This window comes from Cornus florida, unplaced genomic scaffold, assembly GCF_030987335.1.
Source record: "Cornus florida cultivar Cherokee Brave unplaced genomic scaffold, ASM3098733v1 CherokeeBrave_3.0.0_Hap2_Chr11, whole genome shotgun sequence".
Taxonomy (NCBI): Eukaryota; Viridiplantae; Streptophyta; class Magnoliopsida; order Cornales; family Cornaceae; genus Cornus; species Cornus florida.
The window spans coordinates 103,209,230-103,281,318 of NW_026775581.1; the positions used below are offsets into that span (position 1 = coordinate 103,209,230).

Consider the following 72,089-nt stretch of genomic DNA (forward strand, 5'->3'; position numbering starts at 1 on the left):
AGCTATCCGACAAGGATACTTTTGGCCTACTATGAGGACAGATGCACTTGAGTTTGTGAAGAAATGTGACAAGTGTCAGAGATTCGCCAATGTCCCAAAACAACCAGCAGAAAAGTTAACCCCTCTTACAGGGTCGTGGCCTTTTGCCCAATGGGGGACAGACCTCATCGGCCCCTTACCCCAAGGGAAGGGACAAACTAAATACGTAATTGTGGCTATCGATTTATTTCACCAAATGGGTAGAAGCTGAGCCATTAGCTCATATTGGAGCGAATGAAGTAAAAAAGTTTTTCTGGAAGACAATAATCTGCAGGTTCGGAGCACCAAGGGTAATTGTGACCGATAATGGGAAGCAGTTTGAAAGTGAGCAGTTCCTCGATTTTTGTAATGAACTTGGGATCAAAGTTCATTTCTCCTCTCCTGCCCATCCCCAAGCCAATGGGCAGGTTGAAGTCACGAATAGGACAATATTGAAGATGATCAAGACACGCCTAGAAAAGGCCAAGGGCTTGTGGCCTGAACAAATACTCGGAGTTTTATGGGCCTATCGCACTACCGTAAGAACCCCTACTGGGGAGACCCCTTTTGGGTTAGCTTTTGGAAGTGAAGCTGTGATCCCGGTAGAAACAAAGGTTGCTACCTTCAGAACCAAGTATTTTGAACCTCAACAGAACGGAGTGGAACTACGATTAAACCTAGACCTGGTAGAAGAGAAAAGGGAGCAGGCCCAGGTCAAGGTCGCGGCTTACCAGCGGATGATATCCAAGTACTACAATGCCCGAGTCAAGCCAAGGAGGTTCGAGCCAGGAGACCTGGTGCTTCGTGAGGTTACCCCGGCTACTAAGGAAAAGGGGGAAGGAAAGTTAGCTCCCAATTGGGAGGGCCCTTATCGAGTAACCAAAAGCAACAGACCGGGGGCATACTGGTTAGAGCCACTTGGTGGAAGCCAGCTTCCCCACCCGTGGAATGCAGAACATTTGAGGAAATATTACCAGTAGGTACTCATGCCAGGCTGTGTTTTATTTTATTATCTCACTTTTAAAAGTGATAGAATGTTTTTAGCTACAATAAAGCAGACCAGTGTGTAACGGATGCTAATATTCAACTATCGATTATTATTTTCGATAGGTCTTTAATAAAATGGTTATTCGTATTTATTGCACGTGTTTCTACTGAATTTTATAAGTCACATAAGGACTAGTGACACATTAAGTCCCCTTTTTTATTAAAAGAAATAAGTGACTTTTCCTTACTAAAGGGACGAGCTGGGTGAAGCTCGTAAAAATATGTTCCTTCGAAAGAAGGACGGGCTGAGTGAAGCCTGGGAAAGTAAAATGAGTTCTGTATAAGGAAACAACAAGTATGGAACAATACCATGAAAGACAAAAGTAGAGCAACTATTCTCTAGATTCAAAGATATTCTGAAAAGTTTTAAAGGAACAACATACTGAGAAATCAAAAAACCTAATATATATATATATATATATATATATATATATATATATATATATGACTAATACTATGGAATTCAATCTTCCTCTTCGCTCTCACTTAGAACGTCATACCTAGAAAAGTCTATGTCTGGACGATCTTTGCCGACAAGAGCTTTGAACCAGTCAAAACCATCACAGCAAGCCTTGCCTATGAGCACCTTGAATTCATCAGAATTTTTAAAACTCTCCACGGCAGCTAGCTTCTCGAATTCCAGCTTATCAGAGTATTCTTTGGTAAGTTTCACTTTCTCATCTTGAAAGTTTAATTTTGCATTAGTCAAGTCATCTTCTTTTATTTTAAGTGTAGAAGTAACATCTTCATATTTAGCCTTGAGGGAAACCATCTCTAAGGAAAGCTTCTCGTATTCTTTGGCGATAACAACAGAGTATGTAGTGCCCTATAAATAAATAAATAGTGGCAAACAGTTAAAAATAAATAAATAAATAAACGAAAAAAAAAGAGATGCGCATAATAAGGGTAAAATCTCACCTGGCTGATTAGATGAAGAAATTTCTTTGAAAGCTCAGATGCTGGCAGACTCTGCAATCTGGCAGTGTCGTCTTTTACTACCATTTTATGTAACTTGTCATTCGCGACATTAGCGTCATCGAGAATCGATTCCCCGTGGGAAAAGGCTTGGTTGGTTGATACTGAACAAAAACTTTCGAAACTAGTAGGAACCCCACCAAATCCGCTGAAACCTAGAGGTACAAGAGTAGGACCTGATAACACTCCAGGGCTTGCGGATGTACCATGATTCCCTTCTCCTACCCTTCGTAATTTTTTGGAAGTAGGAGTAGAAGGGAGATTACTTGACCGGACTTGGGCTAGGAGTCTTTTACTGAGCTTCTTGCCTGCATAAAAAGTAATAAGGGAAATACTTAATGAGATATTAACTAAAAATCAATAAGTTCACATATAAGTATGTTTGTTTTTCTTACCTTTCTCTAAGTGGGTGGAGGTTTCCTTTGAGCTATGAGCTCGTACATACAAATCTAAAGCCTCGTCAGTTATGAGATCGCTAAAGGTCTTTACTGGGTAAGAAGAGGCATTACCAACATGCTCGGCTTCTGGAATGGAGAGGGTTGGTTTGTGTTTAAATTCTGGGAAAAAGAATAATAAGTTGCACCTAAAAAAAAAAATTCCTATTCATGAACAGTACCCGAGGGTACTATTCCCTCGGGTGCAAAAAAAAAAAAATCCTATTCATGAACAGTACCCGAGGGTACTATTCCCTCGGGTGCAACAAAAAAAAAAAAAAAATTCCTATTCATGAACAGTACTCGAGGGTACTATTCCCTCGGGTGCAAAAAAAAAAAAAATTCCTATTCATGAACAGTACCCGAGGGTACTATTCCCTCGGGTGCAAAAAAAAAAAAATCCTATTCATGAACAGTACCCGAGGGTACTGTTCCCTCGGGTACAAAAAAAAAAAAAAAAAAAAAAATTAATTTGGAAACTATATACGTATAAATCTTACCTGTTGGATCTAAATTATTCCAAATAGTTGGAAATTTCCCGTATGCACCGGAAATAAAGAAGAAACGACTCTTCCAACCTTTATTATTTTCAGGAGTTGCAACAAGGAGGAATGTCTTCTTTGATCTACACTGGAAGTGCCAAAAATTGTCTTTTTTCTTCTTGGGATAATAAAAATGCAGGAATTGATTTACTGTTAGACGGCCATTGCCACACTTTCCCCAAACAATCAAACAGCCTATACTAATTCTCCATGAATTAGGAGCAATTTGAGAAGGAGCTATCTTCAGATGAGAAAGAATTTCTTCTACAAATGGATGAATCGGAAAACGCAAGCCCGCAGCAAAAGTCGACTCGAAAAAACATACCTCACCCAAACGAATAGAAGAACATCTATCTTCTGGTTTGGGTTTGTGAAGACGAATAGATGAAGGAATAACTCTACAACTCTGTAAAGTCTCATCCTTCATTAAGGATTCTCCTTCACGAGGAGGTTGCTTGGAAAAAGCAGTCATTGGTCTTGAGGAGTAATCAACACCAGATTCATCAGCATAGTCAGGATCGAGTTCTTCAACACTTTCAGAGGTTGAGTCCTCGGATTGAGATTCAGTATTCAAGTTATTTTTCTGCACGAACATGATGAGGTATCGGATATCGCAAAAATAGCGAAACCACTTTGGAATTACACCAATAACCTGGTAGAGACAACTTGACCTAATTACGTATCTACAACGATCCACAATAAACTCACAGTTAGGATCCAGTTTGGAGAATTTCAGACCAAAAAGAAAAGGAAGGTAAATAAATAAATATATATATTTATCTATTTATAGGAAAGAAAATTCTTTTTCAAGTAACAGTGAAGTTCTTGTAAAGGAGTCCTACTACAATATGGAAGGGGCCTGTAGTAAATAGGAAACAAATGGAATATAGAAAGTATTTCCTTGGTCCACCACGTACCCAGAAATAGGGGGCAACTGATAGGGAAAAATAACCCTAGCCTATCTTGACTTAACAAAAACGGGAATTAAATATTGACCTGCCACCAGATTTCTCCAACTCTCAGACGATAATATCTCGTTATTAAGGATAACCATTCTATTAGATAAGAATGATGATAAATCGTATCTAGGATAGGATTTGTCATGGGATAAGTTCAAATCTTATCAAGGATAGGATTTCCACGAGGTAGGCTCCATGGGCTAAGGACGATGAAACTCCCTTATCAAGAATAAGGGAAGTGACTATAAAGACAAAGACGACTCGGGGATAAGGTACACACAAAAAAAACTCTTATTAAGCAAATTACGATTAAAATTCTCTATCGAGAATCCTTGCTAACTTGATCGTCGGAGGGTCAACGGCCGGCACCACATCGGTGTTTGACTTTGCCATCCTTATTTTGCAGGAAACGGTGTCGTACTAGACCGTGGCGAAATTCAACCTCAACACAAGTGATAGCTAGATAAAAATAAGATGTAAACTAGAAGTTGGTGAGTAGAGATCATATATGCCCTGCATATTCTGGAGTCTACATGGACAGGATAGAAAATGCTTATACATCAACAAAACACAATATCCAAGCAAACCAACTTCAAAACAGATTAGAGACTATATGCGTCTGTTGGTATGTTGGCATGCAACCCAAAAAAAAAAAATTAGTGACACCATCAGAATCATGTTATGTGTGTGAGCATTTCTTTCTTACTAAATTTCAGGGGAAAAAAGGGGCGGAGGCTCTCACCTGAACATAGAGAGCGGTGACATCAGCAAATCGAGAAACTGACTTAGACAGTCCGAGAAGACAATCGCACAGTGAAGATCTAGAACAGATTTAGTGCCAAAACTCATCAAAGAAGACTAATAAAGAAATGTATTGGACCGCAATGACACATAACGCCATCTTTAGCGCCAAAACTCATCAAGTGTTATTAGTAAGAGCATCTCCAATGCACTCTTATTTGAGCTCTCAAATTCAAAATATGAGAGGTGAGTAAAAAATGAGCTCTCCAATGGCTTTCATTTGAGCTCTCAAATTTCCTCTCTCTCACATATAGCAGCTGCCAAATTTTTTTAGCAGACTACTTATTTCTCATACGAAGCCATTCCAAGTCAAAGGAACTTTTAAGGCCTGCCCATCTCATCCGTTTCTATCCCTTTCATTGCAATTCAATAAAATTTCTGCCATCGCTACCATCAAAATTCCAATAAAAAGGTATAATCTCAATAAGCTGTTCCACACACACACACACACACATATAATTTTAACCCAAATTCGTCTATATATAGATATATATTTATTTAAAAAAGATCATAAAAAATTTCACCAAATATGATTTAGTTTGCAAAACAAGAATTACAGACCTTAATTAGTTGATTTAGAAAAAAAATTAAAACAAAACCCATACGTACAAGTTAGTAGTTGCAGAGAGAGAGGGGAGCAAGCTTGAGAGTTGAGAGACAGCAGCTGAAGCTACTTTTACGGCGAACCCGAACTAGAACAGCGGGAGATGGAAATCTGAAAGATATGGGTTTTGAACTTCTGATTCTTGTTGATTTTGTAACTGAAAGATATGGGTTTTGAACTTCTGATTCTTGTTTATTTTGTAGTTTGTAGTTGCACAGAGAGAGAGAGAGAGAGAGAGAGAGAGAGGGGCAGTTTTAGAGTGAGAACGAAAAACAGAACAAAGAAGTGTGCCGAGAATAGAGACGGAGGCAATTGGGGGGGCTGAAATGATTTGCCCTAAAACTATGTATATATATTTAATAATAATAAAATCAAATATATATAATATAATATAATCAAATATATATATAATATACATATATATATATATATATATATATATATGTATGTATGAATTTTCGAAAAAGAAAAAAAAATTATATAATAATATAATCAAATATATAAATTTATTCATATATATATATATATATATATTCATCCTTTTTTTACCAGGTATTTTAGATTTTTGTTTCTTTTTAATTAGGTTGAATTTTAGTTTCTTTCTAATGTCTACAACTTAACTTGGAATGTGCCTAATATTAATATTACTGATGCAAATATGAATGGTAGGAATGATAGTTGAAAAAGAATGGTAATTGTGTTAAAAAATAGTATTTTGCATGGAATGCACCATTAGAACAGAATTACTAAAATGTAGCATTTTGACATTGTAGCATTTGTCAAAATATAGATTTGGCATCCGAAAATGACTTTTAGCATTAAAGATGCTCTAAGAGTAAAGTAACACCTATGAGGTTCGGTAAAAAGACATTGAGATGTAAATTACCCTATTTTGGACAAACAACCCCTTGTGAAATTTGCAAGCCAAACAGAGCCTTAAAACATGTGAAAAGTCAGTTTTACCCTTCAGTATTTATTAATTTTAATTATAAAATATCAAAATAATTAAAAGACCAAATTACCCTTTTTCATCTTCCTATATATATATATACACACACACACACACACACCCCAGATAGAACCACATGCGTTAAATGACAACAAAAAATTATTTGGAAACGAAATGGAGAAAGAAAAATCTAAAATAAAATTAAAGTAACGGTAACTTGCAAATTAATATAAGTGCTAAATTAATTTTTTTTATTCATTTAAAATTTCATAGCAGAATAATTTCAAAACTTTAAGTTATCATTAATCCGTTACTAAGTCAATCATTTCGTCACTTTTCATCATTTTCAAAGTCTTTTTATACAAAACCTTATGAAAACCCTAATATTCTTGCAGTAATTTTTATAGTCGAAGAATTAAAGAATATAATTTTATTTCGCCAAGCAATGAAAAAGGCTAGTGAATCAATAGTACAAAAGATTTATTATATCAAATCATATACTATATTAGAATATAACAAAGGTTAAACAGAAAAGGAACACAAAATTATGTAGAAAAGGAACACAGAAAAATAAACACATTATATACACAGAATGAAAAATTTTCAATTAAACATGATCATAATGTAATTGGAACAAAACACTTAGTCATAGCAAAATATAAATAGTACAAATAGAGTATTATAAAATAATAACAATCCAATAAAAATATCAATAAAAGTATAATAACATAAAAGAGAGTAAGAAACTTCTGTCTGTTAGAGAGTCATGACTATAAAAGGCTTTAAGATTGTCACGTTCATGAAAGAACATTTACCAAGTCTTCCATTATCATGTTGCCCATAAATTTAAGATATATAATGAGATAGTATATCGGTAGTAAGGAGGAATATTTAGGAAATAAACAAAGAGGAAAATGTAAAAATTATATTGTATTCATTGAATAACTATCCTATTTATAGGATATTACATATCTATTTATGAAAGGATATGTTTGTTCAACTTTAAAAAGTTTTTGCCTTAACTTTTTTGAAAACCAATTTGTTGCACACTAATCAAATATGTGTCTCCAACAAAAAGGTGCGACCGCATTTAATAATTTTTTGCACATAAATTTTTACATAGAAAGATGGAAAGAGAGAAAGAGTGAGAGAGTAATTTAGGAAGTTGAAATATCTATCTATCTTTTTTTATATGATTGAATCGATATATACTTTCAATAGTTTTAAGGAAGCTTATCTTATTTTACAAAAAAATTTAGTATATACAACATAATTTAAATTGAGAGTTGATAGGAGTCTATTTTAACTAGACAGTAACTCTTTTTGAAAGAAAATGTTTGTTATATAAAAAGTGTTTGAATTTGAAAGAAATTCTTTATAGAATAAGACACTTGCTAAAAGTATATAAAACAGAAGGGGTGACTGGAGTTTTGTTTTTTGTTTTCTTTCTCTTTCGCAAATTGGTGCGCTAGCAATTAAGAAAAAAATGTATTGACAAGGAATATAAAAAAGCATTGAATTCCTGAACTATGCAGCCTTTAGATTTTAAAAGGTGAATCATGTAAATTGAAAACTGAGTGATAATATTTATGTTGAAATCCTAAACGGGGCAACCATTAGAAATCAAAAGGTATATATAAGAACGTAAATTAGAAATCTGAAAAGTCACGTAACAATAAAAATTAAGTGTTTTAAAATGTATTTAAATATTATAAATTAAATACACCTTATAGGGTAGATAGATATAAACACACAGGCACTGCCACCGCCCATCTTCCCCACCACCGCCGCCGCCCATCTTCCCCTCCACCGCCCACCCATCTAAATCAACGTCACCGAGGGCGTTGAAGGAACGCCACACTAAGGTGGAAGGTCGTGGCCGGAGTGTACGCATGTTGGCGGCGTGTGCCGCCAGAATTTTCCAATTGACCAGAGACCTTGGCCACAAGTCCGATGGCGAGACTATCCGGTGGCTCCTCGAGCACTACCTCCACACAATACACACCCTCATAGCCTCTGCCATATCCCTCAACATTCAGACCTTCAACGCCACCACCACGACAATTTCTTCACGGATGATCAAGTTCCAACATTTCAATGGTACTGTCCTTATCAGTGGTGTAAAGAAAACCATTTGGGTCTCTTCTCTATCTTAATTTAAGATTTAAATGTATATTATGTGTGTGCGTGTGTGTATAGGGTTTTACCAATTGTTTTCATGGGTTTTCAATTTGGTTCTCCATAAATTTAAGATCAGTCGATTTGGTTTAGGATGGATTTTTAATTTCTATTTTACTGTTTACAGATACATTGATACACACAAATTAGGGTTATATATGTGTATATATATATATATATATTGTGTATAATATATACGTATACTATTTGGGTTCTTATATCCTCTGTAAATGTAAGTTATGTTTAGAATGATGTTAATGGTGGTGGTGGTGGTGGTGGTATATGGTTTTTGGGACTCAACTTGGGTTTGTTTTCGTGGGACTCAACCTTGGTTGTATATGGTTTTTGGGACCAACCTGGGTTTGTTTTCATGAGACTCAACCTTACCCCAAATGACTACAGTCAAACCCATATTTTTCATTTTTGATTTCACATTTTGACCAAAGCAAGGCACAACGTCGAGAGGGCTCTTTACACAAGCGAGTTTGGGTTTGAGATAGGTTTGGGTTAGGGTTTAATCCAAGAGTAGTTAAGTCAATTAAAATGTCAATTTTATATAAAAGGATAGGAAGGTTAATTTATCATTTTTTGAATCTTTTTGTCCATTTTTCAAACATGAAGGAATGTCATTGTTCCAAAATAAGTGAACTTTCATCTGCATGACTTTTTCCCAAATCTCAGGATCTCTATACTTTACCCTTTTTTTTTTTTTTTTTTTTTTTGTTACCAAGTGGTCTCACAGTCCAAGTTGGTGACTAGGACTTTCACGTTGTGGCAACAGATTTTACTTTGATTTGTTCGAATATGGAGCAATTATTTAATGATCCTAATTTGTTGGTTCTTAGTGAATCACGTGTTGACATATAATTAAAAAATATGTTAATTTTATATTATATATATATATATATATATATATATATATATATATTTGTTTATGTGTCGTGATTAATCGGAATTAACAGTTTCGAGACTAAATAATAATTTTTCATTAAATATGTTATACGTAGTGAAATTATTGTATGGCGTTGGTCCTATGAGGTCTGACTAATTACATAGTAACAAATAAGTAAAAAATATGGAATAAAACGAGAAATTAATAAATAGTTTTGGACCATTTGACATTTAGTAAACTAATCAAATATAAATTAATATTGAGATTTATTTGTAATATACTAATACATATTTGTGGGGTTATTTTTTTAATTAGAGAATTTTTTATTAGTTTACCAAATGTCATTTGGCTTCTCTTATTGCCAGGAAAATAAAAAATATATATATAAATAAAAAAATTAACCTGGATGTTGTTGCATAAAGATAAAGCCCACCAACTAATCAAATTATTCAAAAAAAAATAAAAATAAAAAATAAAAATCACAGCCTTTTGGCTTCTCTTATTTATTATTATTATTTTTTCTTTCCTATTTGGTATTTACACACACTTGTCTTTTCAGGGACTTGAACCCTTACTTGTCTTTGGAAAGTAAAAGACTGATGTTGTTAGGCCACTAACCTGTTGGGTCTATTTTTTTAGGTGGAGATACTTTTCGGCTTATCTTATTGCCGGGAGAAAATATGTTAAGGCCAGCATGATGGTACAGGTACCACCAAGCAAGAGAGATTGGTGGTACACAACATTTGTATGTAGTAGTAGTCTGTGGACTTATTCTTGGCTTTCACTGCTTTAGGTATGAGAAAGCCTTGTAGCTTTCAATCTCAATGCCTTGAATTTGAACCAACTTTTAGTTGATACATTCAAGGCTCTATAATTAATACATGGGCCAACATCATTAATCATGTTAATTATAGGCTTTATATTCAAACTTGATGAGGTCGGTCTATATAATGTAGGCCCATCCATCAGCCTCTATTACTAAGGTGCATGTTTGATGGTGGTTGGGCTTGGCCTTTAGCTTTCTCAAGGTACCACAGAGGTTGGGCTATATTAACACCACCAATTATTAATTACTTGTATCATAATTGTGTAACTATATTCATAAATACACTACTTGAAAATTGTTTTGGCATTAAATAAATTTCTAAGAAATAAAAGTAAATTATCTTGAGAAATCAGAGATGTGGGTTTTCTGTTTTGCAATCACGTAGAACAACTCAGGAAAATCGAAATTTCAAAAATCATTTATAAAATTCTATACACGTGGGAATAGTTAACAAATATCGAAATGTGTGGATAAACCTGAGACTGATTCAGTATAATGAAAAATATCATAACAAGTCAAGAAATTGAGTAAAATAGGAGAAATATTTAGCCATCTTCAAATGTATACATAATTCTTCTTTTTTAACCCTACCAAATTATTGGCATTAAACTCCACTTAATAGAAGAAGAATGGATAGTTTGAAAAAGAAAGAATATATTAGAACATGCAGCTTTGAAATTGTAAATAATGTCAAACATAAAGAGGCCCATAAATGAGACTCAAAATGGGATACATAGGCCTACTCTGACCATTCAAGCCAATTGAATATATCTACCAATATATTCACTGGTAGATAGATGTCTTTTAGGGGCTTTGATTTAATACCTTATGGGTGGTCACGTTGCTAAAAATGGGGTTTTTAAAAATAATGTATCAAGTTGTTGAAAATGGGGTGTTTCTTCCTTTTGGCTGAAGAAAACTGAATTGGGCAATCAAACATTGCAATACAAAGCTTGTTTAGACAATATGATAGGGTCAAGTACAACAAAAAATAACCAGCCAGCTCTCAAAGGTCATTCAAGTAAATTAAGGAAAAACCAGCTATTTATTGGTATGCACAGGGTGGAGCCAGTGTATGCCCAAGGGGTACGTGCACCCATGGTCTGCTTGTATACTAAATTTATAAATTTTTACATGTATATGTGAAAAAAATCATATAATACCCACTAAAAATTTTTATTTTCTAAAATTATATCTTAAATTTTGTATTTCTTCTTCTTTTTTTTTTTTTTTTACCCTTTAAATTCGTTTAATTTCCTTTAAGAAAAGTCAAATTTTCCTTTTTGAGTCAAACTCCAATTTTTTTCCCTTTCAAAATTCTTTCATTTTTAATTTTTTTGTTAACTATTTATCTTTCTTAAATTACTCATTACTCATTGATTGACATATTATTTTGAATAATATTTCTTCTTTGTCTCTTGATTTATAGAATCTATATTTATTGTAGTGATTATTTGAATATTTTTTTTTTTTTGGCTCCACCCATGGGTATACAACTCTTGTGGTAATTATGGTCCATACTTGTAAAGGTATTGCATCTTGAGTAGCCTTTACAGCTAAGTTGGTTTCACCAAATCTGATTCAATTGCTTCTTTTCTGAGCTGTTAACTGCAGTTAAGCCCAATTTATAGGCATTGTTCTATTCGAAATGCTAAGTATGGTAGATTGGGCTCTTATTATGTAGGTGAAGAATTGAAGACCAAGGGAAGAGGTGGGGGAGGGGGGGTATTTCTCCTTTAGGACCGGAGGGGGGTATTCCTCCTGGACTTGGATCCTCTAAATTAAAAATTCTCTAAATTATCGTAAGTTGAATTCTCTCTATAGAATGACACGTAACATTAAAAACTTATCTACCACTCGTGTTAAACCATGTCATCTTTTTCAAAAAAAGATCATCTCTCTCTCTCTTTATTTATATCTGAAACAAGTAGCTGTCTCTATTTCTTTGTTAAATAATAACAAATTTTAGATTTTTTTTCCTAGTTGGTATTCACATAACCCCAGTTCTAAAGGATTGTTTGCACGAAATTTTTAGATTTTTGATTTTTTTATCATTTTATTTTTTGATTTGGGTAATACAATAAAAAGGTAATGGATAGTATTTTGAAGCAGTAACATAGATCAAGATATCATGCATTTGTATTGTCATCGTTCTACATATTGTATTAAGATTTTTCTAGGCGCCAAAAAACGTGGCAAAGAATAAAGAGAGAGAGAGGGATGATCTTTTTTTGGAAAAGATAGGAGAGATAATATGTTAAACGTTGTTAGAGTATGGTGAATTTTCCTTAATTCAAAACGATGCAGTTTTTAAACGTAAATGTCACGACCCAAATTTTCCACTAAAATCCTCGATTTATTAAAATCCAAATACATCAAAATACACTCAGGATCATAAAAAAAATGTCCTTTTATATATAAAGTCAATTTCCTCAAATATATATAAAACTCTCCAAAATAAATAAATTAAATCCTGCAACGCCGACTCTTCAGCTTAAGCCCGAATCTAGCAATCTCCGTTCATCTTCGATACTTGAAACTGGAGGGTGGTGAGACAAAAGTTCCAGTAGGAAAAACCATAACAAAAATTTCATGGGCGTTTAACAAAACAGTTTCACAAAGTCTACATATGCAGGTGATTATAAACAAAATACATATGCATTTCATGAAAATATTTAATAAAAACATTGAAGCAAAACCTCCCCATACCATTCAAGGTATAGAGAACCCTATACTGAAAAAGAATAATTCTCCACTGAATTGAATTCAAAAATAATTATAAATTAAAATCTAAAAAAATATCTAGGTTATCACAATAAATTTTTCTTATTTTAAAACGGTGCAGTTTTCAAAGTTTCTTTAAATTAGTTGACGTGGTTTAATACTAGCAGTAGATAGGTTTTTAATGTTACGTGTCATTTAGTAGGGAATTTAACTTACCTTAGCTTAGAGAATCTTTAACTTAGAGGATCCAAGTACATTTCTCCTATGGGACCTGTGATGAAATTAATATATGGGCGATGACTTTGGCTGATTGGTTTTGCAAAACACACATGGCAGTCCAGATAAGTAACTTTAATAATTTAGAAAAAAAATAATAATAGGAGAAAGAATATATGGCGGATTCATCTTCTCCCAGCTGTCAAGTTCATCTTCCTGGGGTGTCAAATATTTCAGATTACAAAAATTAGTTCTCATACAAATTAAAGGCCTTGTGGTTTAGTGGTATCACTTTTACCTCCGAAAGTGAATGGTAATGGTTCGAATCTCCAAAGGAACTTTACCTTTCAAAGTGGAGTGGATGGTGATGGTTCGAGTCTCCAAATGAACAAAGTGTATGTGAGTGATGATGAATCTAAGTTTCTTGTCAATAATAATAATAATAATAATAATAAAGTAGCTCTCATTCTGATATTGATATGGACTAATAATAACAACATGACATGTGTTAAAAAAAATTAAAAAATTAAACCTGAATCATTTGGATCTTTTCACGGGTCATCCAAAAAGGAAGATGATTTTCTCTCACACATGTGTGAGACTTGGTAGCGGGCTCTCCCCTCTTTAACTCACTATTCATTCTCTCTTCCCACCAAATCCCCATTGATGTCCACCATCTCTCCCAATTCTGAAACACTAATACTAATCATCACTTCTGCCATCCACCACCTCCACTGCTTGCCACCACCTCCACTGCTTGCCACCACCTCCATTCCCAAACCCTAATATTTTACATTCAATCTTTAGAGATAATTCAAGCCGACACATTCGTTGTTTGCCATCTCTGTTGCAACTCCATCTCCAGAATGACTCAAAAATTAGCCAACCAATTATATATATGCATAACTTTAGTGGCATCCAAAATTTTGAGATTTATCATCATTTGTTGCAATTTGAAACCAAATTGATTTCTTTAAACTCCATTAATAATTGGAATCTTACAATTGTGGTTAATTTATCATACTTAGGCTAATTGTTTAGGGCGATTGTAATATGAAGGGTTTACAAAAGAAAATCTCAAACCCATGAGGGGAAAAAATATATATATTTCCTTTTGGATAATTCGTAAAAAGATCCAAATAATTTTTATTAATTATTTTTAAATATTTTTGACACATATCATATTTTTATTGATTAATCTCAGCATCAGGAGGGCATTCTTACATATACGACCTGAGGAAAGCACTTTAATAATTTGATTCCAATGACACTGACAGCAACAGGTGTGGGTAAGCTTTGGTTATCTATATAAATGGGGAAGTGCTTTAGCTATTAAAACATCATAAGCTCTCCCTCTCTCTCTCACTCCTACCCCTCTGGAGTCATTGTCACCCAATTGCAGCTCTACAAGATCAAACAGGTACCTACATATACTTACATATATATAATTCTTAACCAATTGACAAATCGTTTCTCAATCTTTTTTTTTTTTTTTTTTTTTAAACAGTTAAATCATACACACCCACCTACTATATTTTTGCTCCCACCTTGTCCAAACACTCAACCAAAGAGAAGGAGGTCATATAATTCACTTTTTTATGTATATATATATATATATATATTCTGACAAATAACTCTGGAAAACTCAAAAAGTGAAGATACATACATACATATAATTGATTAGTGACAAGTACGTGTTTGTATTTGGTTTTTTTTTTTTTTTTTTCCCCTGAATTATGTAGCTAGTCCAAATTTATACTCTACTCATGATTTTTATGATTCTCATAATAAGTATCTTTTTGACTACAACTTTTTAAGAGCACATTAAACAGATAATTTGGAAAAGTTCTCAAACAATTTATAAATTTTCTTTTTCTACATTCGAAAGAAAATTGAACATCTTTTTTTTGGAACGTTCCAAAAGAGGAAATTAAGACGGAGACATGTATACACACACATTGTATGACCACACGTTCTATAAATAAATCAATGTTTGTTTTTTTGGTTGCTGACATAAATAGATTATCAGTATCTGGAAAAAATGTGGAGACTGAAGATCGCGGAAGGAGGCAATGATCCGTATCTGTATAGCACAAACAACTACGTTGGGAGGCAAATATGGGAATTTGAGCAGGACTACAATGGCAGCTCGGAGGAGCTAGCCGAGGTTGAAGAAGCTCGTCTTCAGTTCTGGAATAACCGGTACCATGTCAAGCCCAGCGGCGACCTCCTGTGGCGAATGCAGGTACTTGCAAACATGTATTCATACATACAAATATCTCCTTTCCTTCTCTAAAATGATTATTTTTGTAAATGATGCGACAATCAGACAATTGAGTCAAACAGTTTTGATGAATCATAAAAAGAAAAAGCAACGTTTGGCTGTCAATTATATATAGAGACAGAGAGACAAACACATGACAATGATTGACGAATGAAAAGGAGAGAAAATCCAGTGAAACTCTGCCGCGATAAGCCACTAACAGGCATGTACTTTAACGAAATCTACCTGCGGGTGTCCGTACATTTACTTATGATTGGTTCGGCATGTCCCTTAACATCTGTTGATTGTCAATTTTGGCATTTTTTTTTTTTTTTATTAATAAAACCTCAAAATACTCTTGCAAACTGAAATCAATAATTTTGTGTCTTAAGTGCATTTTAGATATTTCAGTTTTCAAATTGATACAAGAGAATATTTGCACATTTAGTATATAACAGTGCTTTTTTTCTTCACACTTTACCCTCTATATACATTTAAGTCATTCTAACAATTCTGTTAATTTTAGGATTCATTATGAGCTACACTAAAAGCTTCAAAGTTTAAAAGATCATATACTATATAATTGAGAATTTAAATGTTGATTTTGATATGTTATTCTCATATATGTTAACTACCATCTATGCTAAAAAAGGTTGCGCTAAAATGTAAGAGAGAGGGTATCTTTTAACATTTTATCCTGGTGTTTGCTGTGGTTCCAGTTTCTGCAAGAGAAGAAGTTCAAACAAACAATACCCCAAGTGAAGGTTGGTGATGGTGAGGAAATCACACTTGAAACAGCCACAACTTCCCTCAAGAGAGCTGTCCATTTCTTTGCAGCCTTGCAGGCCAGTGATGGCCATTGGCCTGCTGAAAATGCCGGTCCCCTTTATTTCCTTCCACCTCTGGTAAGCTACTCCCCTTCTTCATTATTAATGTTATTCATTTTCATCAATGTCAACATGAGTTAAATAATAACCTTGATTAAAAAAAAAATACAAACTAGCCAAAATTGTAAATGTCCTGTCTGATGAGCATTACACATAGCACAATAAGTTTTGGTTCGATCAATTGAAGCATTTGGTTATGACCGATTGAGACTCTGATTAAGTGGCACTGTTAATTGTGTAGGTGATGTGCATGTACATTACGGGGCATCTTAATACTGTATTCCCAGCAGAACATCGCAAAGAAATTCTTCGTTACATCTACTGTCATCAGGTACATACTTTTGTAATCCACTATTTCTATACTCGATCCATATTTATGGAGTAATTATTACACACAAGAGCATGTGTCATCATACCTAACTAGCTAATTCATTTTGGTACATGACAGAACGAAGATGGTGGGTGGGGATTACACATTGAGGGGCACAGCACTATGTTCTGTACCGCGCTCAGCTACATTTGTATGCGTATACTTGGAGAAGGACCTGATGGTGGTGAAAACAATGCCTGTGCCAGAGCGCGAAAATGGATCCTTGACCATGGTAGTGTGGCAGCCATACCCTCCTGGGGAAAGACATGGCTTTCGGTATGACAATTTTTTTTTTTGGGGAATGGAATTCACTCTTAAATTCTATTACCTATAAAACAAAATAAATTAAAGCGAACAAATCATAATTCAATGATCAGTTTCAAATAACTTCCATATGCTGAGGTGATCTCTATTTGTTGTAGATACTTGGTGTTTGCGAATGGTCAGGAAGCAACCCAATGCCCCAGAGTTTTGGCTCATTCCTACTTTCCTTCCTATGCATCCAGGTTAGCAAAGTTCATGATGTAATGTTTTGAGTACACATCTTAACCTTTGTGAACTAATACCTAATATATCCTTAGATTTTACAAATAATAGAGAGGAATTGGTCATTTGAGATGTTCAAACTCAATTTGTAACATAGCTTCAGTTTAAATTTCAATGTTTTCTTCGTGTAAATGCAGCGAAAATGTGGTGCTACTGTCGGATGGTTTACATGCCTATGTCATATTTATATGGGAAAAGGTTTGTTGGCCCAATCACTCCTCTCATTCTACAACTAAGAGAAGAACTTTATGCCGAACCATACGATCAAATCAATTGGAGGAAAGTGCGCCATTTATGTGCAAAGGTAAACTTACTATATTATTGCTTCTAAGATTTTATCAATTTACAGTAGTTTGAAATGTGTCTTCACATATAAATAAAATGTTTATGTGTACTTGCTGCAGGAGGACCTTTACTATCCCCATCCCCTGATACAAGATTTGCTCTGGGACGGTCTTTACGTATGCACCGAGCCTCTTTTGACTCGTTGGCCCTTTAACAAGTTGAGGGCAAAGGCTCTTGAAACTACAATGAAGCACATACATTATGAAGATGAAAACAGTCGTTACATTACTATTGGATGCGTGGAAAAGGTATGAATTGTATGAGTTTGGGAGATGAAAAAAGTTTTATGAATTACTAAAATATCGCGCACTTGATTTGAGCAGGTATTATGTATGCTTGCTTGTTGGGTTGAAGATCCAAATGGAGACTATTTCAAGAAACACCTTGCTAGGATCCCAGATTATTTATGGGTTGCTGAAGATGGAATGAAGATGCAGGTTAGAATAAGTAATGAAGTGTTGCGTAATATGTTTAGTGTTAATGAAACTCATCCTAAGTGAGGATTTAAAAATAATTCAATTTGCTAATTTTCATAATCACCATTGTATTTGCAGGGTTGTGGCAGTCAGGAATGGGATACTGGTTTTGCCATTCAAGCACTATTGGCTAGTAATCTCACTGATGAAATTGGACCTACTCTTATGAAAGGGCATGACTTTATTAAAAAGTCTCAGGTTTCAACTCAAATTCTTAAAAATAATTCTCACTTTAGCTGCTGAATTTATTCTTTCTATATACCTTTATTTTATTTTTTTTGCTTAATTATGACAGACCATTTTTGAAAATTTGCAGGTTACGGACAATCCTTCTGGTGACTTTAAAAGCATGTACCGCCACATTTCTAAAGGATCATGGACGTTTTCTGATCAAGATCAAGGATGGCAAGTTTCTGATTGCACTGCAGAAGGATTGAAGGTAGTTAAATTTGATAAGATATACCTTAATCAAATGGCTAATTTTGGTGAGATACCTCAATCAAGTGGAGGATCACACTTCGACAACCATGGGATGGTTTCTAATTTCTTTATTTTATCTTATTCAGTGCTGTCTCCTTTTCTCAATGATGCCTCCAGAAATTGTTGGTGAGAAAATGGAGCCTGAGCGGCTGTATGATGCTGTCAATATATTGATGTCTTTACAGGTAAAGGATGAAATTGCACACTTCAATATGTTGTCGACACATTTATGCTGAACTAGAAAATTTATTAACACCTACATTTCTATGCTCTTAAGGTTGTTGAACCATGTTAATTTGTTGACTTAAGATATAGTTGTAATATCAATAAGTTATGTTTCATATGAATCAGAGCAAAAATGGTGGTTTAGCAGCATGGGAACCAGCAGGTGCCCAAGAGTGGTTGGAGGTAACTTCTTAAGCTCACCGAAATGACATGCCCTTTATTTTTGTCAACTAAATTGACAATCACATTATGTTGTGTATAAACTGAATTCTTCGCAGACATTGTCATTGAGCATGAGTAAGACCACACAAGCTCATTTTTCTGCAAATTCTACACAGTGAAAACTCCTTGAAATTAACTATTAGAATTGTGATCCAGGTATGTGGAGTGCACTTCATCCTCAATCCAGGCTCTCGTTTTGTTTAAGAAGTTATATCCTGGACACAGGAAGAAAGAGAGAGAGAATTTTCTCGCGAATGCTGTTAGGTACCTAGAAGATGTACAGATGCCAGACGGCTCATGGTATGTCACTCCACTCCATTCAAGTGCTAATTTTTTTATCAAATGTTTTAAGTATTGGGGATAAATAATATGAAGAAATAACCTGCAGGTATGGAAATTGGGGAGTGTGCTTCACATATGGCACCTGGTTTGCCTTAGGAGGGCTGGCTGCTGCTGGCAGGACTTACAACAATTGTCCAACTGTTCGTAAAGGTGTTCATTTTCTGCTAGAAACACAGTGCGACGATGGTGGTTGGGGAGAAAGCTATCTTTCGTGCCCAAACAAGGTAATGCTTAAGCATCCATTGTTTCATAAAATTAAATGACACCTAAATATTAACTCTTAATTGTTAACTTTAATTTATGTTTTTGTAGTTTTTGATCATTGTTGTGTTCTGTGAAACAGGAGTATACACCTTTGGAAGGAAACAGGTCAAATCTGGTGCATACTGCATGGGCCATAATGGGTTTAATTCATTCTGGGCAGGTTTGTTCATTGATGCAACATTTACACACTTAAATTTGTGTATACTTATATATCTATATATGCGTTTGTGTGTGTGTGTGTGTGTGATTCTCAACTTTTCCTCCTTCAATAGGCGGAGAGAGATCCAACACCTCTACACCGTTGTGCAAAGTTGTTGATCAACTCTCAAATGGAAAATGGTGATTTTCCCCAACAGGTAATTCATATGACTAAATCAAACAACTAGTTTAAGATGCAAAATCAACCTGTATAAAGAGAGAAATGGTTTGAAGTAGGCATTCACTCTAATCCATAATGTAATATTGATTCAACATTTTTTTTTTATTGGGGAGTTGTCGAATATATGATCTATCTCACTTTTACATGCAGGAAATTACTGGAGTTTTCTTGAAAAATTGCATGTTACACTATGCAGCCTACAGGAATATATACCCACTGTGGGCTTTGGCAGAATACCGAAATCGGGTTCCATTGCCATCAAAGAGTTGTAGCTACATAAGTGATGCCTAATTAGAATGAATTCATGTAATAAAGAAATATTATGTATAATTAATTGTTGTTGTAGTATTAGTGTGTGTTATTAATGTAAAACAAGAGTTATGCGGGGTGCGGAAACAGTTGATTTTAATTGTGATTAACTCCTTTAATGACCTAGATCTGATTATTAGGTCAACTTGCTTAATTTATGATTGATTAAATTGCATGATCAATTAAACATCCACAATCATAAATATAAATACTGAAAAGTAAAGCAAGTTAAGTTTAGAGAGATTGCACCAAGATTTTTAGCGAGGAAACCCCAGTTGATAAAATACGTCAACTGTTATGGGAAAAATCTCATGGACCATGCAGTTCAAAGTAAACCAATCCACTATGTTTGAAACAAATTATACCGAACTTTGACTCTGGCTTACACATATTGTTCTACACCATACCAACCGCTGACGATCCTTTGGCTTTGCGACTCCCCGTCCAACAGCAACTTGATCTCAGGCTTACACTTGATATTTGTAGAAGAGTAGCAGGTAGATCAGACAGCACTTCACGAATGCTCCAACCCTTTCAAAGTGTGATAGCGCTTACTTCTGTTCTTCAAGATCTGAACTCGATTGTTGAAGAATTAAATCTTGCTTCTCATCTGGAATATCTAAATCTTCAGTATAGCTCCGATTCCGATGAGATAGAGAACAACATCACTAAATCACTCATGAATATATGTGTATGCTCTCATAAATATATTCAGAATAATCAGATTTGATTTTCTGAATTTTCTCTCTCTAGAAGGCTTTCTTAAAATATAGAATTGATTTTCCCTCAAGCCATCATCAACTAATGTATATGACAAGGTTTATATAGAGTTTTGAAAGTCCTAATCCCTCAGAAAATATGATAAATTTCGTGCATAGGACTTAGAAGGAAACTGGGATCAAAAAGGAAACATCAGAAGAAGGAAACTGGAAACTTGATGCATCTAGGACTTCTTGAACCTGTTTAGCCATCTTAAACCGGTTCAAGATGGACAGTAAGGAATCCCACGGATTCTTGAACCGGTTCAGCCCTCTTAAACCGGTTCAAGATGGTCAGTTTTGAAATTTTAGCATTTTGATGTAGTTGAACCTGTTCGATAGATCTTGAACCAGTTCAAGATGGACAGAATGCAAAACCTTGTTCCGAACCTTTCAAAACATTTCCTAAATGTTCTCACTACCTCTCAAAACTTCTTATAGCGTTGTTCTCATCATCTCGGAGTGTAGTATACCATGAACACTTGACCTTCTTCAAATCCGCATCCGATCTTTAATCTTTGAAATTTCGTACTGAAAAATTACAACTCGATCGTACTTGTTTTGACATCGAAATTAGCCAATTACAAAATATATCTCACAATTAATGTATCCCATCTCTGTTGTATCTTCCACAGGAATAAGGTCAATACCAGTTTTGTAATGGGTATACATATAAATATATATATATATATAAAAGTTATAAAGTGTTTTTTTTTAAAAGTAAGTGGGCCCCACTAATGTATTAAAAACACCACAAAGGGCATAAGGCCATTTCACAGACCAATTTCTCTCTCTCTGCGTCTCTGTCCAGAAGCTTCCCTTTCTTTTCTTTTCTTTTTCTTTTCTAATTTCAAGCTTTGATTCCTCCTCCCATACTTGGAATTTTTGGGTGCTATTTGTAGCAAATTGAATAGCACAGCGAGCTCTACGTGTGAGTACCAACAATTTCAGTTTTGGTACACTCTAGGGAGTTCGAAATTCTACGGCTTTTGGGCTCAAATTAGGGGTTTTCATCAATTTGAGGTAGGGGTGTTCTAATTTACAATTTCTTGGCCTTTGGTGAATTTTTACCCTTAAATTTGATTCTAAGCATGCTAAATTTTAATTACTTAGCTTGTTATTGTTGTAGTTCTTTGTAATTACAATGATAATTGTGCTCCTTGTGTTATTTGAGTTCATATACATGTCTATTTTCATTACGGTAAATGACCATGCTTAGTGTTTGATGTGTTGTATGTTTCCATGATTATTTATTTAATTACTGTCTTGAAGAAAAAATGGATGCTATGGTTATAAATAAATAAAGGAAATGAATGTTTAGAAATTTTCATTAAATTGTGATGATAATGTAAATGGAAATGTGTGAAAACATATAGTTAAATTAATGATTTGAAGCATAAAGCATTCATGCATCCATTGGGAAAGAGAAAGGGGGAAAAATAATTGTTAGAACAAATAAAATTGTTTTGGGGAAAATATTTTCTAAAAGTGTTGTGAAAACCGGACGCCTAGGAGGCGCCTAGTGGTCCGTGATGTTGGTGTAGTCTAAAAGAGAATGTAGTTGAGTTAACTAGGCTGGATGTGACGCCTTGGAGGTGCCTTGTGGTCGTGGATAGTTAACCAACCTTCCTTTCGTGACGCCATAGAGGTGCCTTGGGTCGGACTACACTAACGGTTTGGTTGTTGAAACGGAATTGTTTCGGAAATGGGGAGTGACATTTGCATAACATTGCACTTCATGACATCGTGGTAAATTTGTGATTGGTTGATATTTGTTATATACTTGTTATTGTGGTTGAGAATATGTGTTTTCCGATGGCATGATCCCATTCACTTTTTATCTATTCATTATATAGATTCACGGGGACATAAGAAGTATGTCTTAGACGCTTCCTACTGAGCTTATGCTCACCCCCTTATTTTTAACATTTTTTCAGGATATGGAAAAGAGGTGGCGGACGACGGTCCACCACAGGTTTAGATGAGCTTGAAGACCCATTCTATTTTGTTATCTTTTGTCTTAGACTCTAGTATTTTGTAAATATAATATTAACTACCTTGTGACACTTTAGTTTTATTAGTATAATGTTGTAAGCTATGGACTTTTAATTCTAGCTACATTTTGTGGACTGTAATTTGATGTAACTTAAGTGGGTTCCATGTTTGGATGAGATGGAGGAACGGGACTTTTGTATGTATGTAACCATTTTAGGAATGTAGTATAATATCTGAATTGTGCATTGGGACATGATAAGTTAGATTTAAGGCCCAGTGAGGCCATTGCATTTATTTTTTTGTATTGCAACAGGTTGTTGAGGGACATTTTCTGCGGAGGTCATGCCAAAATTTTTATAGATTTTTTTATTATTATTTTGGTATCTTTTCGGGTCGTTACAAGTTTGTTCATGTAATTCTAATTATATGTGAATGTGGGGAGAGGCTCAAATTCCTTATGTAATGAGGCATTTCTTTATATCATTTGAACAATTACTACTCTCTCTATATCATAGAAAATATTTTTTATTTTTTATTTTGAAAAAAAATATTAAAACGAAACAAAAATAACTTACCTGTCAATTTTTGGCAAGTTATCCATGGATTTGACTTTAATCTTGATCTAGACTTTTGCCAAACAATGAAAAATCAAAATAAAAATATATATTTTACCTAAAAATAAAAAATATTTTACTAATGGTGAAAATTTATGTAGTTCTTGTCAATCTACAAATTAAGGATTATTTGAAAAAAAATATTTTATTAACAATGAAAATTTATGTAGTCCTTATCAATCTACAAATTAAGGATTATTTGTTTCAACTTAAAATATTGGCAAAAGAGCAAAAAAAACTCCCATAAACTATCTCATTGTTGCATAATGCCCCCCTAAACTATTTTTAGGAGCAATTCAGCCCCCTTAACTATAGGAATGTTGCATATTGCCTCCCTTGATAACACTTTCCGGCCACCGGAAGCTAATTTCTAACCAACAGAATGACACAATTACAAATTTACCCCTTACTTATTAATTTATTATAAAAATATAAAATTCATGGATGTGAAATACCAATAATACCTTTATTTTCTATTTTATTTTTTTCTTCAATCTTCCCCGCCGCGGAAAGACCCGACGAGTCCAGAAGCAATCCAAAATTTTAAAATTTAATATCCTTGCCAATGATTAAAAAAAAAAGACATTTCTCTTAAAATATATAAAAAAAGACATTATAGTTCAACTATTGTAACGACCCAAAACTAAATACCAATTATAAAAATAAAAAATAAAAAAAAAATTTGGCATGACCTCTGTTTAAAAAAAAATGCAAAGGCCTTTCTTGGCATTTCAAGACTTATCCAACATGTCCCAACACACAATACAAAAAAATATATAATACATTCCCCAATACTACAACATTAACAACCTACTCAAGTTAGACCCATCATCGTCATCCCATTCAACTTAAGCATTTACATAGTCTCAATTTACACAAAAAAAAAAAAAAGAAAAAGAAAAAATCAAGTATCTTAGTTATGTTACATAGGCATGATTTGCAAAAATGAATACTCTTTTTCATAGTTTGAGACTTCACCAAAGATTAACTAGCACACAAAAGGTATCAAAATAGATCTCTAGTCCTCTTCATGCTTGAGAGGGATCGGCATCCACTGCATCTTTTCCTGGCCCTGAAAATGTTAAATAATGGGGTGAACAAAAAGCTCAGTAGGTGGTGCCTAAGACGCACCTCTTGGATCCAAATAATGAATAGGACACTAGGAAGAGGGGTCATGCTAAACCGGGGAAAATATAATGTAAACCTGCAAGTTCTAAACAAATGAATGTCGTGCCATGAATGCAATGTTATGCATGTCACTCCCCATTTTCAGGAAAAAAATCCATCACTTCATAAACTGTTAATATAACTCGTCATTTGGTGACTCCGTAGAGACACAAAAGAAGGGCTGGCTACTGTCCCTTACCCTTGTTACCCCCGCGGCGTTATTTGGGGCCCAGATAGCTCAACTATGCTAGGGCAATCTCCCTAGTTGTAATACCCTTAATTTTAAAGGGTAGTCTCGGTATTTATTTATTTGTTTTAATTGTATTTTTAATTATTTAATTGATTATTTGACTAATTGCTTATGTATTTAATTGAATTTATGATTATGTGTCTATGTATTATTTGTATTTGTCTATGTGTTAATTGTTTAATTAGATTATGTGTTTAAATGGAATTTTGATTAATTGTAAATTAAATGTTTTCTTTTCTTTTATTATTTTATTTTATTTTTCTTTTATGCTTATGATTAGTAGTAATAGGCCAACCAATTGGGTCCCATGGACTACTTGAATAGGAGGTTGGATGTGTATGGATTATTACCCATGGATAGTTATGTATGTATATATATAGATATATATTACATACATATATAAAAAGGAAAGTAATTTATTAATTACTTTTACGGTAACTTGGGTAGTAATATTTAATCTGATGTATATGTTTTATATTTAAATAATAAAAATATACATAGATTTGATACGTGTTATGTTTTAAGTTACTTTATAATATTATGATAACTTAAGTATTATTGGATAATCCATTAATAAATAATGGAATGTTTATAATTTATTTATTTAATAAACATATACATAAATTATATACGTAACATATTTTACTTACCTTTTTAATATATATAAAATGGAAAATAATTTATTAATTACTTTTATGGTAACTTGGGTAGTAATATTTAATCTGATGTATATGTTTTATATTTAAATAATAAAAATATATATAGATTTGATACGTGTTATGTTTTAAGTTACTTTATAATATTATGGTAACTTAATTATTATTGGATAATTCATTAATAAATAATGGGATGTGTATAATTTATTTATTTAATAAAGATATACATAAATTATATATGTAACATATTTTACTTACCTTTTTAATATTTTAATATTTATTTTTTTTTAAGTTGACTTGGATTGGGAAAAGGGTTAGGGTTATTTTATTTAGCCTATTAATATATAGCTATAGGTTATAAAAGGGGGTTAGAAATATTCACGTGATATATTCTAGAGAGAGAGAGAGTTAGAGAGGGAAGGAGGAAAAAAACCCTGTAGAAAGAAGATCAAGGAAGAAGAAGTTTAACTTTTAATCCGAAAGTTTAAGGCAAGTTCTTCTTCTATCTCTTTCCCTTTGATTCGTGTTTCTGTACATGCCTAGGAAATTCCAGGATTTATTAAACACATAAAATTAAATAATTATGCATGTTTAATTGGATTAGAACATAGGTTTTATGAAATTGGTTTATATCTGTTCTTGTGTTATGAATTGATAAATGCATGATTTTGATTTGATTTTCGGTGTGAATTTTTATATGTTTACATAATGTATTTTTCATATCTGTGGAATGATGGAACGTAGAAACATGTCTAGGATTTCTGAACATTAAATAGGAACTAGGTTTGGGTTTAAATAAATTTAAATAGACTCAATCATAATGATGCTTACTATTTGAATGTTTTAAACAAACGAATGAATTTAATCTTTTAATATGTTTTAGCAATTGAGATTAAATGTGTAGGATGAATTGGATATGGAGAATGCTTATTTGACGGTATAATAAAATATCATCATATGTATAAGATTCAGTTTATGTAGGACATATGATATAGGAAGCTTAAAGAAATAATAAGTCATTCATATTATGTGATAACTTGATATCATATTTATCATAGTTATTTATGGAATGTTTGATGTATTTCCTTAATTGTTATATCAATTGTTGGATTGTGTGGTTTAATGCACCGGTATGAGATGGTGGCATTCTAGGGATGGATTAACTTATCAGTTAAGTCCTACCTATATAAAGGAATGGATTAACTAAAATGTTAAGTCCTACTTATATTTAAGTCAGGTCAGCTGAACAAGTTGAATGACTTATGGAGGATTAATTTATTATATAAGGGAATGGATTAACTAAAATGTTAAGTCCTACTAATATTCAAGTCAGGTCAGCTGAACAAGTTGAATGACTTATGGAGGATTAATTTATACTGGATAGGATAGTTACTAGATTATATATATATAAGTACGGTGCCATGATATGAGCTTGAGTCTTAGGATCAGTGGTTAGGGCGCGTATATCGCTAGGGATGTGTAGTTAGATATAATGTAGTTGTGTACCCTGGTAGGTCTAGGTACTCATGCCCACTATATGTGCGTTTTGCATGTTGCCTACTATTCAGGTTGAGACAACCCTATAGTGTAGTGAGGTTCCTTTAGTATGTATATATATATATATATACGGACTACTAGTTACTGTTGGATTGACTAGGATGTATACGTGTATCGGATCTCTGCTTGGACTATAATAGAGTAGAACTTATTTGTGGGCCTGACCCACTATTATTTTTCAGGTGTTCGTCAGGAGTAGAGGTTGTTCGTGCTGAGCGGGGATCAATCTACTTTATTCTTCTGATGCTACATAGGAGTTCCTTTATGATTCAGTTTCCTGATTTAGACAATTATTGCTGTCATTTGTTTAGTTTGGATTTTCTAGGGTTCCACACAGTATGGATTCCCGAGTTGTATTTGGAGGATCAGTTGTATCAGAAGAGTTTATTAATTAATGGAAATATATTCTGAAGTTTATTATTAGATTATCATTTTAGTTTCTTGTCAGCATTTTATTTATTCTTCTTTATTCTTTTGTACTCTGTGTTCGTTTATTATCAATTTGTTTTGATATCCTCGGGTGTTCGGGCGTGGGCTTGGCCAACCCGCATTCGGAAATCTGGGGGTATCACAGTTGGTATCAGAGCACTCCAGGTTCAAGTGTCCTTAGGAGTGTTTTTCGTTATGTAACTTCCGCATTACGTCTCTTAAAACTTAGAGCCCCGTATTAGGATTCATTGTACTCTATTTACGGTTCGTTAGGAAGAGCTGATGTCAATTATATTCTGTAGTTACAGAATGGTTGGCACTAGGAAAAGGATGGGGTCTAAGACGACAGCGATAAAGACCCAAAGGAGCAAAGGAGTACATTATTGATTTCATTGCCCAAAGGCAGAATTAGGGATCAAATGTTTAGGTTCGTTTGGAGCTACTTTAAAGTATAAGCCAAGGAATGATTTAGATGTGCATGATAGGTCACCACATATCGGGGCCAACACGACTTCAGTTGATCTCAAAATGGAGACAAGCGGGGATTAGGAATCCAAAGAGGATCCTAATGGAGGAGATTTCAGCGTATCCAAGAGAAAGGGTACTACATATGGAAGATGGATGATCGCGTGAGGGTGATCTTATTTGCTGGTTGTGTAGCGAATGTTATTTGTAGAATTGGTATTGATCAATCTATATATAATTAAACTGTTTTATCATCTCTAAAAGAGATATATAAGAAGTACTCTTCAGAAGATTGGGGATTTGATGGAGTTCTTATCAGAACGAAACGTATGATTTTGTATCACATTCAGGAAGGTATTGGTATTATGTTGTGACGTTCTAATTCGCTTTATAAAGCCAAGTTAGATAGTTTACATTCTGCGTATAGGGAGGATGACGATTAAGCCCTTAGTATTTGCTTAGACAAACATATGCTGCTTTTGAGCTATGTTTAAAGGATATATTTTGAGGTTGGATGATTACCTACAAAATTATAAAAGGAAATTGTGAAACAATCTGGTAAGGTTGATTTCAAAGGAGACTTTCTTTTCTAGAAAGAATGATATCCTAAGTAGGAGTATATTTTGTGCTAGTGTGTTTGTCATACGTGTTTTATTTTCGTTGATTATTCTGGTTAATGGTATGTAGTTTAGTTGGGGACACAAGTATGTGATCAGCTAACTATTGTTTTAATAACATGGACTAATAGCGCTATTTACGCTAGATTTGTGAGCATACGGTCGTAGGATTGGGTAGATACACATAAATCTAACCAATCTATTGGACCTAGACATATGTCATTATGGTGTGTTTTGGGATGGGATAATTAAACCATGACTACGAGTCAAACAATCTAAAACGATTTGTTTGACATACTTTACGTTAGGTATAGATTCGTATCATATTACAACGCCATGATATTGGTAATTGTTAATGTTTCGGTATGCGTGACGTAGTGGTAAATAAAGATCACTGTAACGCCATGATGATATATCAGAGGTGCTGAATTTGCTGAACATCTTCTTAAAAATTTCAGAAGTTGTTACCAAGTCGGAAGGAGGATTTAGTACTGGATTAAGTACTTATTAGAATGACACCGAGTGAGGATAGGAGACTGAATAAATATTCATCAGTAAATTCTTAATCAAGAATTTATTCAAGAGGGTGTGTCATTAGGAAGAATTTGCCGGTGTTGCACATGAAGGAGGAAACTAAGTCTTTTCATTTCCATAAATAATATGGAATTATATTTTTTAGTCACAGTTTGCAACAATTAGCTGTTGCAAGGAAATTGATGACTTATGTAGAGGATGGAAAGATTTCATATTCTTTTGAAGTTAGACAAAGAAGTTGGATTGTCATTAACTTGTCTTAAAGAAACAGTGTATGTCAAAGACAAGATGGTGAGACCAAACACTTATATAAAGATGAGGTGCATGGTATATATGGAAATGTCGTAGTTTGTTGACTTTTGTTGAGTTAAAGTCATAGTTGACTATTGATAAATGGAATTACCAATTGACTTTCAATATCGGTAAGTTTTTCACAGATTAGTGGTGGATAGATTTAGTTGCAGAATTCGCTTTTGAAGATGCTCCAATTTAAACAATGGGTATAGACGAAAACTGGAGGTATCGAATTAACAGTACTTTCTGCAGACAAATTGGATGGCGGATGTAAGGACTGAGTTTTACAACTCTTAGTTCTTTATTTATCTTAGTGGAAATATGATGTTTCACGGTATTAAGTAGACGTTTGGAGGACAGGCAGGAGGGGGGACATAGCGATTTTGTCTCCCATTGTAATTTTTATTAGATAGTAGAGATGGACCATCAAAGATCACTAGATCCTTTATAGCCATTTCCTATACTAAAGTGGAAATGAGAGAGCATTTTACGGATTTAGTTGCGGGATTTCTGATTTTACATAAGGGTCAGGATTCTGGATGGGATATTGGTTGACTGATACATTAGGTCAGCTTGATTTTTGTCTATTTTGAACTGGTTGGACTTCAGTTCATACGAATATAATGTATCATGAGACAGTTTAGATAGATTACAGTGGTGATTCACACTTTATATCAAGTTCTGTCTAGTGGAAGCAATGATGTAAATGGATGCTCTCAACAAACGATAGAATATTTAAATTTTTCGGTTAGTTGTTAAGTTATCAGATGCATTTATAGCAAGTGTAATAATAACACTTGTTATTACTACGGTAGTTGAGAATGTCAACTTTGAATATTGGAGCTGACCTTGGAGACGGTATTACCTTACTCAGATGGAGTTTAAGGTACTCGAGGAGGATTTAGAAGTTTCTGTAAATAGTGATATGACGATCGGGCGACTGAGCTGGAAATTTATAATTTTTCTTGGTACACTCAAACGGTTAGAAGGTACATCACGACATCAAATGTCGGTTTTGGTGAACAGGTACGAATAGGAACGTGTATATAATTGCCCTTAGTGTAAAACCTACTACAAATGTGGAAAGTTGATCATTGGATATCATAGGAATCTTTAGCCACTTCCTATAACAAATATGGAAGTTAAACTAAACAAAAGTGACGGTCATTGGGAAGGATCGACATTAATTTGGAATTTTAATTTTTCATATGGAATCCGAGTGGTGGATTGAGAAAGATCACTTGAGGATATAAATTTAAGTGATGCTTATTTTAGAAATTCATAGTAATTCTATAGTTCAGTGATAGTGGTGTTATAACATGTGGATGTCCATTATAATGGATGCAAAGTGCTATTTCGAAGGAGCTTTATAACGATTTTGGAGCAGCAATTTTGCTTCATATCTATAGACAGGGGAATTAATCGAGAGATTAAATTAGACCATAAAGGATATGCTTGAGGCATATATCCTATGTTTTCATGGACAATTGGAAGCATTTACTTCGCTTTTCAGTTTTTGTCTGCGGTATTGTTGGCACAAGGAGGTTGGGGTGACAACGTTTGAGGTTTTATATATTACCTCGTGCATACCTCCCATTTGTTGGTTTGAAATGGAAGTAAGGGTTATACAATCAGACCTTGACTTCATTTAAAAATACGTCGGAGAGAAATACTCCCCTTTATAATGGACTGCGCACAATTTGGAGGCAGCAGTGGGATGTTGTAAATAATCGACCTCGTATACTAGATTTTCTATCAGGGAGTAGTTTACTCGTTATGTCTTCCATGTAGGAAGAAAGGCAATTTTTGGAAAAAGGTAATTTTACTTATTACATTGACTTTTAGAAGATTGTGTTTCACAATTGAGGCAATCGCCTCTGGATTAGCGTTACCAAATTATTAGCGCTGGGTGCATAGGAGTTTGTGCATATATTCTATGGCACTTGGAGGTATGTAGATCATTCCCTTGTCGAAATGAGAGGATTACGTTGTTGTTTAATACAACCTATGCATTGTATGATTATTATGTTTCTTACAATATAGGAACCCTGTATACCATTTGGTATATTGGAGTTAAGTGGAGCCCTTATAGTGAGGTTGCGTCTACTTGGGAATATGAGGATGTTTTTCGCTCACAGTTTCCAAGCATAATGGAAGAAAGTAAGGGCGAATTCCGAGGACGAAATTCCTTTTGTTAGGGGGGAAGAATGTAATACCCTTAATTTTAAAAGGATAGTCTCGGTATTTATTTATTTGTTTTAATTGTATTTTTAATTATTTAATTGATTATTTGACTAATTGCTTATGTATTTAATTGAATTTATGATTATGTGTCTATGTATTATTTGTATTTGTCTATGTGTTAATTGTTTAATTAGATTATATGTTTAAATGGACTTCTGATTAATTGTAAATTAAAGATTTTCTTTTCTTTTATTATTTTATTTTATTTTTCTTTTATACTTATGATTAGTAGTAATAGGCCAACCAATTGGGTCCCATGGACTACTTGAATAGGAGGTTGGATGTGTATGGATTATTACCCATGGATAGTTATGTATGTATATATATAGATATATATTACATACATATATAAAAAGGAAAGTAATTTATTAATTACTTTTACGGTAACTTGGGTAGTAATATTTAATCTGATGTATATGTTTTATATTTAAATAATAAAAATATACATAGATTTGATACATGTTATGTTTTAAGTTACTTTATAATATTATGGTAACTTAAGTATTATTAGATAATCCATTAATAAATAATGGAATGTTTATAATTTATTTATTTAATAAACATATACATAAATTATATACGTAACATATTTTCCTTACATTTTTAATATATATAAAAGGGAAAATAATTTATTAATTACTTTTATGGTAACTTGGGTAGTAATATTTAATCTGATGTATATGTTTTATATTTAAATAATAAAAATATATATAGATTTGATACGTGTTATGTTTTAAGTTACTTTATAATATTATGGTAACTTAAGTATTATTGGATAATTCATTAATAAATAATGGGATGTGTATAATTTATTTATTTAATAAAGATATACATAAATTATATACGTAACATATTTTACTTACCTTTTTAATATTTTAATATTTATTTTTTTTAAGTTGACTTGGATTGGGAAAAGGGTTAGGGTTATTTTATTTAACCTATTAATATATAGCTATAGATTGTAAAAGGGGGCTAGAAATATTCATGTGATATATTCTAGAGAGAGAGAGAGTTAGAGAGGGAAGGAGGAAAAAAACCCTGCAGAGAGAAGATCAAGGAAGAAGAAGTTTAACTTTCAATCCGAAAGTTTAAGGCAAGTTCTTCTTCTATCTCTTTCCCTTTGATTCGTGTTTTTGTACATGCCTAGGAAATTTCAGAATTTATTAAACACATAAAATTAAATAATTATGCATGTTTAATTGGATTAGAACATAGGTTTTATGAAATTGGTTCATATCTGTTCTTGTGTTATGAATTGATAAATACATGATTTTGATTTGATTTTCGGTGTGAATTTTTATATGTTTACATTATGTATTTTTCATATCTGTGGAATGATGGAACGTAGAAACATGTCTAGGATTCCTGAACATTAAATAGGAACTAGGTTTGGGTTTAAATAAATTTAAATAGACTCAATCATAATGATGCTTGCTATTTGAATATTTTAAACAAACGAATGAATTTAATCTTTTAATATGTTTTAGCAATTGAGATTAAATGTGTAGGATGAATTGGATATGGAGAATGCTTATTTGACGGTATAATAAGATATCATCATATGTATAAGATTCAGTTTATGTAGGACATATGATATAGGAAGCTTAAAGAAATAATAAGTCATTCATATTATGTGATAACTTGATATCATATTTATCATAGTTATTTATGGAATGTTTGATGTATTTCCTTAATTGTTATATCAATTGTTGGATTGTGTGGTTTAATGCATCGGTATGGGACGGTGGCATTCTAGGGATGGATTAACTTATCAGTTAAGTCCTACCTATTTTATATAAGGGAATGGATTAACTAAAATGTTAAGTCCTACTTATATTTAAGTGAGGTCAGCTGAACAAATTGAATGACTTATGGAGGATTAATTTATTATATAAGGGAATGGATTAACTAAAATGTTAAGTCCTACTTATATTCAAGTCAGGTCAGCCGAACAAGTTGAATGACTTATGGAGGATTAATTTATGCTGGATAGGATGGTTACTAGATTACATATATATAAGTACGGTGCCATGATATGAGCTTGAGTCTCAGGATCAGTGGTTAGGGCGCGTATATCGCCAGGGATGTGTAGCTAGATATAGTGTAGTTGTGTACCCTGGTAGGTCTAGGTACTCATGCCCACTATATGTGTGTTTTGCATGTTGCCTACTATTCAGGTTGAGACAACCCTATAGTCTAGTAAGGTTCCTTTAGTGTGTATATATATATATACGGACTACTAGTTACTGTTGGATTGACTAGGATGTATACGTGTATCGGATTTCTGCTTGGACTGTAGTCGAGTAGAACTTATTTGTGGGCCTGACCCACCATTATTTTTCAGCTGTTCGTCAGGAGTAGAGGTTGTTCTTGCTGAGCGGGGATCAGTCTACTTTATTCTTCCGATGCTACATAGGAGTTCCTTTATGATTCAGTTTCCTGATTTAGACAGTTATTGCTATCATTTGTTTAGTTTGGATTTTCTAGGGGTCCACACAGTATGGATTCCCGAGTTGTATTTGGAGGATCAGTTGTATCGTAAGAGTTTATTAATTAATGGAAATATATTCTAAGGTTTATTATTAGATTATCATTTTAGTTTCTTGTCAGCATTTTATTTATTCTTTATTCTTTTGTACTCTATGTTCGTTTATTATCAATTTGTTTTGATATCCTCGGGGTGTTTGGGCGTGGGCCTGGCCAACCCACATTCGGAAATCCGGGGTATCACACTAGTTCTCTCAAGATTACATTAACACACCGGTTCTTAAGTGACTCCGCGGTGACCAGGTTTTTTCAAAAACCATTTCATTAAATTCTCCCCAAAACTCCCCTTTTCGTTTGTTCAACATCATTTCCCATCATTCATACCCCATGATACGCATGTATGTCTCATGTATTCAATGCTAGGGCAATAAGAAATTTCCATAATACTTCCATAATTTAGCAAGCTTTACAATAATTCTAAGAAAATTTCCATAAGCTTTCATGTATCATTTCTAGCAATTTTGTCAACACAATAACATAAAGAAATTAATAATGAAGCATGCTTTTATATAAATTAACAATTACATATATAATCATGAACTTTACACCCATAAGAAAATCATTCTAAAGGTAATTAATTTCTATTAAGCATGTTTGCATCAAATAACAAGAATTGACTCACAAATGAACAAGAAAATGCAAATTAGAAACCCCTAATCTTCACCTCAAACCCTAGGATTTTCAAATTTCCTATAGTGCACCAACCAAGGAATTGTTCTTATCAACTTGTAGGTCTCGTAGTGGGCTTTGAATAGCCGCAAACGGCTCTTAAAAATACTAAGTATTGAAGGAGAAATCAAGAGGTGAAGATTGAAGCCAAGAAAAAGAAAAAAAAAAAAAAAAGAGTCTGGAACGAGAAAGAGAGGCTTACGGGAAATGAGAGAAAAATGAGTACAAAAAGTGGTCTCATAACCACTTTAAGTGCTTGTGGGTCCCAACAAAATTTTATTTTCTTTTTATTTTATTTTCTTTTCTTTATAAACTCCCACCAATTTCTATATATACACCCAACCAAATAAAACCCATATTAAAATGCATCAAACAAAATGCATGAATTGCTAATGGACTCAATTACAATCCCCGAACACGACAAGTCCGGTAACAAGTCCCACACGGGACCGTCCGGCCTGAAAAATAGAAAAATGCGAAAATGATCACCCTTGCATTTCAAAGAGTCTTGAACTCAATGAAATGCCCCAAACAACTCGAGGACACAATCGGCACACTCCACAGTGTCCGACTCGCAAAACGACAAAAGATGGAAATGCCCTTGCAGTGACAAAAGTTCCAGAAAAATGAAAAAACTAGAGAAAATTGGAAACATCACAATCTCCACAACTTAAAAGAATTTCGTCCCTGAAATCATACCTATGGGAGAAAACAACGCTGGGTACTTGGAGCTAACCTCTTGTTCGAGCTCCCAAGTAGCATCCTCGACTCCGTGGTGTCTCCAAAGAACTTTCACCATTGGTATCGACTTTTTCCTCAACACCTTCTGATGTGTGTTAAAGAACTGAACTGGTCCCTCCTTGTAGGAAATATCCTCATCAATGTCCACATCAACCCAACTCAAAAAGTGAGATGGATCCGGCTCATACTTCCGTAGCATCGATACATAAAAGACATTGTGGACTCTGTCCATCTGTGGTGACAAAGCAAGTCTGTAAGCAACCTCTCCTACTCGGTCTAATATCTCAAAAGGTCTAATGAATCGTGGCGATAACTTGCTACTCTTCCCAAATCTCATCAACCCCTTTCGTAGAGAAACCCGTAGAAAAACATGGTCTCCCACATCAAAAGATAGCGGTCGTCTCCGCCTATCCGCATAGCTCTTCTATCAACTCTGAGCTGTGAGCAACCTCTGTCTAATCAATTTAATTTTCTCGATAGTCTTGAGTACAATGTCGGGTCCTAAGGCGGCTGTCTCGTCTACCTCAGTCCAACAAACTGGAGACCTACAGAGTCTACCATATAATGCCTCAAATAGAGCCATCTCAATGCTCACCTGACAACTGTTGTTGTAGGCAAACTCAATAAGTGGAAGGTGATCCTCTCAACTGCCTCCCAAATCAAGTACATATGCCCGAAGCATATCCTCCAAAATATAGATGGTACGCTCCGATTGGCCGTCGGTCTGTGGATGGAATGCCGTACTCAGATGCAACACTGAACCAAATACTGCTTGAAGTCCTTCCCAGAACTTTGAAGTGAACTTAGCATCCCTGTCTGAAACAATAGTTACTGGAACTCCATGCAACCTTACAATCTCCTTCACATAAGGAGCACCAAGTGCCTCTGCATCATCTGTTGCCTTAATAGGCAAAAAGTGAGCCGTCTTGGTCAATATGTCAATGATGACCCATATGGCCTCGTTGTCTCTCCGTGACCTTGGAAGACCTGTGTAATACCCCGTATTTTTAAAGAGTTTATTTAAATTAATTTTGTATTACGTTAATTATTTAATGTGTAGATTTATTCACCTTTTAATTGTGTATGCTAAATTATTAAATTAATATTCTTTATTTGTGCATGTAATATTATTTATATGTTCTTTTTATTATAATGTTAATTTATATATTTTATTGGTTATGTTTTAGATTAATTAATATTAGTTAATTAAAGTATTACATTTGTATTGTAGTATAATAATAATAACCATAAAAATAATATTAAAACAATGTCATGATGTCAATTTAATCTTAGGATAGAATTTCATTTACTATGGTAGAATTTTATGCCAATTATTTGACTTAGATTTAATTGCCTTAAATTAAATTAGGTGGGAGGTTTTCATAGTTAATGTAAATTTAGATATTTGTAATATTTATATTATATAAGTTAGTATATATTAGTTAGCTAGCTACAATTTGAAGCAAGTCACGTAAGTAGAAGAGAAAGAAAAAATAACAGTGAGCCATTTTAAAAGAGTAAAAGGAAAAGAGAGAAAAAGAAGCTTAGACCGGTATAGGTGATTTTACCTGACTACGCGCAACCGGCGGATTTGTTTCAAATCCATAAGGCAAGTTATTATCTACTTTTCCCCTTTGAATCCATAAATTAGTTATTTAATTTATTTAGATTATTTTGGAGCATAAAGAGCATGCTAGGATTTTAATAAATTATTATTTTTGTTTATTAAATTAGTGAAATATTAATTATTTAAGGTGGTAGATATTTTTTTATTAGCCTATGTAATTAAATATGCCTAAAAATAATTATTTAAGGCTTTAGGAATGTTTTTAGAATTTTCTGGAATTTTCAGGAATTTTCTAGAATTTTTCGGCGAGATTCCGGTCACCGGCAGGGGGAAAGACAACCGAAATAATCCGGTATGATGCGGCGCACTGGGGTTAGTGTGAGCACGGATCAGCGACCGTTAGATGGGTTGTTGATCACTAGATCAATTCGGTGTAGTACAGTACACCATATGATAGTGCGCGCGAATCAATGGCCGTAGGATTAAGTTAGGATCAATAGATTAATCCAGTGCAGCACGCCCATAGAAACTTGATGCAACCAACGAACCAGAAAGCGCCACGTCAGCAGGACGCATCAACCAGTGCGTGGCAGCGCGTGCGCGGGCGTGGCTGATACCAAAAGGTCGTAGGGGCGCGTGTAAGCGCGTGCGCGTGTAAGGAAGGTGGCGAAGCGTGTGGGAAGCTCTGGGAGGCACGTGAGGGCGGGTGGGACCCCTACAGCTACTGGAAAAGTCCATAATACCCCTAGGGACTGTGTTGTAATTTCCAGAACCTTCAACTTGCATTTTTGGGCCTAGGGTTGGTAGTTACGTGTTTAACGGAACATTAAATTATTATTTTTATTACCCGTTAATTATTATTATGTCCGATTAATATTTCTAGACATTAATGGTATCGTTTACAGTACGGATCGCTATTAACGGATGTAATTAATTTAATGACATATTGAAATATTAATTGTGTTATTATTTTATATGGTATTAATCATTAATGTTAAATTAAATGATTGCATGATTTTCTTCATATAAATTGTCCATTATACAATATGGGATTTTTTATGCTGTTAATGAAATATAAATCATTATTATTATGTTGTGTGCATTTCAGGTGGTAAATGGACTACTTAATAAATTATGTCACATTTATATTATATGGATGTGTTGTCATATAGAACCATATGAGCTGACTAATAAGTTGAGACTCATTTATACCTTATGCATTCGTTGCCATAGACAGATGTGTGGCTGTCGGGGTATGTGGTTTAATATTATTGGCATGTGTTGCCTAAGTGATATGCTCAGCATCTTCAATAGTACCTTAAGATATGTTACCACTGTGTAGGACTTATAGTCTGTATTGTCAGTACCGTGCACCTTGTATTAATAGTTGATTTCCCAGGTAGGGAAAGGAGACACTTAACCACCTCGTGTGACTCTAAGTGATCACCGTCTATTCTGGTTGAGGTCATGTTATACATTGTGTAGTTTCATTAGGGTGTATACAGATATAGTATACCTCCGAATAGTAATGAGTAATTTATTTGATTCTCTGATTTGGGTCATAGTAGAGAGGACTTGCTCGTGGGGTTGATCCACCATTGTTGTTATTTCAGGACACGGTCAGTACCCGTTTCAAGGTTGAGGCTTAGCAGTGTGGGACCACCATCTGAACTCATCTACTCTTACGGTCTTGTTCAGGGTAGAAGTTTTATGTATCATTTTGATTCCACTTTTATTTACTTCTGACGTTGAACTTTTAAGTTTTATCTAGGGATCCTTGATAAGGGATTTCCAAGTTGTATAAAGGAGTGTTGTATTTAATAAAGGATGGATGGATGTTTTATCATTTAGTTTTCCTTTCCTGTCTAAAGTTCTTCTATTGTTATCATTTTGTATTCCATGCTTGTATATTACCAATGGTTTTTGATACCTCTCATTTTTCGTGTATAAGCCTGATCAACTTATGCGTGGAAAATGTGGGGGTATTACAACCTGTCACAAAATCCATAGCATCTGCTCCAATTTCCACTGCGCTATAGGCAATGGTTGCAATAAATCGGTTAGTCTCTGATACTCGGCCTTCACCTGCTAACAGGTAAGGCATCTAGCCACAAACTGTGCAACATCTTTCTTTATTCCGTTCCACCAATACTGACATCTCAAATTGTGATACAATTTAGTACTACCTGGATGAACTGCAAAGCGAGAAGTGTGAAGCTCCCGTAGAACGTCCTCACGACAAACTGTGGGAACAACCAATAAACCCTTAAACCGTAGACCTCCATATGCATGCAAGGTCCAATTCTTCACTGTCTCACCACCCAAGATCAAAGTATGAATGACATCCAAATCCGGATCCTGTCTCTGCGACTCAATCACTCATCTGACAAGAGTAGGCTGAGCCATAAGACTAAATAAGAATGCCGACTCACTACAACCATCATCATCAAAACACTGCAATCCCATTTCTGCCAAATTCTTAAGCATCTTCCATTTCCAAATGGCCAAACTAGCCAAAGTTCCACAAGATTTTCGGCTTAAGGCATTTACTACCACATTTGCCTTGCCCGGATGATACTACAAGTCAAAGTTGTAATCTTCCAAGAACTCAACCCATCGCCTTTATCTATTATTCAAGTCCTTTTAGGAGAAAAGGTACTTGAGACTTTTGTGATCCGAGAACACCTCAAATATCTCACCGTACAAGTAATGCCTCTAACACTTCAAGGCAAATACAACTTTCGCTAACTCTAAATTATGAGTAGGGTGGTTAAGCTCGTGAGTCTTCAATAGTCGAGACCCATAAGCCACCACTCTATCATCCTGCATCAACACACATCCCAAACCATTATGTGAAGCGTCACAATAAATCACGTAACCCAAGCCACGCTCAAGTATCACCAACACTAGAACCGTAGTTAACATTGTCTTCAATTCCTGAAAGGATGACTCACAGGCTTCATTCCATGCAAACTTAATCCCTTTCCGGGTCAAACGGGTCATAGGCGCTGCCAAGCGAGAAAAATTCTTCACAAATCTTCGGTAGTAACTCGCTTAACCAAGAAAACTATGGATTTCAAACACATTCTTGGGTTACTCCCAATTCAGAACTGCCTCTATCTTTGATGGATCAACCGATACTCCACTTTCTGAAATAACATGCCCCAAAAATTTCACCTCTTGTAGCCAAAAATCGCACTTCTCATATTTGGCATACAATCGATACTCCTGTAAAATTTGTAATACAATACTCAAATGGATCTTGTGCTCCTCCCGAGATCATGAATACACAAGAATGTCATCCACGAAAACTACCACAAATTGGTCCAAGTAATTATGAAAGACACGGTTCATCAAGTCCATAAATGTCGCTGGCGCATTAGTCAAGCCAAAAGGCAAAACAAGGAACTCATAGTGTCCATACCGTGTACGGAACGCTATCTTTGGGATATCCTCATCCCTAACCCGTAATTGATAGTAGCCTGACTTCAAGTCAATCTTCAAAAAACAACTGGCTCCTCTCAACTGATCAAACAAATCATTTATCCTTGGCAAAGGATACTTGTTCTTGATTGTGGCATGATTCAACTTCCGGTAATCCATGCACAACCTCAAAGAACCATCTTTCTTCTTAGCAAACAAGACCGATGCGCCTCACGATGACACACTCAGTCAGATGAAACCATTTATCCTCAAATCATCAAGTTGCCTCTTCAATTGTTCCAATTCAACTAGTGCCATACGAAACGGTGCCATAGAAATTAGCATGGTACCAGGCATCAAATCAATAGTAAACTCCACTTCTCATTGTGGAGGCAATTCTGTCAAATCCTCCGAAAATAAATCCAAAAAATCACGAACAACTGCAGGATAATCTTCTTCCACAACACCATCTTCTTCGACTAGAAGAGTAGCCAAGAAGTAATCACCACGACTCCATCCATGAACTCCATAAAATGATGAAATATGGGAATCACTTTGATCTCCCATGAAAAAGAAACAGTCTCCCTCAGGAGTGCAAACTGTGACTCTACCTCTGAAACAGTCATTCGTGGTACGAAAGGAAGCTAACCAATCCATCCCGAGAATGACATCAAAGCTAGTCATCTCCAGGAGGATAAGATCAAACACAAAAGTTTGCCCAGCTATCACGATGGAACAATCCTGCACAACTCGACTCAAAGACACTGAAATCCCAATTGGCGTATCAACACACAATGCCCGATCCATGAAACTGACGTTTAACCCCGATACAAATGCAAATGATAATGATATAAAGGAATGAGATGCAGCAGAGCCAAATAAAATACGGGCCCAAGAACCAAACACTGGAAAAATACCTCAGAGAACTAACGGTCCAAGAGATGCATCAGTCGATGCAAGTGCAAAGACACGTCCCTGCAGTGCCTGTGCCTGAGAACTACCAATCTGAACACCAGACTACTGCGCCAACATAGTAAAAATATCCCTCCTAGCTGGTCGTAAACATTGAGAAGACATGGCAGGCTATGGTGGTGGCAGTGGTCTGAAACCTGACTGAACTATAGCTGACTGTGATGGCCTCTGCCGTAACCCTCTGTCACTTGTGGCGCCTACTCCCTGACTCGAACAGTCTCGAATCAAGTGGCCCTACTGGCCACACCTATAACAAGCCTTCAGAGCTGAAGAAACTGAAGACAATCTCATGGAATAATTGGACTTGTAATGTCCAGGCTGCTGACACTGAAAGCAAACAACTCCACTTTTATCAAATCCAACTAGTAAAGGAGTAGTAGGAGCGGATCGTACAAACTGTTGCCCTTGAAACTGAGACGAACCACCCCTATTCCTTTTCCATGAAGGTCCTTCTGAAGATGGTCCTGCATTCCTCTTTTGTTTCCACTGTTCCCTTCTTGCATCTTTATCTTTGGCCTCCGTCTCTAGCATTAATATGCCCTTTCCACTGCCTCTGAATAAACTTTGATATACTGTGCCGTTTTCAATGGCCTTATCTTGTAGTCAAACCCGGAGATAAACTTTCGAACCTTATCAACTTCATTACTCACCATCTCTGGAGCAAAGCGAGAGAGTGAGGTGAACTTGTTCTCATACACCGTCACCGATATATTGCCTTAGATAAGGCTAATAAACTGATCATTTAACTCCCACCTCTTGGGAGCAGGGAAATACTTCTCGTAGAACAGCTCCTTGAACCTATCCCAACTCATATCTTCAATCTTATACTGATTTGTGACCGACTTCCACCAAAACTTGGCATCCTTTAAAAACTTGTAAGTGGTTAGGATGATGTTTAAGTGATCATCCGTCATATCCATAGAAGTCAATTGAGTTTCAACTTGATCCATGTAGTCGTCCGCTACCATGGGATTTGTACCGCCTTCGAACATCATAGGCATCAACTTAGAAAATCCTAAAATCAACTTAAAACGTTTCTGCGCTGGCGTCTCCTCAACCTGAACTACCGGTTATGGTACTGGCTGCAGCACCAGCTGCGGATGAGTAGCAATTGTAGCCCTTAAGGCTTTCTGTAACTGTAATGACCCGGATTTTCACGGATATATTTTTTTTTGTTCTTTCCGTTGTCTTTCCTTTCTGAGTTCAGTTCCTCTTCTTTTAGTGTCGTCTCGAGTGCTCTTGAGTGATTTCTGAGACTCTTTTCTGTGGATTGACAACTTCCTTTGAGGACCGAGTTGTTTCCACATTTTTTATTTTTTCGACACTATTCACTTTTCGTCCTTTTCCCTATTTTGTCTTTTCCCCGTTTGACACTTTGTTGGCATAACCACACTTCTTATGTTCGAAGTTGGTTTTTGACTTCATGTATCTCCATCTTGAGTGGTTTCCACGAAAAACGTATCTTTACTTTTGCAAGAAAGTACTCTAGTTGCTCCCAGTGTCCATAGGGGCATGGATGCAAAGTTCTTTGAAATTATTTTCTTTCTTAGGGTGTTTTTCGTAAATATCTTTTGAAGATATTTTATTTCAAGGGTTTTTAAGAAAATATTTTTTGAAGATATTTTCATTCTGGGCCATTAGTGCAATTTTCGCTTTTTGGAGGTGCCATTGTGCAATTAATGAAAGTTATTGCTCAATGCCTTGTTTTGAGCCTGGATCCCTGTACGGGATTCATTTTCACTTTTGTCAAGTCGTGTACTCTTAGAAATTCCTTCTGGTCATTGTTTTCCAGTTTCAGGATTTCTGACCCTAGTTAGCGCCAAACTTGTTTGGGGCATAACTTTCTGCTCGAGACTTAGTTTTTGACGCCGTTTTTTCCGTTGTTTATATTTTCTCATTTTAAATCTTTTTTATTCATAGAGTTTTGTCATTTGAGCGCGTCTGCTCAAATTTCACTTTTTCAGACCCGGCGGGGCCCGTTCGGGGCACTTTTTGAGATTTCTATAAAAGGGGGGTCAGATATTTTATTTTTTCATCTTCCCCACTCTCTTGCACGACCTGAAGCTTCCATTGCAGCCTAAGGGAGGCTGCCACCTTCTCTCTCCTCATTTGAGCTTCATTCCTTCGTCGGAACATAGAAGGGCCTTTGCGTTTAGTGTTCGTATTGACTACGCGCTTCTTTCACCCTTATTAGAACCCATTTCTGACCATTCTTTGAGTTTGGGTTTGAAGTCAAATTGTGATTTTGATGGGGCTTCCTTGGGGGTTATGTGCACGGTGTAGTCCCCTACAAAACCTAGAAGTTTCGTCGGATTCGGAGCGGTTTCCATTTCGTGGCTTTTGAGATTTACATCTCAAATTGAGGTAGGGGATGTTCTAGGCTTTTGTGTGTGTTGTATTTAGTGTTTAGCATGATTATACAACTTAATTGCATGCCTTGTATCGATTCTAGAAAATTAGTATTAATTATTTCTTTGTATGAAATTTAATTCACAAGGATGTGTATAACTTAGAATGGAATTGTGGCATACTAGAAAATCATGTTTTAATATGTTTGTTAACATATATTAAATTGGGATTAATTGAATAAGAATTGCATATTTTATTTAAGATTTATCTTTTCTGAAAGATTAAATCCCATGGCCGTACCTAGCATAAAATTGACTTGTGATATGCTTTTAAATTATGTCTTGGCATGTTGTTTAACATACTTTAATTTGGGAGCATTTGGACAAGTATGAAAATCTAGAGATTTTAATTAAAATGATTAATTAAAATCTAATTAAGGGTTCCATTGGCCTAAGTAAGTGTTTAACTTGATATTTGTGATAACTATGACTTATGTTCTAGCATATGTTAATTTGGAACCATTTGATGTTGTTTTAGAAGTTAGAGATTTGATTATCATGATTTAATTAAATTCCACTTTATTGTTCTTCTAGCCTAATCGAGTTTTGATGTGGTGTATGTAATGACCATGCTATATTGTTTATCATGTATTAATTGGAGGTCATTTGATTGAGATTTGAAACCTAGGGAATTTAATTAGTTTATTGATTAAATTCCATTTCTATTGTATTATTGATTAACTCATGTATTTGACATTGATAGTATATTTAAAGCATGACTTTTGACTTATAATGGATTTATGAGTTATGTTTCAATATTGGATTATATTGTTATAGCGCGTAACGAATCGCGCTCTAAAGATTCGACATGTGATGTTATTATAGCGCGTAACGAATCGTGCTCTGAAGATTCGACATTGTCATCCTATAGTAGTTGTGGATTTAGAGCATGTGTTGTGTAGTTTCAGCCTACTTGTGCATGAAGGTAGTTTCGTGTACTATTCAATACGTATATAAGTTGTAAACTTCTTTATTTATTTTGGAACCACTTGGGACATTGGATGATGGCTAGGGTTTGGCTCTAGTACGGGGACAAGAGTCCTCTAAGTCAAAAGTTCGCGCGTTGGGTAGGCTGCCTGGGGGTTAGTAGCTCCAAGTTAGCCCAGAAAAGTTCGCGCGTTGGGTAGGCTACCTGGGGGTTAGTAGCTCCAAATTAGCCCTGTATCGGTCTCATCCGACTGATGTCCAAGTCTTCCACTATTTGTTTTCGCATTCAATTCCAAGTTATCAATCATGTTTATATTGTGACTGTGGTTTTAGCTATTGGCGATTTGATGTTGTTAAGTACATCCATACTAAATTGCTATATTTAGTTGATTTAGCATTTAGATTTCAAGTTAATAACTTTGAGAATCTATATCTAGTTACTTTGTGTAAGCATGTTTCTATCTGGTTGCTTTGTGTAAGCATATTTCTAACTAGTTGCTTTGTGTAAGTATGTTATATGTTGTTGCTATGTGTAGCATGCTCTTGTGCTTTCGAAATTGCATAAAGGATGTGTTTTATGCTAGAAATGATCTTAGGTAGCTAGGATGCTCCCTGAGTCTCACCTTTGATATAAAAGTTAGGTGGAATGAACCACAATGATTAAATCATGTACACTTGTAAAATGTAGGTCGATGCATGCTCATTTCCTACGAGTAGCTTTATGTTACTCACCCCTACGATACTAGGGCATATTTCAGGTACATGATACAAGATTGGAGATTGCAATTGCTTGGGTGATTTACTGAGTTGAGCTTCTTTAGAAGCATTCTAATTCACATGCAAATGTTAGCATATTCATGATTTGTCTATGAAATGTAATTTTTCTAACTTGGAGGTTTGACATGTCAAATATTGTAAATGTATTGTAATGAGTCCATAGGCCATTGTAGCACATCTATTTTATCATATTACATATACTTGCATGCTCACTTTGGCAAACAATACCTTCCTTGATGAAACAAAAACTCTAAGTGGCATTTTTAGGGAGTTTTACCCTATTCTGTTCCAGGGGCATTTCATGTATTTCACAATGCATTTTTTTCATTTTTTTTATGATTCATGTAGAAAACTCAATTTTGAGGGGGGTTTCTTCTTTGTGTTTTTCCAAAAAACATCATCTTGGCCCTCAAAAATCAATATTTTTCTGAAAAATCCTTGCTGCCAGGTTTTGCAAATTTTTAGTACAAATGTAGTTGGTACTATTCATCGATTTTTTTTTGAAAATCGTCACGACAGATCCGAAACTTCCAGAGGTCTTATGGATGCATTTTAAGATTGCATTTTCAATTTAGGCAATTTAAAAACCTCCCGAAGCCCTATTTCCAAAACTTGGGAAGTAGCTCGGATTAGTTTTTTTCCTCTTGACCTGATTTTCTTGGGGGCATTCTGGGCATTTTATAATGCATGTTTTTTTGTTTCCATCCGCGATCAGGGTAGGAAACTTGATTTTAGAGGGGTTTATTTTTTGAGTTTTTCCAAAAAAGTCCATTTAGATGCCCGTTTTTACTCTCAGTTGCAGCAGTGGTAGGTTGTCCTCGTTGGGCCGCCACGACATCATTTGTGTTTTTGACCTTTCTCCCTCGTCCGGACTCCAAATTGAGTAAACTTTTTTTTGAACTTGACTAATTTATCATTGTCTTTCCAGCAGTGTACTCAATAGCACCTGAATCCACTTTTTACAAAATAACCATTTTGCCCCTAGGTTCTTTTTGTTCGTTTTTGAAACGACACTTCTGCATTTGTTTCCTTTGGGTTCCGTGACCTCATTGAGGGTCACATTGGTATCTTAGAGATGCATTATATATCTAGAGACCATTGTTTCACCATTCACTTTCGCATTTCGGATCCATTATCAGGTCATCTTTTGGTCATCACTGACGCACCGGGTTTACAAAACTTGGGCGGTCACAGTAACAAACGGTTTAATACAAGTTCCGCCGAACCTTCACCCTCCTCAACGGGTGTTTTAACATCATCCCTCCTAGTAGAAACACCTCTTGGGGTAATCAAATCCCTAAGAAGTGTATCTTCTTCATTTTGCTCCGCCGGATTGGAGCTGGAACTCTCGCCAACATCACCCTTTGTAAGCCTAGGGCCAACTTCCCTTGGTTCCTCACGTCGTGACATCGTGCTATAAAACAAGAAAATGGTTCAATAACAATAACACTAAGGTCCAACCATGAACAACTTAACACAAAAGGATACTACACAAACACTTAGCATGCAAGACTATGCAATAAGCACATTAGCATAAGCACATAAACACATAAGCAAGTAAACAATTAAGCATGCTCCTTCAAATAATAGAACACATAGCAAACAACCACATAATCAACACAAACAACTTCCCATGCAACCCTATGTAGGCCTCTACCCGTCGTTCTAATCGTTTTTGAACCATCACTCTGATACCAAATTTGTAATAACCCAAAACGAAATACCAATTATAAAAATAAAAATAAAAAAAAAATTCGGCATGACCTCTGCTAAAAAAAGGCCTACAACAACCTGCTTTAAAAAAAATACAATGGCCTTTCTTGGCCTTTCAAGACTTATCCAACATGTCCCAACACACAATACAAAAAAATATATAATGCATTCCCCAATACTGCAATATCAACAACCTACTCAAGTTAGGCCCATCATCATCATCCCATTCAACTTAAGTATTTACATAGTCTCAATTTATAAAAAAATAATAATCAAGTATCTTAGTTATGTTACATAGCCATGATTTGCAAAAATGAATACTCTTTTTCAAAGTTTAAGACTTCACCAAAGATTAACTAGTACACAAAAGGTATCAAAATAGATCTCTAGTCCTCTTCAAGCTTGATAGGGATCGGCATCCACTATATCTTTTCCTGGCCCTGAAAATGTTAAATAATGGGGTGAGCAAAAAGCACAATAGGTGGTGCCTATGACGCACATCTTGTGGCCTCGTAGACCCAAATAATGAATAAGACATTAGGGAGAGGGGTCATACTAAACCGGGGAAAATATAATGTAAACCTACAAGTTCTAAACAAATGAATGTCATGCCATGAATGCAATGTTATGCATATCACTCCCCATTTTCAGAAAAACAACCATCATTTCACAAACTGTTAATATAACCCGTCCTTTGGTGACTCCGCAGCGACACGAGAGAAAGGCTGGTCACTGTCCCTTACCATTGGAACCCCCGAGGCATCATTTGGGGCCCAAATAGCTCATCCGCGCTAGAGCAATCTCCCTAGTTCTCTCAAGGTTACATTAACACACCGGCCCTTTGGTGACTCCACGATGACCAGGTTTTCTCAAAAATCGTTTCATCAAATTCTCCCCAAAACTCCCCTTTTCGTTCGTTCAACATCATTTCCCATCATTCATGCCCCATGATATGCATGTATGTCTCATGTATTCAATGCTGGGGCAATAAGAAATTTCCATAATACTTCCATAATTAAACAAGTTTTACAATAATTCTAAGAAAATTTCCATAAGCTTCCATGTATCATTTCTAGCAATTTTGTCAACACAATAACATAAAAAAATTAATAATGAAGCATGTTTTTTTATACAAATCAACAATTACACATATAATCATGAACTTTACACCCACAAGAAATTCATTCTAGAGGTAATTAATTTTAATTAAGCATGTTGGCATCAAATAACAAGAATTGACTCACAAATGAACAAGAAAATACAAATTAGAGACCCCTACCTCAATTTTATGCAAAACCCCCAATTTTCACCTCAATCCCTGGGATTTTCGAATTTCCTATAGTGCACCAACCAAGGAATTGCTCTTATCAACTTGTAGGTCTCGTCGTGGGCTTCGAATATCCGCAAATGGCTCTTAAAAACACTAAGTATTGAAGGAGAAATTAAGAGGTGAAAATTGAAACCGAGAGAGAGAGAGAGAGAAAAAAAAAAAAAAAAAAAAAAAGTCTGGAATGAGAGAGAGAGACTTACAGGAAATGAGAGAAAAATGAGAAAAAAAAGTGGTCTCATGACCACTTTAAGTGCTTGTGGCTCCCAAATAAATTTTATTTTCTTTATTTTCTTTTTATTTTATTTTCTTTTCTTTATAAACTCCCACCAATTTCTATACATTCACCCAACCAAATAAAACCCATATTAAAAATGCATCAAATAAAATGCATGAAATGTTAATGGACTCAATTACAATCCCCGTACACGACAAGTCCGGTAACGGGTCCCACACGAGACCGTCCGGCTTGTGATAAGTGTCAAATATTGCATATTCAAGTACCCTTATTTGCATTAGTTAAGTCCATTAGTTGATAACAAAGTATAGTTTTACTTTATTTGTTTGCTTTCGTCCATTTTCAGGTTGGTTCCCCCACATATGATTAAAAGAGCGGTTTTGACAATCCTTTGAAGGATCAGAGCACGCCGTTGCTGGGGACCGTTATTTGAGCGAAGTTTCTTGAATTAGCATGTGAGTGAGTTTTGCGGCCTTGCATTAAAAATGATGGCCGTGTTACTGGACCAATCAAAATGGCTAAAAGAGAGGACTTAATGTTTAAAAGCAGGCATCCGCGGGCGCTCGCCGCGCTACCGCGAACACCCTCCAATTACTCCAGTATGCTGCACTCCTCGCGGGCCCCCGCTGCTTCCTCGCGGGCCCCCACCGCCAGCTCCGCGGGTGCCCGCCGCGCCACCACAGGTGCCCGTCGTTTTAACCAGAGGCCACTTTCGGGATGCAAACACCCGCAGGCGCCCGACGATTTGTAGAAAAGTGGGTATGGCAACATTGTTTCTTCCAAGGCTGTCCCTTTAACCCTTTTTTGTGTACTCCTGAATGCTCCTAGGGTTATAGGGGCACGAAAATGGAGGGAAATATGATCCCTTTGTCTAGAAAAAGCCCTTGAGGCTATTGTTTTGATCTATCTCACATTTTGGCTAAAGTTCTAGAGAGAGAAAGGAGTGTTCTTGAGTTTTGGTGTATTTTGGGTCCTCTAAGTAAAAAAATGGAGAGGATGAGCACCTCAATCTCTTCATTCCTTGTTCTTATGGGTAACTAAATCCTTTTCTAGGGAGGTGATGAAGCCCTCCCTTGTAAGCATGTTCTTGCTTTGATTCTATTTTGGGGTAATGATGTATAGTTTTGGTTTTTCCATGATCTAGAGCACCTTACTTCTTATAATGGATTTTAATGAATATAAATGATTATTTTGAATTGATTATCTTGTCTTGGATGGTTTTTTATCTTAGTCATATTGCTTGCACTTCCATAGTGACAATGGAAATGAGATCATGGAATGGTTTTATTGGCATGAAGATGGAGAACCTTGATAGTCCATGGCTTTGGTTCCCCCTTTGATGGTCTATGCTTGATTCCTAGCTTTATGTGCATTCATTATTAAATTAATGGCTTGATAATCTTTGATTTAGTGAGCATGTTTAAGGCTACACCTTAGTTTAGGTAGTTTAATCATGTGGACCTTTGATAGGTTATTCTTGCCATTTTGATTTAATGAACTTCTTGAAGATATTATAGTAACCAAGTGTTGCTACATATCATGACCATCATATATATTGTTTTTTCTCAAATTAGTTTTAATCTAGCATGTGAATAGGGTTGGAAGTGGATTCATCTCCCTAGTCCTCTCTATTTATTTTTCTATCTCTTTAATTCCTAGCACAATATTGTTTTATGCATTGTTCAATTCTTAATTTTCGTGACAAACCAACAAACCTCTTTACACCCCTTTCATCATTCTAAAAGTGGTTCTAAGTATCTTAGTTGCCATAAACTAGCAGTCCCAATGATTCGACTTACCCGATCAATAGCCCTATTTTACAATGATTTGTCCTATTGCAAAGGTTGATGTATAATTGTCATACCGATCAATTTTTGACGCCGTTGCCGGGGACTACAAACAGTTTTACAACTGAGGTTCTAGGATTAACTTTGGTTTGATTGTGAATATTGTGTTCCTGTGGATATTTTCTTGTTGGTTTCAAGTAATTTGTGTTTCAAGTTTTCTGGTGAGAATCTAGGTACTCAAGGCCTGCCGTGGGAAAGCTAGCAAATTTGTAAGTCTAAAAGACTCTCAGTAAGTTTTCGAAGTCCTGGTTTCCAGCTTGTGAATATCTTGCACGTGTATAAATTAGAGATACTTAGTCTGTCTATATTGCAAAGCATCGGTCCTTATTGTGGCCATTTACTTTTCTATCTTGATTGATAATTGAGGAGAACGGGAACATTGTATGTGGATGTTATGGTGAAGGGATATTATATTTGTTGTGAATTGCGTAGTTAATGTTGGGCCGTAGGTCACTATCCTTGCCTACTCTTGAAGTGCCAATCGATATATATTCACTTAAAAGAACTCTTAAAAGAAACCTTAGGGAATCAGAAACTTTAAGAGGACTTGATCTTGAAATTAATACAATGGCCAACAATGAGGGAAATGTTAGGAATGAGGGAATTAATAATGATAGGGCTGAAGTTCCAAACGCTCATATGACTCTTAGGGACCATTTCATCCCTACAAAGTATACCTCTCCCTCTTGCATAGTGATGCCAAACATCGATGCAGCCCAATACAAGATCAAATCTAGTACAATTCAAATGCTTCATTCCTTTCATGGCTTCGAACATGAGGACCCCTATAAGCACCTTGATGAGTTCCTTGAAATCTGTTCTACCATCAAGCTGAGGGGCTTCCCTGACAATGTTCTCTATTTGCATTTCTTCCCATTCACCTTAAAAGAAAGGGCAAAATATTGGTTGAACTCCCTTGCTACAAATTCCATCACTACATGGGCTCAATTGTAACAAGAATTCTTAAAGAAGTACTATCCAGTGAGTAAAACCAACTTAATGAGGCATTTCATTCTTAACTTTTCACAAAGCGAGGGGGAACAACTCCATGAGACTTGGGAAAGACTTCAAGACCTCCTTAGGAAATGCCCGCACCACCTAATTCCAAAATGGCAATTGGTGCAAGCCTTCTATGCTGGTTTAACCGATACCCATAGATTCATGGTTGACTCATCTTGTGGAGGGATGTTCATGTCTAAAAGTGCGGATGAAGCATGGACCCTACTTGAGAATCGGAGTGAAAACTCACTGCAACATAATTCTCGTAGTGCTCCAACCTCAACCACTACAAAGAACACCAACCCTTGTCAACCAAAGACAATAAAGGAAGAGCCTTCTCAAGTTGATGCCATAGCTCATAAATTTTATCAATTAATGGCACCACATCTCTCTCCTTCATTGTCTCAAAATTTGACAAGTGCGGTGTGTGCATCATGCACGAGCCCCTTCCATCTCTCAGAAGATTGCCCCACACCGGAGCAATTTCCTAATCCCAATCATGAGCAAGCAAATGTAATGTTCTCAAGGCCTGGAAATAATCCATATTTTAATACTTACAATCCGGGATGGAGAGATCATCCGAATTTCTCGTGGAGGCAACAAGCCCTACAAAATTCGCAATTTCAAAATCAAGGGCAGCAAAATTAGCCCTCTTCTCAATTTCAAAATAGGCCATTTCAGGCCTTATCAAGCTATTGTCCTCCGTATAATCCAAATGTCTCTAATTAACCTCCTGCGTTTCCAACTGATGAGATTTTGGCTGCAAACAAGCAAATGACGGAATCTCTAAACAAGCAAATGATGGAATCCAATAAGCAACTCTTGACATCATTACAGCCCACTCTCCAAATGGTTCATTCTCATACTCAGTCTATTCCTAAACCTGAGAATCAAGTGGGGCAAATAGCCACTTTAATGAACCAAGTTCTTAAAAGAGATAAACGGAAACTTCTCGCTCAACTATTTGAAAATCCTAGAGGGATGTATGTAATTGATGAAGCCCCTCCCCCGAGTGGGCCTACTCATGAACAAGTCCAAGCAATCACTATCCTTCGAAGTGGTCGAGTTATGGACAACAAGGTTGATGGAAGTAACAATGACAAAGTTCTTCCTTCCAAAAATCTAAATCTCCTCTCTTCTAATCCAAAATTCACTCCTGAAAATCCAAAGTCTAATGCTAAAAATTCCAAGCTTGTCAACCCAAATGTGGAGACGTTTTATGAGCTTAAGGCTCTGTTTCCTCAACGTCTCCAAGAGTCGACACATTTTTGGGAACAAGAACAGCAAAATTCAAGACATGTGGGAAGTTTTCAAGCAAGTAAAGATCAACTTTCCTTTCTTGGATGCTATAAAACAAATCCCTCCCTATGCAAAATTTCTCAAGGATTTGTGCACTCAAAAGCGCACTTCCAAAAATTAATTGCCAAAGAAGGTGAGATTAACTGAAAATGTGAGTGCAATCATTCAACACAGTGCTCCTCCAAAGTATAAGGATCCAGGCGCCCTAACTATCTCGTGTGTCATTGGCGACAACAAGATAGAAAGGGCCCTCCTTGACTTAGGAGCTAGTGTAAATTTGATTCCATATTCAGTTTACTTACAGCTTGGGTTGGGAGATCTAAAGCCAACCTCCGTGGTCTTGCAACTTACTGACAGATCAGTCAAGCACCCACGGGGCATTCTGGAAGATGTCATAATCAAAGTGGACAAATTCTACTTCTTGGTAAACTTTGTGGTTCTTGACACGGAATCGGTCCATGACCCAAAGAAGCATATTCTCGTGATCCTTGGTAGGCCATTCTTAGCTACGACTAATGCTTCAATTAATTGCCGAGCCAGGGTGATGGATATCGCCTTTGGAAATATGCAAGTTAATGATAAGCGCCGAATATTGCATATTCAAGCGCCCTTAGCTGCATTAGTTAAGTCCATTATTTGATTATTCTATACAGATTATCTTCATTTGCATGTTTTTATATATTTTCAGGTTCATTGGCCAAAAAGGAGTAAAAATGATGTTTTGTTCAATCTTTGAATATCAATGTGCTCAAGGCTAAAGTTCTGGCAGCAGTGGAGTTTGACTTTGCTTGCCATTTTTGACCTATCAAACTCGAGAACTGGACTTCTATTAAAACATAGCATATTTAGAGCTTTGAATTAGCTTTCCAAATCTTTTAATGGTTCATCATTTGGAGTTTGGAGCAAAAAGTTATGGCTATTTTACCAAAGTAGTGCAAAGCAGGTCAAGAGAAAGGAGCATTCTGCCCAAACTTCGAGCGCTCGAAGTGCTTATTTAGAGCGCTCGAACTTTGAGCAGAATGCTCTCCGGGATCTATCACTTCAGCCCACTTGCACCTTGATTCCCTCATTTCTGATTTCCATCTTTATGGGTTGGTTGGAGATGTCTTTTGGTGGGGAGTTGAGCCTTGTTTGGTAGGGGTTTGGTAGGATAATGTCTACAAAGGAGGGGGAACCACACATAATATCAAATATATATCTCATCTTTGTAAGATTTTTGGAGAGAGAAAGAGGATGAGGAGATAGAGTTCTTGTGGCCAAGGAAAGGGAGCTCGAAAATGGGGATGGAGACCAAGTTTCTTCCTTCTTCTAAAGCTTCCATGGGTAACTATACCTCCATCTAGGGAGGTGATGAAGCCCCCTCCCTTGTAAGCATGTTCTAATTTATGCTATATTTTGGGGATTACAATGTATGTTCTATGGTCTTTTCATAACCAAGAGCACTTCATTTGTTGTAATGAATGTTGATATATGTATGGATGATTTCTGTAAGTTGATTATCTTATTTTAGATGATGTCTTATATTAATTATATTGCTTGAGTTTTCATGGTGAGAATGGAGACAAGGTTATGAAATGGTTTAATGGCATGTTGATAAGTACTTTGACAGATCATTGCTTAGGTAAGGCCTTTGATGGTTTATGCTTATTTCTTACCTTCATGTGCTTCATCATTTTATCTAGGGCTTGATAATCTTTCATTCAAGTAAATGTGGTTAAGCTACACCTTAGTTAGGTAGTCTAAACATGTTAACCTTTTGTGGAGGGAAAAAAACTCCCTCCAATAAAAAGCGCACACGTCACTACTACACATATCTACATTCCAAGGACATATAAGGCCCATCATGCTCAAGCCCAAATTGAGGGTATTTACAGCCCAAGACCATTGTTATTTGTCCTCTAACCTCCATCAAGGCCGAATCAAGAGGTCATCAGCCCAACTTGTTAATATTTAACATCCGGTCCGTTACTCAAGCCCAGCCGGATCAAAATATGTTCAGCCCAGTTATTCAAGAATGCACAAGTCCTACCAGTTGAAGGATTTACTGTAGAAGGAAAATTTTGAGATAGGAAGTTCTGTACAAGGCAAGTTCTATGTATGGAAAATTAGACAATGGAAAGAACTCTATTAGTAAAGAATGTTTATATAGAAAGAATTAGAGGGCAAGCAACACGAGTCCTACCATAATTTTACAATCTTTTGTATATAAATAGAGGCTAAGACCTCCAATAAAGGGATCAAGCAATTCTACGCTTCTCTATACACTGTTCTTGTTTATTCTTATTGTTTTTTAAGTGTGTTGTTCTATTTTTCTCAATCATTATTGGTTGAGCGAAATTTTGCACCTACACCTTTGATGGATCATGCTTGCTTGAGATTTAATGAACTTCTTAAGGATATTATAGCAACCAAGTGTGCTATGTATCATGACCATATACATATTGTTTTCCCCCAATTTAGCTCTGATCTAGCATGTGTATAGGGATGGAGGCGGATTCACTTCCCTAGTCCTCTTTACTTGTATTTCATCTCCTTTAAATTCTTGCAAGCTTTTAATTTATGCACCTTAATTTCATAGCTTAAGTGACAACCAACAAATCCTCTATGAACACCCCATATCATTCTAAAAAGACTCTAGACACTTAGGTTGCCATAGATTAGCGCAGTCCCAATGGTTCGACTTACTCGACCAATAGCCCTATTTTACAATGATTCGTGCTATTGCGAAGGTTGATTTATAATTGTAATCGACTCAACCGATCAGTTAAACTCCACATCTTCCATGCCACTCAATATCCTTCCGAAAAGGATGATTGTTTTCTTATTGATGTGGTCGATGAAGTGGTTGAAGAATCTCTCCCTTTCATTCTAAGTAAAGATCCTTTAGAAACTTACATGTCTCATTTTGACCTCTCAACTTTTGATATTGACCAAGCCATCCAGGAAGTGAATTCGTTGATCAGCATAAGTGCTATCATGGATTTTCCTCCTTGGAAGATGCCAAAAGAACCACTTCCTCCACTCTCTACTACTCTTCCGGTCCCGTCCTTGAAATCTCCACCACAACTTGAGTTAAAGCCACTCCCGACCCACCTCAAGTATGTGTTTCTTGGTGTAAATCAAACTCTTCCGGTCATCATTGCATCGGACCTTTTAAAGGACTAAGAAAATAGCCTTTTAGCGGTGCTTCAAGAGCACAAAGAAGCTATTGGTTGGGCAGTTGCTGATTTGAAAGGAATCGACCCTTCTATTTGTATGCACCGTATTCATATGGAGGATGACGCAAAACCTTCTAGAGAGGTCCAAGGCTGGTTGAATCCTAACATGAAGGAAGTGGTCATGAAAGAAGTGATCAAATTGCTAGATGCGAGAATCATCTACCCCATCTCTGATAGCAAGTGGGTGAGCCCCACTCAAGTGGTCCCCAAGAAATCCAGCCTCACCGTCATTGAAAATTCCGCGGGAGAGCTTGTGCCACAACGTACCACCACTGGGTGGCGTGCGTGCATTGACTACCGGAAGTTAAATTCTACCACTCGGAAGGATCTTTTCCCACTCCCATTCATTGATCAAATCCTAGAGAGGCTAGCCGGCCAAAGCTACTATTATTTCCTTGATGGTTATTCTGCCTATAACCAAGTGGCCATTAATCCACAAGATCAAGAGAAGACCACATTCACATGTCCCTTTGGAACATTTGCCTATCGATGCATGCCCTTCGGGCTATGCAATGCACCGGCCACGTTCCAAAGATGCATGATATCCATATTTTTCGATATGGTTGAAAAGTTCTTAGAGGTGTTCTTGGATGATTTTTCCATCTTTGGATCCTCCTTTGACTCGTGTCTCCACAATCTATCCCTTGTGCTTCAAAGGTGCAAAGAAACAAATCTCATTCTAAGTTGGGAGAAAAGTCACTTTATGGTCCAAGAAGGCATCGTTTTAGGACATGTCATTTCAAAACGGGGAATTGAGGTTGACAAAGCCAAAGTGGAGTTAATCTCTAACCTTCCTCCTCTAAATTCAGTCCGTTAAATCCGTTCCTTCCTTGGACATGCTGGCTTCTATCACCGCTTTATCAAGGATTTTAGTAAAATCTCTCGGCCCTTGTGTAATCTTCTTGCCAAGGATGCTCCGTTTGATTTTGATAAAGCTTGTATGGAAGCTTTCATGACACTTCACACTCTTTTCTCATCCGCCTCAATCATGAAACCGCCTAATTGGTCTCTTCCATTTGAAATCATGTATGATGCATCTGATTATGTATTAGGTGTGGTTTTAGGCCAGCGTGTGGACAAACTTCCACATGTCATCTATTACACTAGCAAAACTCTCTCTGATGCTCAGTTAAACTACACCACCACTGAAAAAGAATTGCTAGCTGTGGTGTACGTCTTTGATAAATTCCACTCTTATCTTCTTGGATCCAAGGTCGTTGTCTTTTCCGACCATACCGCTCTAAGGCATTTGCTCGCCAAAAAAGAGACCAAGCCTCGCCTAATTCAATGAATACTCTTACTCCAAGAGTTTGATATTGAAATCCGGGATTAAAAAAGGGACCGACAATGTTGTCGCAGACCATCTCTCTCGTCTACTCATTAAGAAATCTTTTGAATTTGCTGTCGTTCATGATTCTTTTCTGAATGAGCAACTATTTTAGATTTCCCATTCAAGTCTCCCTTGGTTTGCGGATATTGTCAACTACCGCCTCTAATTGGTCAAAACAAGAAAGAGACCGTTTCTTCTCCCAAGTTAAGCATTTCTTTTGGGAAGATCCAGAATTGTTCAAGTATTGCCCGAATCAAATCATCCGGAGATGCATTCCAGACAATGAAACCACAAGTGTCCTAAATTTCTACCACACCCTCGCTTGTGGGGGTCACTTCAGTGCCAAAAAGACCGCCGATAAAGTCCTTCAAAACGGATTCTATTGGCCTTCTCTGTTTCAGGATGCTTACAATTTTTGTAAATCTTGTGAGCGTTGCCAAAAGCTTAGCTCCATGTCTAGAAGAGACATGATGCCCCTCACTCCCATCCTAATTATTGAAATTTTTGATGTGTGGGGGATCGACTTCATAGGACCATTTCCATCTTCTTATGGCTATGAGTATATCCTTGTAGCGGTGGATTATGTTTCCAAATGGGTTGAAGCCGAGGCTACCAAAACCAATGATCATAAAGTCGTGGTCAAATTCATTTAGTCCAATATTTTTAGTCGTTTTGGTACCCCCCGAGCAATCATCAATGACGGTGGATCTCATTTCCGAAATCGTTACCTTAAATCCGTCATCTCTAATTACTCCGTCATTCATAAGGTTGCCACAACTTACCGTCCTCAAACGAGTGCTCAAGTGGAAGTATCTAATAGGGAAATTAAGCACATCTTGGAAAAAACGGTTCGACCGGACCGCAAAGATTGGTCATTAAGACTAAACGATGCGCTTTGGGCTACCGGACAGCTTATTAGACACCCATTGGCATGTCGCCATATTGACTTGTCTTTGGTAAAGCCTGCCATCTCCCATTTGAACTAGAGCACCGTGCTTATTGGGCCATAAAAAGGCTCAACTTTGATCTCAAATAAACCGGCTCTACTCGCAAATTGTAACTCAATGAGCTTGAGGAAATTCAAAATGATGTGTATGAAAGCGCCAAAATCTATAAGGCAAAGACTAAAGCTTTTCATGACAAGCACATTGTTAAAAAGTCTATTGCCCCTGGACAGAAAGTTCGGCTTTTTAATTCTAGATTGAGACTCTTTCCTGGTAAACTCCGTTCGCGGTGGGATGGTCCTTATGTCATCACATCTGTCTTTCCTCATGGTGTAGTTGAACTCCACAATCCTACCGATGGATCTCTCTCTAAGGTTAATGGCCAACGGCTTAAGCCTTATGTTGATGGTATAGTCCCTATCCGCAAAGTAGAGAAAGTCCTATTAACGGACCCAATTTACGAGGACTAATGTGCTATGCAAATCCTCATTCATCTAGCTATCGACATTAAATTTAGCACTCATGGGAAGCAATTATTCCATCTTCCAAGCTTCCCTCTTCTAAGTGTCAATTGCCTAGAATTTTTCAGGAATTCGCTAAGTTTAACCAAAATGTGCACTTTTCCGGAATTATCTCATCTTGCATTCCGTGGTCACATTCGGTTTCCTTAGTTGTTTTCAGGTCTCCATACCACTTCTGGAAGTATTCAAGGTCATTTAGGCATTTGTCTCATCTAATCCAAAATTCAAATGACACTCTGCCCTTTTGGCTGTCGCTTGTCTGATACAAATGAGCGTCGACTCTAGTTCCGACGGTTTTGTACGGTGGCTAGGGTCCATCGAGCGCTTCCATTTCAAGTTTGGAATGTGTCGATTCCATCCCGACACTTATAGGCCGTGATTTGCTGCAAAAAAGCAGCCTCTGAAGTAGGCCTATTGGCGCCCGCCGCGCCACTGCGAGCGCCTGCCAAAGCAGGCAGTAGTTTCGGACATTCCGCGGGCGACCACTAACATACCGCGGGCGCCCACCGTGAGTCCACGGGCGCCCGCCGCCCGTCGCTGGTGCTTTAAAATGGGCATTTCAAGCCCATTTTAAATTATTCACTCTCACTCTCCCTCTCAACCCTCACCCCCACCCTATTCAAACCTCAAATCTTTCATTCTTTCTCTTTCTATTTCCCATCTTTATCCATTCCATCCATCATCCTTCCCTTTTCCATCTCAATCTTCCATCCAATCCTTTTCTCATCACACACAAGAGGATTTTGCTCCTCCAAATTGGGTAAGTTTCTTCTCCTTTCTTTTTCTTTTAATTTTCGATCCAAGGAGGTTGGGCATCTATTGTTGGAGGATTGGTGCTTGTTGGGTATTGAATGCATGTCATTTGCAGGTCGAAATTTTGGGAATTTTTCATATCTAACATCATTTTGTCCCTCTTCCCAATTCTTATGCATGCTAGGTGTTCTTAGTGTTGGCCTAAGGATTTTATCTAAAGGTCAATCTTATGTTTTGATGATTACAAACCATTAATGATGTTTATGTACTAATGTTTTCATTGAGTGATATATAGTTGATCAACATTCAATCCTCAATAATGAGCTAGAAGATCCATTCCAAGCATTCCAAAGCATTCCAAACATTCAAGCAATGGATTCAAGGAAGCCTCAAAGTACAAGAAGTCAAAGAAAAACTCGGACTTCAAAGATCACATAAAGCATTTCAAAGAAACAAAGCAAGTCTTCATCAAGCCTAATCGATCATGGTCAAAGAATGAAGAAAATGGTAGATAGGGTGGTGAGAGCTTAAGATTTAATGTCAAAGTTTATTTGAATATATTTTGAAGCTCAATTTTAAGATCATGCATACTCATTCTAAATTCAGTTTTAAACTGCCTAAAATTTTCTCATAAACCTTATATATGCAATCTACATATAATAGGATGTGCATAGGTCTTAATTAAATTTATTTTTAGTCATGCACATTTTTGGAGCCGCCTCCACTCAAAAAAAAAATGAGCCTGCTCCTTTCACTCCAGTAGCATTTCTTGGCTCGTAGAACAATCTTTCAGAAATGAGCCTGCTCAATCTTTTTTTTGAGCCGCCTCCAATTTAGAAACTGAGTCTGCTCAATCTTTTTTTTTGAGCCGCCTCCACTTTAGAAAATGAGCCTGCTCAATCTTTTTTTTGAGCCGCCTCCATTTGAAATTGAGCCGCCTCCACTTCTTGTAAGGAGCCGGCTCCATTAAGGGTTTTGAACTACAACGGTAATTTTTCTGCATTTAATTCTTCCAACTACTTCTAACAGCTATATGGAGGTGCGAATAAATATTTTTACAGAGGTATTGTCTGAAAAAGTAAGATACATCACTTGAAAGAATATTTTAAGCAGAGCATTCAAGAGCATTCAATATATATATATTCCTTCTCTGAACTTTCATTGCGTACTGCATTCTCTCATTCTAGATCTTGAGCTTCATTAATATTCTTATCTACTCTAGCTGTGAGCTTACACTTATACATCTATATTGAGAGAGAGGTTCAATCTTGTATTTCAAATTACAAACTTTGCTACGATCTTGTAAGGGTTGGTGTGACCCAAAACGAAGTCTAGGAGAAGGGTGTTCTCCAAGCGAGGAAGAGAAGCAAGTCTTGCTTCAAATTAAAGGTTTGCTCTCCACCATTAAGGAGAAACTTTAGTGAATTTGGGAAGTCTCAAGGGAGAACCTTGAGCCGAGGAGTAGGAGTTTCCGAACCTCACTAAATTACTGGGTCACTGTTTGCAATCTCTTATCTCTATCTCTCTTACTTATGCAATATACTGCTTGAATATTTCAATTGATTTGTGCTTAACAGTTTATTAGATTTAACAATTTTAAATTACAAAAATTGGCCCTTAACTCTATTCACCCCCCCTCTAGAGTCAATTAGTGACTAACAATTGGTATCAGAGCCTAATCTCTAGAAAAAGATTAATCCTCTTAGAGAACGATCATGGCCAATACAAATTTTCATTAAGAAGGTCAATCTAACAATAGACCCCCTTGGTTTGATGGAAGTGACTATAACTATTGGAAAATTAAAATGAGAGCATTCCTAAGAGGTATTGATATAGATGTTTGGAAAGCCACAGAACAAGAAGACCATGTTCCAACCAAAATAGTAAATAATGAAAATGTTCCAACACCCGATATTGAATGGACCCTCAATGACCGTAGGCTTGTACAATGTAATGTCAAGGCTATTACTAATCTTTATTGTGCCTTAAGCAAAGACGAATTCAATAGAATTTCTGATTGTGAAACGGCCAAAGAAATTTGGGATAAACTTGAAGTTACCTATGTAGGTACTAGTCATGTTAAGGAATCTAAAATGAATATGCTTGTCCATAAATATGAACTTTTCACCATGAACAACAAAGAAACCATTAGTGAAATGTACTCTCGTTTTACTAACATTGTGAATCCTTTGAAGGCTCTTGGAAGATCATATACATCGTCCGACAATGTGAGAAAAATTCTTAGGTCTTTACCAAAAAATTGGGAAGCCAAGAAGACCGCCATCCAAGAGGCCAAAGATCTCAATACACTTCCCATAGATGAACTCATTGGTTCCTTAATGGCCTATGAGCTAGAGATGAATGATAGAGATGAAGACAAAGAAGCTCAAAAGAAAGATATAGCTCTTCAAGCTTCTACTAAAGAAGTCGCAATTGATAAAGCTCCTAATGATGAAGAAGAAGAGGAAATTGCTCTCATTACCAAGACCGTGAGAAGAGTTCTTCAAATGAAGAAGTACCAAAAGAGTAACAACTTCAAAAGAAATGGTTTATCAAGTGAGCAAGGAAAAAGAGAAACACCTACATATTTTCATTGTGGAAAACCGGGGCATTTCAAATCCGATTGCTATGCCTACAAAAATGAAAAGGAAAGGAAAAAGAAAGGCAAAGCCATGCGAGCTACATGGGAGGATGATGATTCAAATGGATCCGAAAGTGATGATGATCTCAATGAATTGGTCAATCTCTGTCTCATGGCCGATGAAGATGAGGTAAATTCTAATCATGACTCATTTGATTTAGAAACTTCTTATAATGAATTAGTTGATGCACATAACTATTTGCTAGATGCTTTTAAAGAATTACATGATGAATTAGGCAAAATGGTTCAAAAGTGTGCTAGCCTTAGAAGAGAAAAGCTTATCATCTCTCAAAACCTTGAAAAGTCTCAACTTGAAAATGAAAATTTAAAAAAAGAAAAAGAATTAGCTAAAGAAGCGGCCTCAATTGAGTTAATTTTTGAAAATGAATCATTAAAAGTCATTATTGAGGATCAAGTTGAAACCTTAGCCAAATTCACAAAAGGTAGAGAAAACTTAGGCCTCATTCTTGGAAAGCAAAGAAATGCTTATGCTAAAGATGGGCTTGGATATGATCCTCACAACAAAGATTCTTGTTTATTGAAAAAGAGAAATCCTTTAAACAATTATTTTGTTAAAATTTCCTCTTCAAGTCCAAAATGCAATTATTGTAAAATGCTAGGACATAAGATCAATCATTGTCCTATTAGCCCATGTATGACAAAAGAAATTTGGGTTATTAAAGGGACATATATGGTGCTTCCTAACTCTCATGGACCCAAGAAAGTGTGGGTACCAAAAGAAGATTACTCAAATTCTTTTTGTAGGTTTACTTGAAGTCTCCATACTCATCCAAGGACAAATGGTTCCTTGATAGCGGATGCTCAAGACATATGACGGGAGATCAATCAAAATTTCGCTCCATCAAACCCTATAAAGGAGGAAGTGTTACATTCGGCGACAATTCAAAAGGCAAGGTCATTGGCATTGGAACTATTGGTATCTCCTTTTCCTTATCTATTGATGACGTTTTACTTGTTAAAGGCTTAAAACACAACCTGTTTAGTATTAGCCAACTATGTGATAAAGGATATGATGTTTTGTTTAAATCGGATAAATGCATTGTCAAAAAGGATAATAATGAAGTTTTTCATGCTCTAAGAAATGGTAATGTGTATACTTTGCTTTTGTGTGAATTACATGATCAAGATGTCAAATGTCTTGTATCCTCAAATGAAAATAGTTGGTTGTGGCATAGAAGGTTATGTCATGCTAGTATGGACTTGATTTCAAAACTATCTAGAAATGAATTAGTCAAAGGCCTCCCAAAGACTAATTTTTCTAAAGATAAAACTTGTAGCGCATGCCAAATTGGCAAGCAAATCAAGTCATCATTTAAAAGGAAAAAGGACATAACAACTTCAAGACCTCTTGAATTAATTCATATGGATTTATTCGGTCCGTAGAGAACTGCTAGTCTTGGTGGAAAACTCTATGCATTTGTCATTGTTGATGATTACTCTAGATTCACTTGGGTATTTTTTCTTACTCACAAAAATGAGGCTCATACAATCTTTGCTAAATTTTGTAAGAGAATCGAGAACGAAAAAGAGTGTAAGATTAAGACCATTAGAAGTGATAGAGGAAGAGAGTTTGATAACCAAGATGTAGAAAGATTTTGTGATGAAAATGGTTACAATCATAATCTTTCGGCTCCTAGAACTCCTCAACAAAATGGAGTTGTTGAAAGAAAAAATAGATCTCTTCAAGAAATGGCTAGGACTATGTTAAATGAACATAAATCTCCTAGAACTCTTTGGGCCGAAGCCGTTAGTACCTCATGCTACGTTATAAATAGAGTCATCATTAGAAAACTCCTTAATAAGACTCCTTATGAGCTTTGGAACAAAAGGAAGCCAAATATTGGATACTTTAAAGTTTTGGGGTGTAAATGTTTTGTGTTGAATGACAAAGATAATCTAGGAAAATTTGAACCTAAATTGGATGAAGGTATTTTCCTAGGATATTCATCTCGTAGTAAAGCATTTAGAGTGTTTAACAAAAGAACACTAGTAGTTGTGGAATCTATACATGTCGTATTTGATGAATCACCATTACCTCCTCTTAGATGCTCATTGGATGATAATGAAGATGTGATTGAGATTGAAAAGAACATTGAAAATCTTGATTTAAATGGTCCGTCTCTTGAAAATCGCTCCAAAGATGTTCCAAAAGATAGTCACTCTCATATAGACACTCTTCCTAAGGCTTGGAAGCAAGTGTTTAATCATCCAATAAATCAAATTATTGGCGATCCTTCTAAAGGAGTAAGCACTAGATCTCAAATAAGTAATGTTTGCAACTATGTGGCTTTTGTTTCCCAACTAGAACCAAAGAATATTCTTGAAGCCGAAAATGATGAATCTTGGCTCTTGGCCATGCAAGAAGAACTTAACCAATTTGAAAGAAATGAAGTTTGGCAATTGGTTCCAAGACCTAAAGATAAAACTATCATTGGCACAAAGTGGGTGTTTAGAAATAAAAAGGATGAATCGGGAACAATTGTGAGAAATAAGGCAAGGCTTGTTCCTTAAGGTTATAACTAAGAAGAAGGAATTGATTATGAGGAAACCTTTGCTCCCGTAGCTCGACTTGAAGCTATAAGAATGCTCCTTGCCTTTGCATCTCATAAAAACTTTAAGTTGTATCAAATGGATGTAAAAAGTGATTTCTTAAATGGCTTCATTGAAGAAGAAGTGTATGTTGAACAACCACTTGGCTTTGAAAGTTATAATTGTCCAAACCATGTTTTCAAATTGACAAAAGCATTGTATGGCTTGAAACAAGCTCCAAGAGCTTGGTATGAAAGACTAAGTGGTTTTTTACTTGCCAATGGGTTCATTAGAGGAAAAATTGACAATACTCTTTTCACTAAAACCATTGATTACAACTTGTTGGTCATTCAAATTTATGTTGATGATATTATCTTCGGATCAACCAATAGTGTGCTATGTGAAAAGTTTGCCTCTAGCATGCAAAATGAGTTTGAAATGAGCATGATGGGTGAACTTACCTTCTTCTTAGGGTTGCAAATCAAACAAACACTTGATGGCATTTTTGTTTGCCAATCTAAGTATGCTAAAGATTTGCTAAAGAAATATGGCTTGGAGGAAGTCAAACATGCCAATACTCCAATGAGCTCATCCTTAAAACTTGATAAAGATGAAAAGGGCATTAATGTGGATATTAAAAAATATAGAGGTATGATTGGTAGTCTCTTATATTTAACTGCTAGTAGACCGGATATCATGTTTAGTGTATGCTGATGTGCTCGTTTTCAATCTTGTCCTAAAGAATCTCATCTATGTGTCGTTAAACGCATCTTTCGTTATTTAAGCTGTACTTCATTCTTAGGGCTTTGGTATCCTAGGCATACATCATTTGATCTTGTTGGTTACTCTGATGCTGATTTTGGAAGATGCAAAGTTGATAGAAAAAGTACTAGCGGAACTTGCCACTTCATTGGTCAATCATTAGTATCTTGGTCTTGCAAGAAACAAAATTCCGTTGCTCTATCAACGGCAGAAGCCGAGTATATTGCAGCCTGTAGTTGTTGCATTCAAACGCTTTATATTAAGCAACAACTTGAGGATTTTGGATTCTATTTTGATAACATTCCTATTATGTGTGATAATTCCAGTGCAATATGCATTTCTAAAAATCCTATTCAGCATTCAAGGACAAAGCATATAGAAATTAGGTACCATTTTCTTAGGGATCATGTTTCTAAGGGCGACATTGAACTTACATTTATTAATACAGAAAAACAATTGGCTGATATTTTTACAAAACCACTGCAAGAAGATAGATTTTGTCTACTTAGAAGGGAAATTGGAATGATCACAGAACAAAATGCCATACAATGAAGTTGCAGCATCAGAGCCGGCTCTATCAAAATAAGAGCCGCCTCTATGGAAAATTAGAGCAGGCTCCACTTATACAAGAGCCGGCTCCCTAAACCTGCATCCAAAATTCTCATTGTCTATTGCCTTTTATCTTTTTGAATAATCACTTTTTTGTTACTTCTTTCTTTTATATGTGTTTTTCTTCTCTTCTTCTTCTTTCTTTTGTCTCTCATTGAGTGTGGTACTAATTTTGGAAAGGCTGCTACAAAATGAAACCTAATGTGTAAAAGTTGCCACATTGAAAATACATCACTAAATAACACATTTTTTTTTTATGTATGTTGTTATTATTTTTCGGTTAGGCATTTCATGGGGAATGTGTTGGCTGACTTGCATGTAATGTATGTCAAAACTCTCAAATGATTGCTTGATTAAATATATATATATATATATATATATATATATATATATATATATATATATATATATTATGTCATAGACTGTTTGGTGTAAAAGCATCAGCATAGCTTACAAAAAAAAAAAAAGCGTCAAAATACATGAGAAGCTACCACAACATCAATTATAATCATCACAGACAGCATCAGCTCAGCGGCTAGTTGGTGGAGATGATCTTTAAGCTAAAACAAAGACCGTTGTCTATTTTAATTATAAAATGGAGAATCATAAAATGTGAGAGAGCAGACTATTGCAAGTGTGATTTTTTTTATTTCTCACACCACTTGCTGCCAAACACCCATGTTTCAAGCACCATTGATTCTCACAAGCTTTGTTTTTTTTTTTTTTTTTTTTAAACTCCTGTGTTTATCAAATTGCTAATTGGATTAAAATTCAATTGTACACAAGCATTATAATGCTTCACTCTCTGTTATCAATATGTTCTGTGCTCTCAAAACAAAATTGCTTCATATATTCCCTCATTGATGGGAAAAGAGCCGGCTCTAAAAATTTTGAGCCGCCTCCAACATTTTTTTGAGCCGCCTCAAACAATTCTTTGAGCCGCCTCTAGTGTCTTTTGAGCCGCCTCCAAATAAAATTTTGAGCCGGCTCCATTCTTCATTCCCTTTATATTTCGGCAGTCTAATTTTTGGAGCATATCACCCAACATTCCAGAGAGCATAACTGTCTTAGGGCTTCTTCTTGCTTTGGGCGATTTCCTCCATATGTTGGATTTCTTCACTGGTATGTTCAAATTCATGAAACTCACTCTTCATTTTATATTTCCTTGCTCTTATTTTTGTTTCTTTTTGCTCCTTATTCATGGGTATCTCTCCTAAATTCGCCATTTCCTTCTCTTCATCACAAATATTAAATTCACCCTCTTTGGTAAGATTTCACTCCTTTTTCTCTTAAATTCATGTCTCCTTGATGTTCATTGTCACTATTACTCAAGCATGAATATCTATTTCCATCTTTGTAAATCTTATCTATGTCAAACCCTTACAACCCTAGACATGTCAAGTATTCATTTGAACACAGGTTTTGGGTGTGCTTTGTGAATCCATGCTTAAAATTGTAAGTTCTATTATGATTCCTTTCAAATTCCATATTGGGTCTCCATTTCAAGGCTAATCTTTATCAAATCCAAATACATTGTCCTTGTTGTTCAACTATTATCTTTTTGGGGCTTTAAGTATGATTTCTCTTTCCACTCAAAATTTTGGCTGAATGTGCAAATTAAATCAGTTTTTATTAGCACAAATTCTCGGGCTTCTATATTTTCTAACCATTGAATCTCTATCTTGAGTGTCTTTTGAGTATTCAAATTGTATTCTATGGCTTCCTCTTCCCGTATAAAGAATCCTCCTCGTGGCCAAAATAGGCGTACTCAACCTACCCATGATCATGAATCCGGCCCTAGTGAATCAAATCCTCCTCCAAGACCCATTCAAATCTCTACAACAATGTTGTATAGAACTCCTACATACAAGAAGTCATATGAGAAAAAATTTCTTCTTAGGAAGGTGGCCAAAGGAAAAGTTCTGTCACACACAATTTGTGACGACCTCAATCTCAACACCTATAAACTCTTTGATGCTATTGGCCTTGGTGCATTTGTTGGGATGAACAACAAGTACTATCCTAGACTTGTGCAATTATTCTACACCCACCTTGAGAAAATGCCCGATGTAGAGAAATTTCAGTGCTATGTGGCTGGAGTAGTATTCCATCTTAATGTTAGCAGCATTGCCAGAATTCTTCATCTTATGGATGGAATTCAATTCTACTCGCCCAATAAATGGTACAATGGAGAAGGTTTTGCCAAACCAGCAGCAATTCGTCAAATGAGCTATGATTCCCACACTACCAATACCAAAGAAGTCAAATCCAAACAATTAACCATGGAAGCTCGTTTGATCCACAAAATCATTACTTACTCCATTCTTTCTAAAACCGGTAGTCGCTCAAAAGTCTCTCACATGGAAATCTTTTTGATTTGGTGTGTCTTGAATGGAGAAGTGTTTGATTTGGCATACATCATTTTTCATCACATGTTGGCTTGCAAGAACAAGGAAAAGAATCCCCTCTACTATGCCATGGTTCTCATTCACATTTTCATGGATAAACATGTTCCACTTGACAAAGGTGATTCAGTCAAACAAGGACCAAGAGATATACTCGATGCTTTCAATCTTGACCAAATGGGGCTAAAAAGGGACTCAAATGGTGAATGGTTTTATCCTAGACAACGAAGGTTCGAAGAGGCTAGAGCTAGAGGAGAAGAGATTGAGGATGTTGATGATGGGGATGAAAAAGAACATGAAAGTGATGACAGTTCTGAAGATGAGGAAGTTGCCGCTCCAAAGTGCACCAATCGTGATCTTTTGTTGGAAATTCTCAAAGGCACTCGTCAAAACCAAGCCACTCTTGCCAAACAACAAACTTAACTTGACGAAATACAAATGACACTCACTCATCTTAATGAGGATTTTGAAGAATTTCGAAACACATATGGACCTTCTTCTCCTTAGAACAGTGTTTGTGTGCACTTATTCGTTTTATTTGCTTTAGAGAAGCAATTTTTTTTTTACCTATGTTTTATAAACTATGCTTTTGTCTGTCATATGGTTGTCGAATTCACAGTCTTCTTCTGTATTGCCTTCTGTTATCTATAATATGACATATTTGCTCATCAATTGCCCTTTAATTCATTTTTCTCTGACATTTCCTGAAACGGCAAGTTATTTTTTCATCTCCCACCTTTTTGAGATGACAAAGGGGGAGAAAGATGTGTTCTTATTGCTGATGTGCTGTGTTTTTTTTAATTGTTTTTTAATACTTTCATAGATGAACATTGATAGGGGGAGACTTATACACTTTGATGTCTTAAATATTTATTGTTGATATAAACTCAATGTATGTTTATCGATAGGGGGAGCATTCTTTCAAAATGCAACTCCACCTTGATAATAAACACATCAATGTTTTGTCATCATCAAAAAGGGGGAGATTGTTGGCCTAAGGATTTTATCTAAAGGTCAATCTTATGTTCTGATGATTACAAACCATTAATGATGTTTATGTACTAATGTTTTCATTGAGTGATATATAGTTGATCAACATTCAATCCTCAATAATGAGCTAGAAGATCCATTCCAAGCATTCCAAACATTCAAGTAATGGATTCAAGGAAGCCTCAAAGTACAAGAAGTCAAAGAAAAACTCGGACTTCAAAGATCACACAAAGCATTTCAAAGAAACAAAGCAAGTCTTCATCAAGACTAATCGATCATGGTCAAAGAATGAAGAAAAGGGTAGATAGGGTGATGAGAGCTTAAGATTTAATGTCAAAGTTTATTTGAATATATTTTGAAGCTCAATTTTAGGATCATGCATACTCATTCTAAATTCAGTTTTAAACTGCCTAAAATTTTCTCATAAACCTTATATATGCAAGCTACATATAATAGGATGTGCATAGGTCTTATTTAAATTTATTTTTAGTCATGCACATTTTTGGAGCCGCCTCCACTCAAAAAAAAAATGAGCCTGCTCCTTTCACTCCAGTAGCATTTCTTGGCTCGTAAAACAATCTTTCAGAAATGAGCCTGCTCAATCTTTTTTTTGAGCCGCCTCCACTTTAGAAAATGAGCCTGCTCAATCTTTTTTTTTTGAGCCGCCTCCACTTTAGAAAATGAGCCTGCTCAATCTTTTTTTTGAGCCGCCTCCATTTGAAATTGAGCCGCCTCCACTTCTTGTAAGGAGCCAGCTCCATTAAGGGTTTTGAACTACAACGGCAATTTTTCTGCATTTAATTCTTCCAACTACTTCTAACAGCTATATGGAGGTGCGAATAAATATTTATACAGAGGTGTTGTCTGAAAAAGTAAAATACACCACTTGAAAGAATATTTTAAGCAGAGCATTCAAGAGCATTCAATATATATATATTCCTTCTCTGAACTTTCATTGCGTACTGCATTCTCTCATTCTAGATCTTAAGCTTCATTAATATTCTTATCTACTCTAGCTGTGAGCTTACACTTATACATCTATATTGAGAGAGAGGTTCAATCTTGTATTTCAAATTACAAATTTTGCTACGATCTTGTAAGGGTTGGTGTGACCCAAAACGAAGTCTAGGAGAAGGGTGTTCTCCTAGCGAGGAAGAGAAGCAAGTCTTGCTTCAAATTGAAGGTTTGTTCTCCACCATTAAGGAAAAGCTTTAGTGAATTTGGGAAGTCTCAAGGGAGGACCTTGAGCCGAGGAGTAGGAGTTTCCGAACCTCGCTAAATTACTGGGTCACTGTTTGCAATCTCTTATCTCTATCTCTCTTACTTATGCAATATACTGCTTGAATATTTCAATTGATTTGTGCTTAACAGTTTATTAGATTTAACAATTTTAAATTACAAAAATTGGCCCTTGACTCTATTCACCCCCCCTCTAGAGTCAATTAGTGACTAACACTTAGAAATTCCTGAACTAACTTTCTTCACTCCAATGGCTTCCAAAGTGGCTTCCAAGCGTGCTTGCTCATCCGAGGGCCCTTCCAATGTGTCCTCAACTCCAAATTGGGCTGAATGGCCAATCGTCCCCGAAGCAAAATTCAACATTGAAAATGATTTTAAGCACAATCAAGAGACCGCATGGTCTGTCTGCGAATTGTGAGCACGTAGCCTCGCCTCTCTTTTCAAGCCATGCACTCATGCTTACTACCCGCGCGTGGTCCGTCTGTTTTACGCCAACTTTTTCCATTCCTGTGCAGACCCAGAGATCATCAAGACCACCATTAATAGCGCGGCTTTCGAATTTAACCTCAATGATCTTACTGCGGCTTTAGCCTGCCCACTGGCATCATCGGTGGATGATACGGGCCTGCCCCTATTTGTTGAAGGTCCGGCTCAGCTATTATTGTTGGACATTGTGGGAGAAATTTGTCATGGTCAATTTACCGGCACTCGAACCACAAGCACAAACAAATCCTTCTTACCATACCGGCTGTGGTTTCTTGATTCGGTCCTGGCCAAGAACGTCCTTCTTGTGCCAGGCCATTCCGAGCGTAAGGGGGAT

At 35.9% G+C, this 72,089-nt stretch overlaps 1 protein-coding gene and 1 pseudogene across 2 annotated transcripts; one reads left to right on the forward strand and one right to left on the reverse strand.

The window, feature by feature from the left end:
• Positions 1 to 1,398: 1,398 nt before the first annotated feature.
• On the reverse strand, positions 1,399 to 2,803 carry LOC132284851 (uncharacterized). Of its 2 annotated transcripts, XM_059786986.1 has the most exons (3): positions 2,436 to 2,803; positions 1,984 to 2,348; positions 1,399 to 1,891 (listed from the first exon to the last, which is right to left on the reverse strand). In XM_059786986.1, the coding sequence occupies exons 2-3, from the start codon at positions 2,065 to 2,067 to the stop codon at positions 1,529 to 1,531; spliced, it is 447 nt and encodes a 148-aa protein (XP_059642969.1). In that variant the 5' UTR covers positions 2,068 to 2,348; positions 2,436 to 2,803; the 3' UTR covers positions 1,399 to 1,528. The 2 variants fall into 2 exon arrangements, with proteins under 2 accessions (XP_059642969.1, XP_059642970.1); XM_059786987.1 differs by having other exon boundaries at positions 1,984 to 2,803.
• Positions 2,804 to 15,194: 12,391 nt separating this feature from the next.
• Positions 15,195 to 20,278, forward strand: LOC132286276 (beta-amyrin synthase 1-like; annotated as a pseudogene).
• Positions 20,279 to 72,089: the final 51,811 nt, after the last annotated feature.

Bases quoted from the DNA above. Each gene is read 5' to 3' on its own strand.
- LOC132284851 (XM_059786986.1), bottom strand. From the start codon at position 2,067: ATGGTAGTAAAAGACGACACTGCCAGATTGCAGAGTCTGCCAGCATCT. The intron at 1,892-1,983 runs GTGAGATTTTAC...ATTTATTTATAG, and splicing joins TTCTTCATCTAATCAGCCAG to GGCACTACATACTCTGTTGT.